The sequence below is a fragment of the Capricornis sumatraensis genome, chromosome 23 (assembly GCF_032405125.1).
Source record: "Capricornis sumatraensis isolate serow.1 chromosome 23, serow.2, whole genome shotgun sequence".
Lineage (NCBI taxonomy): Eukaryota > Metazoa > Chordata > Mammalia > Artiodactyla > Bovidae > Capricornis > Capricornis sumatraensis.
Window position 1 is genome coordinate 35,392,883 of NC_091091.1, and position 72,089 is coordinate 35,464,971.

Genomic DNA, 72,089 nt, shown 5'->3' on the forward strand with positions numbered 1-72,089 from the left:
TTCTAGGAATCAGCGAACTAAAATGGACTGGAATGGGTGAATTTAACTCAGATGACCATTATATCTACTACTGTGGGCAGGAATCCCTTAGAAGAAATGGAGTACCCATCATAGTCAACAAAAGAATCTGAAATGCAGTACTTGGATGCAATCTCAAAAATGACAGAATGATCTCTGTTCATTTCCAAGGCAAACCATTCTATAACACAGCAATCCAAGTCTATGCCCCAACCAGTAATGCTGAAGAAGCTGAAGTTGAACAGTTCTATGAAGACCTACAAGACCTTCTAGAACTAACACCCAAAAAAGATGTCCTTTTCATTATAGGGGACTGGAATGCAGAAGTAGGAAGTCAAGAAACACCTGGAGTAACAGGCAAATTCGGCCTTGGAGGACAGAATGAAGCAGGGCAAAGGCTAATAGAGTTTTGCCAAGAGAACACACTGGTCATAGCAAACACCTTCTTCCAACAACACAAGAGAAGACTCTACACATGGACATCACCAGATGGCCAACACTGAAATCAAATTGATTATATTCTTTGCAGCCAAAGATGGAGAAGCTCTATACAGTCAGCAAAAACAAGACCGGGAGCTGACTGTGGCTCAGATCATGAACTCCTTCTTGCCAAATTCAGACTTAAATTGAAGAAAGTAGGGAAAACCTCTAGACCATTCAGGTATGACCTAAATCAAATCCCTTATGATTATACAGTGGAAGTGAGAAATAGATTTAAGGGACTAGATCTGATAGATAGAGTGCCTTATGAACTATGGATGGAGGTTCATGACATTGTACAGGAGACAGGGATCAAGACCATCCTCATGGAAAAGAAATGCAAAAAAGCAAAATGGCTGTCTGAGGAGGCCTTTCAAATAGCTGTGAAAAGAAGAGACGCAGTGAGCAAAGGAGAAAAGGAAAGATACACCCATTTGAATGTAGAGTTCCAAAGAATAGCAAGAAGAGATAAGAAAGCCCTCCTCAGCGATCAATGCAAAGAAATAGAGGAAAACAACAGAATGGGAAGGACTATAGATCTCTTCAAGAAAATTAGAGATACCAAGGGAAAATTTCATGCAAAGGAGGTGAGTTCATAATGATACAATTAAATAAAAAGTTTGATGACGAACAAGATCTTTACAAAGATGAGAAGACTAATTTAACAGTAAAGTTTGGCATCACCACCTTAACCAAAATATCAAAGTGACACTGTTCGGTAATGGAATGAATTGAAAATACCTGTCACCTAATGGGAAGTATGGGAAGAAAATGTCTCTCTGTGACATTCCTTCCAGAAAAGCATACCGGAACATAATCATGAAGAAACATCAGAAACTCAAGTTAAGGGCCTGAATCTTCAAAATTGTCAGGTCAGAAAGACAGTGAAAGATGAAGGAACCTTTCCAGACTGAAAGGGGATAAAGAGGCAACTCAATATACCACATGATTCTGAATAGGATTCTTTTCCTATGAAGGACAGTCAGACAGAGGAAGACAAATATCATATCATGTCCCTTATATGTGGAATTAATTTGGTTCCAAATTGGGAAAAGATATGTCAAGGCTGTATATTGTCACCCTGCTTATTTAACTCATTTGCAGAGTACATTACGCAAAATGCTGGGCTGGATGAAGCACAGGCTGGAATCAAGATTGCCAGGAGAAATATCAGTAACCTCAGATTCGCAGATGACACCACCCTTATGGCAGAAAGTGAAGAAGAACTAAAGAGCCTCTTGATGCAAGTGAAAGACAAACGTGAAAAAAGCTGGCTTAAAATTCAACATTCAAAAAACTAAGATCATGACATTCAATCCCATCACTCCATGGCAAATAGATGGAGAAACAATGGAAACAGTGAGAGACTATTTTCTTGGGCTCCAAAATCACTGCAGATGGTGATTGCAACCATGAAATTAAAAGATGCTTGCTCCTTGGAAGTAAAACTATGACCAACGTAGATAGCATACTAAAAACAGAGACATTACTGTACCAACAAAGGTCTGTCTGGTCAAAGCTATGGTTTTTCCTGTGGTCATGTGTGGATGTGAGAGTTGGACTATAAAGAAAGCTGAGTGCCAAAGAATTGATGCTTTTCAACTGTGGTGTTGGAGAAGACTCTTGAGAGTCCCTTGGACTGCAAGTAGAGCAAACCAGTCAATCCTAAAATGAAGGAAATAAGTCCTGAATATTCATTGGAAGGACTGATGCTGAAGCTGAAACTCCAATACTTTGGCCACCTGATGTGAAGAACTGAGTCATTTGAAAAGACCCTGATGCTGGGAAAGATTGAAGGTGGGAGGAGAAGGGGACAAGAGAGAATAAGATGGTTGCATGGCATCACTGACTCAATTGACATGAGTCTGAGCAAGCTCCAGAAGTTGGTGATGGACAGAGAAGCTTGGCGTGCTGCAGTCCGTGGGATCACAAGGAGTCAGACAAGACTGAGAGACTGAACTGAACTGAACTGATATGTGGAATTAAAAAAAAAAAAAAGATACAAATGAACTTAATTTACAAAACAGAAATAGTCTCACAGACTCAGAAAACAAACTCATGGAGGGGGGAAGGGATAGACTGTGGAACTGATATGTACACACTGCTAGATAATCAACAAGGCTGATTTGTTGGTTAGTTGGTTCCCAGGTGGTGCAGTGGTAAAGAATCTGCCTGTCAGTGCAGAAGATGCAAGAGACGTGAGTTCGATCCCTGGGTTAGGAAGATACTCCTGGAGTAGGAAATGGTAACCCTCTCCAGTATTCTTGCCTGGAAAATTCTGCTGACAGAGGAGCCTGGTGGGTTATATAGTCCATGGGATTGCGAAGAGTGACTGGGCACATACACACACAACCTATTGTATAGCACAGAGAACTCTGCCCAATATTCTGTAATAACCTAAATGGGAAAAGAATTTGAAAAAGAATAGATCCATGTATATGCATAACTGAATCACTTTGCTGTACATCTGAAACTAAAAATAAAAAAAAATGTTGATCAACTATACTACCATATAAAATTTAAAATTTTTTTTAATTTTTTTGTTTTAAAGAAGGACATGATTGAGACAGCTGGTCAACTTTGGAGTGGGGTCTGTGGATTAGATGACAGTAATGTGTTAATTTCAATATCTAGATTTCTGGTTATTGTAGAGGGTTGAAAGGTGGTTCCCCAAAAGGTATACCCAGGTCCTAATTCCTGAATCCTGTGAATGTGACTTATTTAAAGCAAATATAATTAAGTTAAGGATCTCGAGATAAGATCATCCAGATTACCTGGATGGGTCCTAAATCATGTGTCCTCAGATAAGACACACAGAGAAGAACTCCGTGTGAAGATGGATGCGGGAATTGGAGTGATGTAGCCTTAACTCCGGGAGCTGGTGATGGACAGGGAGGCCTGGCGTGCTGCAGTCCATGGGGTCACAAAGAGTCGGACATAACTGAGCCACTGAACTGAGCCATTAAAGCCAAGGAACTCCTGGAGCCACGAGGAACTGTAAAAAGCCAAAGAGATGATTCCTTGGAGCCTCCAGAGGAAGCACAGCTCTGCTGACACCTTGATTTCAGACTTCCAGCCTCCAGACCGTGAGAAAATAATTTCTGTTGCTTTAAGCCTTCCAGTTTGTGGTACTCTGTTATGACAGCCCTAGGAAATGGATACATTGTATTGCGGTTCTGTTGAAGAATGTTCTGTGTGTAGGAAATATACACTAAAGTATTTGGCAGTGATGGGCATTGTATCAGCAACCTAACCTCATACTTAAAAACCCTCATTTTTTTCTGGAACTGTACTTGAACCTTTATTGTACTTTTGAGATTGTTTCAAAATTTTTTCATTGTTAAAATTGAAAAAGAAACTTCTAGAGCACTGGACAGATCACGGAGGCTAGCAGGCTGGCAACTCCTGAGAAAATCTCAAGGTGCCCTGGAGATGACACAGATTCTGAAAGATACGGGAATTCAGAGCATGAATAATAAAGAGTCATAAGTCAAATGTTGGCGTCTGCCTTCCAGTGTGTGCCTCTAATTCTGGATGAAGCAAAATTTCATTCACGCCCTCTTAAAAAAACAACTCTTGAGGCAGATGGTATAAGACTAGAAATCCAGTCTTGTGGAGACCAGTCTCTTCCCCAAGGTATTCTTCACTGGGTATTTCTTATGGTAGGCGGTTCTCTATGGAGTTTCAACATTCCCAGCACTATCTTTTCAAGGATGTTTGTGCATCACATGGTGTTTCTCTAAGTCAGAGGGCAGATTTGTTTATTGACCAGGAGACCTAGATAGAAAAACCCCAGAGGCATTCCAAGATAGAGAAGTTCCCTCTCCCAGGAAAGATTTGCTTATATTCCAGGATAATAAAGATAGAATCTCTTTCCAGAAAAGAGGATGGGCAGGTTGGTTAGCAGTCCCCTTATAAGACTGACGGATTCCTACACTTAGCATTTCTCAGCTGTGACACGAACTTGCGTGTGTGGTATCTCCCTGGGCCTGCTCTACATCGCCTCTCTGGGGACTCAGGAGGCAAGGGGAGCTCTTGGAAAGCATGAATTTTATGTTTCTCATGGGAAGTGAGGAATAAGCGTTCTAAATCCAACTGGACTCACTTCCTTCTCAGCCAAACCTATGGAAGTTCAGAATGAGGTAGAACCGGTCCATGGTGTTAAAAGTCAGAATAGGGATGGCTCATGCAAGGGTTAGTGACCAGATGGGCATTGGGAAGCTTCTGAAGAAGTGGTTTGTTTTTTGTTTTTTTTTTAAATATTAAAAAATTTTTTTTCATTTATTTGCTTATTTACTTTTTGGCTGCACAGGGTCTTCGTTGCTGCGTGCAGGCTTTTTCTAGTTGCAGTGAGTGGAGGCTGCTCTCTAGTTGTGGTGTGCAGGCGTCTCATTGTGGCGGCTCCTCCTGTTGCTGAGCACAGGCTCAGTAGTTGCGCTTCTGGGCTCTAGGGCACAGGCTCAATACCTGTGGTGCATGGGCTTAGGTGCCCTGTCCCAAGTGGGATCCTACGAGACCGGGGATCAAACCAGTGTCTCCTGCATGACAAGGCAGATTCTTTACCCCTGGACCACCAGGGAAGCCCTCATCTTTCTTTCTTGATCTAAGTACTGACTGCCCAGGTGGTTCACTAAGTGAAAATTCATTAAGATATGCACATATGACTTCTCTGTGTTTATAATAATTGCACTACCATTTTCACATTAAGGAAAGGGGCCCTTAGAACTTGACAGCATTGAGAATTACTGCTCTAGGTTATCTAACCTCTGGCTACTTCCCTAATTACATATTCAACTATTTTTTTTTCCCTCCTCAAACACTTACCTAATCCAGCTACCCCAGCCTTCCTCAGATATGCCAAACTCTTTCTCATATAAGAAGATATTTGCACTTGACGTTATCTCTTCCAGAACCACTCTATTTCCATAGCTAACTCCCTAGCTTCGACCTTATGGCGCCTCCACAGGGAAGACTTCTTGGGCCATTTTATTTAAAATAGTGTTAGTTGCTCAGTCATGTCAGACTCTTTGCAACCCCATGGACTGTACGCTGCCAGGTTCCTCTTTCCATGAGATGTCCCAGGCTGGAATATTGGAGTGGGTTTGGGTTGCCACTTCCTCCTCCAGGGATTGAACTCACATCTCCTGCTTCTGCATTGCAGGCAGATTCTTTACCTCTGAGTCACCTAGGAAGCCCCATGTAGTACTGTAATGCATATATATTTTTAAAAATCCACATATAATTGGATCCTTGAAATTCAAAGCCATATTGAAATTTAAACCTAAGCAAGAGTCAAATTGTAGATACGTTTAAAAATCCCACGTATGATTTTCTAGCTTTCAATTGGTGGGTTTAGCCCACTGACATTAATTATAGTTAATAGACCTGCTTTATGTTTTCTATTTTTCATACTTCGTTTTTACATATTTTTCTTCTTTCCTGCATTTCACTGGATTCAGAAAACTTTTGTGCTGAATTTGAAAGTTATACTCTGATTTTTATTTCCCAACTTTCGTTCCCAACAACTAGGTATGATTATGTAAGCCAATAGAATGTAAGAAGTGTGGAACTTTCAGGAAAAAAAAAAATTGTCCTAAAGAAGGAGGTAATCCTTTTTCTCTTTGTTTCTTCCCGTAACTGCCCTAAAATGAGTAACTATGAGACCATGAAGTCATCTTGAGTATGGCAGAACTGGATGGAGTACAGAAAGTTAAGAATCCTGACAGCCTACCAGACAAACTTTTTTTACTTGAAAAAGAAAAAAACTTATTTAAAAGTCACTATTATTAAAAAAAATATTTTCAATTTTGTTTTTTTTTGGTCACATGCAGCTGGGCCTAATGGGCACTGCTCATTTCCTAAACTGGCTTCCTTTATTATAATTCTCTAGCCTACAGTCTAGACCCAATCTGTGGCACTTGGCCTCCCTTCCAGACTTCCTCTACTCCAACTCCCAGGCACAGTTTTTGAGGTTTTCCTCAAAAGTAGACCCCAAGACAAAGACTTGACTGTAAGTAATTTATCAATAGTTCAGATCCCAGGAAGTGAGAAGGTGGGGAAAAATAAGAAAAAAGAAGGAAAAGTATGGGAGCTATTGAAGTCGCCACTGTGGTCAGTGGGTACTTGACCCCACCAGGACCTCCTGAGAATCGCTTCCTACCCGAGAGATAGGACACTGGAGTGTTTATCCACCAGACTCCCTTCCCCACTGGTTGACAGTCATCCCAGTGGGTTCTAACTCTACCACAGGCTCTCCCACACAGAGATTTCCTCGGCAGCAGTTCTGAAGAGGGCTGCATGGCACTGGGGTGAGATGCTGTCCCCACGAGGTGAGTCTGAGCACGCACAGATCTGCAATCAGCTGCAGCTGGAGTCAGAGGAGGACCAAAGGGTCGTGACCCTGGACACCAGCAGCATCTGCTATACTTGCCACGGAGTTTTCACAGCTTTTAAGTAAGGGTCTAAGGGGTCTAGGGTCTATCAGCTTCTCTCTTGTTTCTGTGGCAGCTGGAGGGCAGATTTCAGGAGATGAAGACAGTATAGCCTATGCTACGTTTATCTTGAACCAGCCGCCTAAGTTTGAAACTCATTTCATCCTGAACTTCTTCACAATGTATTTTCCTGCTCTTTTCAGTGAGTTCCTCTTCTATCTCCTAATCCTTAAATCCAGGGAGTTCTCCAGTTTACATCCATTCTGATTTTGTTTGTTTGTTTAACATAGTCCCAGGTGGTGCTAGTGGTAAAGAACCTGCCTGCCGACGCAGGTAGTTGTAAGAGACAGGGGTTTGATCCCTGGGTCGGGAAGATCCCCTGGAGGAGGGCATGGCAACCCACTCCAGTACTCTTGCCTGGAGAATCCGATGGACAGAGGGGCCTGGTGGGCTACAGTCCATAGGGTTGCACAGAGTTGGACACAACTGAAGTTACTTAGCACGCTTAATGCACTATCTCATGGGGTGAAGGGATAGTTAGGGACTTTGGGAAGGTCAGTTTCACACTGCTATATTTAAAGTGGATGACCAAAAAAACCTACTGTATAGCACATGAAACTCTGCTCAACGTTATGTGCCAGCCTGGATAGGAGCAGGGTTTGGGGGCGAATGGATGCCTGTATATGTATCGCTGAGTCCCTTTACGGTTCATCTGAAACTACCAAAGCATTGTTAATTGGCTATACCCCAGTACAAAATGTTTTTGGTGTTAAAAATATACATAAAAATAAAATTTTAAAAATATATATGCTATCTCACTAAACTACCTTATTCTAACTAACTTATTCTAGTATCTCAATTACCATCTCTAAGAAATGACGCCTGGATCTTTGTTTCCAGCCCAAATTTCTCTCTTGACCTCCTACTCCAAATTTATCATCCTACACTCAGCATCCTCACACAGATGTGATCAAATCTAACATGTTCCAAAATATCTCATTATCTTTCTACATTTCCATTGTCTGTATCTCAATGAATGGCATCTTCACCTAACTTCATCCAAGTCAGAAATGTCAACATTTTTGACTACTTTTTCTTCCTCACTCTTTGTAGTTAATCACTTGCAAAATGTGGTGGATCTTGCTTCATCTTTCAAGTCTACCATCTCCTTCCTATTTCCCACAGTTATTAACTTTTGCAATCTCTTGTTTGAACTTTAAACACACACACACACACACACACACACACACACACACACACACCAAAAAATGTGTTCTTGCCTTTAGTTTCTTCCTTTGCCAAACAAACTTTGGTCATATCAGTTACACCAGCACACAGTTTAGTCAAGACGTTTTACAAGGTTTGTTATGAAAGTCCCAGTCTTTCCTCCCAAACTCCCAATTTCCTGCTTCGCAGAGGCAACCTCTTTCAACACTTTGGACGGACTCTTTTGTGATTTACTTCCTTTCTTTAAATGACGTGCTTATAATGTTACTTCTTGATATTTCTGTTTTAAACAATATCCAGTGTTTCCTGACTACCGTTGATAGAGATTAAGCTTGCTTTCTCTCTCACACACACACACACCACCCCCATCATACATCTTTTCATCTTTCCTAAATACAGCAGCAATGCTGTAATTTTTAATTAGATCAGTGTTTACACGATTATGGTTATATAAGCACTATTTACAGTTGAGCCGTGTGTGTACTATGATTACACATTTCTACACAACATTTTTCCTGCTGTTAATAATGATCTAGCTTCTCCCCCACCCCCTTGCTTAGTTTTCTTTGTGCTGCTGCTGCTAAGTCGCTTCAGTCGTGTCCGACTCTGTGCAACCCCATAGACGGCAGCCCACCAGGCTCCCCGTCCCTGGGATTCTCCAGGTGGGAATACTGGAGTGGGTTGCCATTTCCTTCTCCAATGTATTTATTACTAATTCATTATCACTCTCCTCCTAACTGATAAATCTGCTCAAACACATAAGTAGTCCATTCATCTTCTTGAGGACATCTCTTGGTTTTTTTTAATTGAAATATAGCTGATTTATAACATTTTATTAGTTTCTCATATATAGTATAGCAATTCAGTAGTTTTACAGATTATACTTTGTTAAAAGTTATTATAAGATAATAGCTATAATTCCCAATGCTATACAATATATCTTTGTTGCTTATTTATTTTAGACATAGTAGCTTGTACCTCTTAATCCCACACTTCTAATTTCCCCCTTCCCTGTTCCATCTCCCCCCTTTGGTTTGTCTTTTTTATCAGTTCTGTTTCTGCAGAAAATGGCTTCTGACTTGCTCCAGTTTGGAGAAGCTGGTTGTAAGCCCATCTTGATGCATGGCTGTCATCCTGAGACTCTGCTTTACCATCATCCTGGCCATTTCCGTCACGACTTCACATGGTGGATTTTTGTTAGCTGATTGTTTATCTTTTGTTCCTTTGGTTTACTCCCTGAGTTCTGATGGAGTACATCTTCTGAAGCTTCCTGAGAAAGACAGCAAGGTAGGAAATTTTTCAACACCTTGCACATCTGAAATGACTTATTTCACCCTCACTCTTGATTGACAGTTTCTTGGTATGGAATTCTAGATTGAAATTGGTTTACCTGGGAATTTTGAAGGCATTGCCCCAAAGCCTTCTGACATCCCATGTTGTTGTTGAAAAGTATCATGCCATTGAGATTTTTGATTATTTGCACAAACTTGTTTTCTTTTTTCTCTCATTGGAAGTTTCATAGGAGCTTTCTTTGAACCCACTGTTTTGAAAGTTCACAATAATGTCCTCTACAGTGAGTCTATTTCCATTCATGTTCTGGTATTTAAGGGACCCTCTCAATCCAGAGACAAATGTCTTTCAAATCTATAAAATTATATCAAATTGTTAATATAGTCAATTATTTCCTTCCTCTATGCTCTCTTTCCTGGTGGCTCAGATGGTAAAGCGACTGTCTACAATGCGGGAGACCCGGGTTCGATTCCTGGGTCGGGAAGATCCCCTGGAGAAGGAAATGGCAATCCACTCCAGTACTATTGCCTGGAAAATCCCATGGACAGAGGAGCCTGGTAGGCTACAGTCCATGGGGTCGCAAAGAGTCGGACACGACTGAGCGATTTCACGATTTCACTTCTATGCTCTCCAATTATTCAGATGTTGGATCCAATGGACTAGCCTTTTAATTCAAAAAACAAATTTGCCTGCTATTTTCCATTCTTTTTTTGCTCTAGTTTATGCTTGCCAAACTTTTTTCAAGGTTATTTTCTACCCTTTTTATGTTGTTTTTAAAAAACTTCTATCTTATACTTGATTTCTAAGTGTCTCTCTTTTGTTCCCCAAATGCTGCTTTTTAAAAATAGCATACCATTCTTATTTTATATATGCAATATTAATGAGGATATTCAAATAGTTGTTTTATGTAAGTTTTCTTCCCATCTTTCCCTGTCTGTTCAATGTAAGCAACTCCGTTTCTTCCAAGTTTTCTTTTTGATCCTGGTTTCCCTTTGGGCTCTAACTTGAATATTGCAGGCTTTCTTAGAATTGTTGATGATCCTAGACTGTGTGTTCCTATGTAAGAGACGTGCACAAAGAATCTGACTGAAGCTCTGAGTATGTGGACAGAGCTTGTCAACGGGGGGCTGCAATGTAAAGTTGTCTGGGTTCCCTCTGCAGGATCTTTGGATCTGTTCTCTTGGATGAAACAGATTCTCCAGAAAGGACCTTTCTATCTTCTACCTGGAGGGATCAGCCTGATGACTTTATTTTGAGCCAAGAGGAGGATGAGGGTTGGGGACATGTGTCTCAACATTCACAAGGTTTTATTTCCACTTTGTCCTCCTTTTTCTTCTTTTCTTGATATGGAGCCCCTCCCTTTCTAGGAAGAAGTCTCTCATGTTATTTCAGGGTGGGAAGGAGGCAGCCAAGCAGTCTTGTGGAATGGAGGTGCATCTATCCAATTCTAAATAAACTTTCAAGCCATCCTGTTATTTTCAGTCCCACTTTTACCTCTACCTCCAGAGGTACTTAATGTTACCATTTCCTGAGCCACTGAGAGGTTCTGTGAATGTATTAACACATCACTTTGGTTCTTGTTTTTTTACCTTGGGATTCAGCTTTCTTATGTCAGTCATATCAGTTATGGCCTTTACAGCAACTTTCCGGTTCTCAAATTTTTACTCCTGTCTCTTAATGTATTTGTACCATTTGGATTTGTACTAAAAAAAAAAAATCCCTCTACTGTAATTTTAGTGAAATTTGGGAATGGAATGTCCAGAAGTTTGCCAGATTTTGGAAGATGTCCTCCAACTCTATTTCTTCTTCAACTCCATTCCAATTGAGTTTCAGTTTTATAGATTTTTTTGTGCGTCCTTGCTGATTAAACTTCATTCATAAAAGAACTTAACAAATTTATTCACCCTGAGGAAGTGTAATGAATTAGAGTTTAATGTATTATCTATTTCCAAAGTGTCTTAATTTGAGCAGGGGCTAAATTTCTTATTTGCCTTAAGTCAAAGAAACAAAGAAATAAGAGTTCTAACTTTTTTTTTTTGGCTGTTCTGGGTCTTCATTGCAGTGTGCAGGCTTCTCCAGTTGGCATGCCAGCTTAGTTGCCCTGCAGCATGTGGGATCTTAGCTCCTTGACCAGAGATGGGACCCCTGTCCCCTGCATTGGAAGGCAGGATTCTTAACTACTGGATCACCAGAGAACCCCCTAAAGTTCTAATTGAATAATTTCAGGCATCCATATCTAAGTGTTTTGGAGACCCAGAGAAGCCTTCGTTATGCTTTCTTAAATTATAAGCTACTCTGTTGAGGTAGGTCCAATTCTGCCCATGAATAAAGGCTTGTGATAGTGTCATTCTAGAATAAGAATAAGTAAGAGTATCTGCTCAGTTATAGTTCTATCCCACTTGCATTTTGTGGAACCTACATATCAAATAGATGAATCATCATCATAAATACTGATATTAATCTAGAGCAAAATATACATTTTATTGTACTTACAATAAGTATTCAGAGACAGACATCTTCAAATACAAACAACTCTAAGTAGGCCTGCTTTAAATAGACCTCTTCATACAATTAGTGGTTGTGAGCTATTATGAAAATACAAAATACCATATAAATGTTTGACAATTAGGTCAGGAAAATAATTATAGTTAATAATATAACTAACCATCTTAAACTGTTGAGTAATAATAGTAATAATAAACAGCATGTACTCTTGGTTGAAGAAGACACGATTAGCTAGAATTTGATAAGGAGCATGTTTTGATTTTCAGTGAATGACAGAATTTGCCTCCAGCATTCTGAAGGCTACTTACTGTACAGGGAATTAAGGTCAAATTCACCTGATATCCAAGGACAGAGGTAACAAAACAGGAGAAAAGAAGACAGGACTAGTAAAAGTCTCCTTAAATCTTGATTTCTGGCCTTATTATTTTGTTAAATACTACTATTACTAATAGTGAAAAAGAGTGAAAAAGTTGGCTTAAAACTCAGCATTCAGAAAACTAAGATCACAGCATCTGGTCCCATCACTTCATGGCAAATAGATGGAGAAACAGTGGAAACAGTGACAGACTTTATTTTTCGGAGGTTCCAAAATCACTGCAGATGGTGACTGCAACCATGAAATTAAAAGACGCTTACTTCTTGGAAGAAAAGTTATGACCAACCTAGACAGCATATTAAAAAGCAGAGACATTACTTTGCCAACAAAGGTCCGTCTAGTCAAGGCTATGGTTTTTTTTTTTCCCAGTAGTCACGTATAGATGTGAGGGTTGGACTATAAAGAAAGCTGAGCACCGAAGAATTGATGCTTTTGAACTGTGGTGTTGGAGAAGACTCTTGAGAGTCCCTTAGACTGCAAGGAGATCCAACCAGTCCATCCTAAAGGAGATCAGTCCTGAATATTCATTGGAAGGAATGATGTTGAAGCTGAATCTCCAATACTTTGGCCACCTGATGTGAAGAACTGACTCATTTGAAAAGACCCTGATGTTGGAAAGATTGAAGGCGGGAGAGGATGAGATGGTTGGATGGCCTCACTGACTGAATGGACATAAGTTTGAGTAAACTCCAGGAGTTGGTGATGGACAGGGAGGCCTGCTGTGCTCTGGTCCATGGGGTTGCAAAGAGTCGGACATGACTGAGCGACTGAACTGAACTGTTACTAATAACAACCACAATAACAACAAATGTTGGTGCATTGCTTACTACAGACTGGGCATGTTAAACTACTTTACATATATTAAAAAATTTTCATTCGACTTCATGAAGGTAGGTATTACCACCACCCCCCAGCCCCTACACCCCAACCCCCAGCCCCCCAGCCGGAATTTTACAGATGAGTAAACCAAAGCACAAAGAGGTTAAACAACTTGCTGCTGCTAAGTCACTTCAGTCATGTTCGACTCTGTGCGACCCCATAGACGGCAGCTCACCAGGCTCCCCTGTTGCTGCAGTGAGTGGCAAAACTGAGATTATAAATCTAGGCTACCCAGTTCCAGAGACTGGCCCTAAAGACCATTCTGCACTGCTGCTATCTTTTCTGCCTTTCCCCTGCTCAACTAATTCAATTACAAATATATATTTTCAGCATGGGCTGTCCAGCACTGACTCCACCCTCATCAAGAATTTAACGGTCCTTTTGATAAAATGCCAATCCTAGCAAAAACAAAGTTCTCCAGGATAAGAACATTTTCATAATCTGTATCAACCCAACCTAAACTTTACTAGTCCAAGTCGTATTTCTTCCAGGTTTGCTGAATATACTGTTGCATACTATTTTAAAGAAACCTCCATTCAAGTGCTTACATTGTAGCTCCACTTATCTGTTCTTTGCACTTCCTAGAATCCCTTTCAATTCTTTTCCCTCACTGATGTTTCCCAGAATCAACTGATGAACTGAATAGAAAATGCCTGAATTCATTCTCCATCAAATGTTCCAAACTAACAACTGAATCATCTTACCGTTCGTCAATCTGGGGCTTCCTGTTTTAATGTTGAATAAATAAATAATAACAATAAGAATAATAATAAAGTTTTACGGTTAGCAAAGCCATTTCATCTGCTTTCGTTGATTTGTTCTCATTCTTCGCATCTAAACCCACCGTTCCTGTTTGCCTTGGGAATACTGTGCTTTTTCTTGCCGGTCTTGCAAATCTGCCCTTAAAAGACGAACCTCTGAATTCCACATACATATATGGCTTCGTTTTCCTACAAAATCAGCATTTACTTCCACTGGAGAAACAAGTCGCAGTGAGAACGGCTATGTTTTTTAAACGTAAGCATGACAGTGTGTGGGCAGGAGACTGAGGCGGCAGCGGCCAGGCCCGACTCCCGGCCCCAGGCGGGCCGCGACCTCTGGGTGCCTCTCCCGCCCCCGCGGCGTCCGGCCGCCCAGCCACAGGGTCAGCCTGGCCTGGCGGGGGCCTCCCCAGGCCGCGGCGGCGCCCCCTGCAGGCCGCGGCGGGCAGAGCGGGAGGAAGGAACCCGAGCCGAGCTGCCACCGTGTCCGAGCCAGAGCCGGAGCCGGAGCCGGAGCCGGAGCCGGAGCCACCGCCGCCGGAGCGTCGCGGGGCCCAGAGTCCGCGCGGAACGCCCTCTTCGCCGCCCGCCACGTCGCCGCGCCCGCCGGAGCCGCCGCGCCGCCCTAACACACCTGAAGCGGCCGGGCCGGCCCGCCTCGGCCCTCTGCTCGTCCTCCCCGCCCCGCACCGGCCTTCACTCTGGAGCGGCCCCGGCAGCCGCAGCAGGGGCGGCGGCGGCGGATCGAGGAGCTCTCCAGGTCGTCCCGGGAGAAGCTGCTGCAGTCCCGGGACAAGATGTTCTCCAAGTTCACCTCCATCCTGCAGCACGCCGTGGAGGCGGTAAGGCCGCGGGGCTGAGGGCGCACGACAGGCCGGGGATGGTGGCGGCCTACGTTCCCCGCCGCCGGCCCCGGGCAGATAGCCTGGCGGCCTCGGCCCGGCGGCCCTCGGCGTCCCCGGCCCCGCGAAGGAGCGAGGCCCGGGGCGGGCGCTGCGGGGTCGTTGGGGCACCGGGGGCCTCGGGCCTGGCTCTGAGCTGACCCCCTTCTCTCCTTCCTGCTCCGGGCCAGCGTGGAGCCCTTTTTCTCGCTCTAAGAGGGCAGGCGGGAGTCTCCGGGAGGCCCGACCGCTCCCGGCCCGCATCGGGGGTCGTCCGATTACTCCGATGGAACCAGGGGAGTCGGGGAGCACCTGGCAAGGTCTTGGGGCCCTCCCCCGGACTCCCTGACCGTTAACCTTCTCCCTCAAGAAGTGGTCAGCGTTGACCGAGACAAAAGAAACGGCCTAACACTGTTTGGATTTGTTTTGTTTTGTTTGGGGTGGGGGACCTAGGACGGGGTGCTCTTGCCGGGGGGCGCGGCTCTGGCAGGGAGGCAGCCCACCCGCCCCGGTTTCGTAATCTAGCCAGGTTTTGCTCTCGCAGGCCGGGCGGCCGAACTCAGCTGGATCTCCTTGATCGGTGTGAAATGCATTTGGAAGGTCTGGTCGAGTGTGCTTTAGACATTTTCTAAGCCCTCACCCACCCCCAGGACCATCTGTTTCCTTTCTTCTCTTCCTTTCCTGGACGCTTTTCGTCTTTCCTGCAGTTGTACCCCGCTTTGAGGATTTCAGACACCAGCATAGGGAAACAGCACTCAAATCTAACACTACTAAAAGAGAAGTAACTCATAAGAACGTGTCTTCCTGCTGATTCAGTGATAAGGGGTCGCGTTGCTTTACTTCGGTTGTTTTACTTTAGGCTGGCAGAAATGCCCAAATCGAAAAATGCACCCTGTGAAGTTCATAACAAGTGCAGTTTTGCTAGACGTGCTACTTGGCTAGTTTTAAAAATGTCATTCTCTTTCTGTGTTCAGTTTTTGGGTGACATAGCACATTCAGATCTACATAATTTTAAGGGGGGAAAACACACAATTTGCAATAGAACAGTTTTTATGGCCAGATAAAAATAAAATGGATCTTTAAAACTCAGTAATGGAAAACTTTTGTACGGTTCTTAAGTGCTGTGTGGGGAATGTTGAAGAGTCATTTTAGATCTGCCACAGGTTCTTGAGAAAAGGAATGTATCAAATCAGGCAAGACAGTTTTTCATGAATGAAGAGCGGTATTACTCTTGAGGAAGATGATAGCCTTAGACTCTAAGGCAATTTTTAATTTTTCTTTCTTGCTTATACACCAGCTACAGCACTTTACTTTTAGAATTCAATTTAAATTTATAAAAAACAGTGATATTTACATTTTATATTATTCCTTAACTGAAAATATCAAGAATCATTTACTTTTTTGACACTGAATACAACTTCATACTGAGATAATTGGGAATATGAATTTATTATATCATTTATATTCTATACTAATTCAGGCTGATATTTACAGAAATAAGTACTTAGGAAAAGAAAGATGGCTTTCAGTGCTCTCACAGTAAAGACTCATTTTTGTCCTGAGGCCTGTGTTTTCTGTCTGCATTATCTTCTTATAATTGTGTATGTTGGCATCTCCCAAATTATCCATGTAAATTGTCTGACGCTGCCTCTGTAATATCCAGGTTGTCTGCTTTGCTGAGGTTAGTGAGAAAAAGAGTGGATTATATTCACCCGCCCCTGGGAGTTAATGCATTGCATTTAGAAAAGTAACGTTTTTATTTACTTGGCATTAATGTTTTCAATTGTGATACTTACTAGTTTACCTTGATAGGCAGTTAATGTAATGAAAAATTTTTGGCGTGCTTTTTTTTTTTTCTTTTCCCTTTTACCATTCTCTTGGAAATGAACCCATATGTAATGCTGAATAAGCCATCTTTGTGTTATTTGAAGAATATCTTTTTTTCCCCTAGCCCAAGATTGGTTTCCATTTATTTAGTTCTGTTTCTTTATTTGCTTGACTTTTTTCCAATGGCCTAATCTTACCATTCCTCAGTTCATTAGCTTTTCTCTATCCGCCTTTTAATTTGTTTGCCCAATTAGTATTTTCTGATATAGTATTGCAATTATGATTATCAGGGTTCTACAGAGAAGGGAGATAATCCTGTAGACAGATGCTGACATGACCTTTTTTCAGCTGTGTCATTGTATGAATCTCTATAATGTTTTCTCAACCATTTTGGTATTATTATTTCCTAGGTTTTTTTATTCAATTGGATCCACCTTCAAATGTGTTTTTTAGGGTCAACCAGATACACATTCATTTAAATAGGGTTTAGGTGTAGCGTTTTCCTTATTGTTTAATTAATGGTTTCTTCTCACTTCCTGTTAACTACTTAAAAGGATGAAATACAACTAAGATATTTTCAAAGATCAGTACTTGAAGATGTGTTATTAATCTGATAGGCTACATTTTAAGTTTAGGAGAGAAATTCACACCTTGAGCAAAAACAGAAACTGTAATGTAACTCTTGCCTCCTTTATCAGAAATGATAGTTTTCCTTCAGTATAGAAATGATTGGCTAGTTAAGAGTCAGGAAATTAGCTAGTTGCCACAAATGTGAAATCAGGCCTCTCATGTAGTTAGTTCTGAGGTGGATCATTTTAGCCCAGCTTCTCCAAAGGATAAATAAAACGCCTTCCATTAGTACAACTCCGTATTTGTTGAGGGCCTTGGTCTGTGTGAGGTAGTCTGCCAGGGACTAATATCTTGTAATTCCAGTCAGTTCCATCCTTGAAGGCAGATTTACTCCAGGAGGATAAAAGGGCAATGTCAGGAAAAAATGTTTTATCTGTCTTAACTAGTTAATTCAAGGTAAGTCATCTTTCAGAATTTGGATGCATTATTATTTTCTTGTAAAATTATAATTAAGATTTAATGATAATTGTTGAGACTAGCAATTCCTTAAAAATCTACTCTGCAGTAGGAATTAAAATGTCAAATGAAACGTAGGTAGTGTTTTCTTAAGTGTATTCTTTTCCAGCAAGTGCTCTTTAACTGTCATCCTTTAGTCATGCAGCATACGTTTTAGGAGCCCATCAAGAAGCACAGTGCGAGTTCACGGGGAGACTGCATTGGCAGGCAAAACAGTCGCACAGGTTGAAGTATAAGCCATGCCCAAGCTTGTGGCCTGGCCCCTAGAGCCAGACAGAGCAGGGTTCTAGGCTTGCCTCTGCCCCCTACTTCTTCACTGGACAGCTTACTTAGTCTTTGTATGTTTCAGTTCCTCATTTTTGCTGTTCAGTCAGTGTGTCCTGTCCTACTCTTTGGGATCCCATGGGCTGCAGCACAGGGGCTTCCCTCAGAGTAAAATGGAAGCAATTAGGCCTATCTGATAGAATTGTGAAAGTTAGAATGACAAGTACTTAATGCAGTGCCTGGCACATAGTAAGTGCTTAATAAATGTTAATCATTATTGTTATTATTTGGATAGTGCGTTCTGTAGGAGGAGAGGAGCAAGCACTTAGGACTGGAAGGCTCCCTGGAGGAAGTGAGACTTGAGCTGGACTTACAGAGGCAGAGGAGATAGGAGGGGGTGGGTGTCAGAAAATTGCCTGGAGGAAGAAGCAATTTAAAAGAGTTGGGCATGGAATGTTGATGATGCCTGTGAGGCTGCAGGCGTGGCTCTGAGAACACGACTTCTCATCTGAGTTATCAGCTGCTGCTGCTAAGTCCCTTCAGTCGTGTCTGACTCTTAGCGACCCCATGGACTGCAGCCTATCAGGCTCCTCCATCCATGGGATTTTCCAGGCAAGAGTGCTGGAGTGGGGTGCCAATGCCTTCTCTGGAGTTATCAGCTAGGTAGGTCCTTTTGTGTGGTAGGTATTTTGGGGAAAGACCTCCAGGTTTTTAATTACCAATAGTATTGCCTTCCGCAGGTCAGTGAATGACAAGAGTTTGTTTGGGAAAAGTCGAAGTTTATTGTGAGAATTTAAGACCACACGTAAGTGTAAACTTTGGCACTGTGCCTGGCACATAAAAGTGAAAGAAGGGCAGATGCTTTACCATCTGAGCCACCAGGGAAGCCCTGGCATATAACTACTCACTAAATGGCAGCAGCTGCCCTGTATCCACTCAATAAACATTACTCAGCGCTTACTACGCGCCATCATTGGCTTGGAAACCGGGGGTTCGGATGAACAAGATGATATAATCTTTGTAAACTCATTGAGTTCACAATCTAGTGGAGGAGATGGATAACTCAACAGTCACCAGCATGGGCTCAGGGCTGGGAGAGAGGGAGCCATCAGTCAGGGAGAGGATGCCACAAGCATGTGTGGAAAGGACTGTGCCCTTGGCAGGAAGTCTGGCCAGATTTCTCCGGGAAAGTGATATACTCTGGAAATTCCTTTGGAAAAATGAAACAAAGCATAATATTTATACTTAAGAAACTCAGTACAGTTTTTGAAACACCAAATTTCATTTGGGTTTGTCCCAATTTCTAATACAGAATTAATTGATTAATAATACTGCATAAAGCTAGTGTGTTAAAAGGTCTCTAACACAAGAGAAATTCTATATATTTTTAGGAAGATTCTAAAAATAAGTAGCTGATTAAAACTGACTTTTTAATCTAAAAGTTTCAGGAAGATTATTTTCCCAAATTAATTCTTTCTTTCTTATTTCTCTGATTTTTTTCTCAGTCTCCCACGAATTTTCTCTCTCCATGTTCCTGACGTATAGTAACCCCAAAGATTTTTCACTCCATTGTTAAGGGTCTTAAAGTCTTTAAAGTTTTTTCATAGCCTTCTATTTGGAAATGAGATGAATATTTACATTGTCTTAATGCAGTACTATTCAGAGTGGTGTGAATAGGCTCGTATGAAAAAGCTGGCAGAAAGATGTTGATGATTGCAGAAAAACTTTCAGGTCCATTTGTTTCCTGATTGCGTTTCATCTTCTGGATTGAAACACTTAGGGTATCATGACCAATGTTTATAATTTACTCAGTAGTTTGGAAATTGTTTTGAAAGGTTTTGAACTTTGAGGTCTTTATGGGAGAACCAATCAAAATGGAACAAGTAGAAGGTCAGAAGTAACATGACCTCTGAGATCATCTGTTTAGATGAATCTGTGAAAACGGAAGATTACACCGCCATAGTTGAGGTTCCCAAAATGGAAACCTATTTGCTATTAGGAAAACTGGGTCAGCTGTACTTTCTGATGAAAATTTATTGACAGTGCTAGGGCTGGGAGAGCTTTCTCTCTCTGTCACTCATTTTAAAGAAAAGAAAATATTGTAAAGATGCATTCAAATCTTTTTCTATCCGTTTAATACCCATTTAAAATACTTGTAAGTTTGCAGTGAGATGGTTGAAGGGATATAATTTTGGCCCTAAAACTTATGAAGTAAATTTCAAACTCAAAATGTGAGACATTTTTGACTTTGTGGAATTTAAATTGGTAGTGTCTTGTTCATGTGGTCATTTTGCTAAAAATATGCACTGCCTATTCTAGGCTTAAAAAGAAAAGATTTACTTCTGTATGTCACTGAAAATAGAGAACAGTTTTAATCTGATTACAGGGTTGACTTTGGTATATATTTTAGTAGTGGTGATGTGTAACTAGTTACATAGCAGCTTTTTACTGTTTTGCATTTCAAAGTCCTAGGTACAAAGATCCCTGGTTATCAATAATTTCATTTTCCTGATACTTTAGTAATAGAATATTATGTGTTTTCCTTTAACTCTGCTACTTTTGAAGTCATGTATAGTAACTACTTGCAGGGAAGGAGAAAAAAACCCAATACTATAATTATTAATAACACTGATAAATGTGTTTTTCCTCTTTCTTAATAAATTATTTTACTTTCTTGGATTTGACATTGTTTTTATTTCTCCTTGATATTTGACATACAGAATCAAATTAAAGCTCATTCTTTATTAATATGCTGCTTTTGCATCATTAGTAGAAAAATACAGTTACATTTAATATGAAGATTTTAATGCCATTTTCTTAATTGTTGTGGTCTTTTTGTTTGTGTTTGTGTAGCTTGCACCTTCTCTTCCTTTACAAGAAGATTTTGTTTACCACTGGAAAGCAATTACCCATTACTATATAGAAACTTCAGGTAAGAAATCATGCTGATATTAATTAAACAGAAAATTTATGAAATATTAAAATACATACAAACTACTCTTCAAAGTTATTTTGCATGAAACTTATAAGCAATTTATTTTAATTCCTCTCATTCAAAAATACAGCTGTTGAACACCTACTATGTGTAAGTGTTGTTCTGGGCACTGGGCAGTATGCCACTCAAATAGACAAAAATATCTGTCCTAACAGAGCTTGTATATTGATGGTTGTTGTTTAGTTGCTAAATTGTGTTTGACTCTTTGCAACTCCATGGACTATAGCCTGCCAGGCTCCACTGTCCATGGAATTTTCCAGCAAGGATACTGAAGTGGGTTGCCATTTCCTTCTCCTGGGGATCTTCCCAACCCGTGGATGGAACCCTGTGTCTCCTGCATTGACAGGCTGACTCTTTACCAGTGAGCCACTTGGGAAGCCCAGATATATTGATTGTATTAATCACTTTGTCATGTCCGACTCTTGCAACACCATGGACTGGAGCTTGCCAGACTCCTCTGTCCATGGGATTCTCCAGACAAGAATACTGGAGTGGGTTGCTATTCCCTTCTCCGAGATATACTGATTAGGAGGAAGCAAACAATAGACAAGTTCACATAGTGTGTCAGATGATAAGTGCTAAGGAGAAAATGAAGCAGGCTGAAAGGGATGGGAGTGTTTGGGGAGTGGGGACAGAGCCATCGGAGACAGACGGCTCTCTAAGATTAGAGAAATCCTCATTACCCCAGGTGACTTCTGAGCCGAATCTGCAGGAAGGAGGAAGCAAGCCTGGAGGTGTCTAGGGAAAAGATCCAGGAGAGCGCTTAGTGCACAAGCCCTGAGGCTGCAGGGCACAGCACTTGGAGGGTGCTCGGACCGCAGGAGGTGTGGCTGGAGCAACGCGAACAGAGAGAGAAATGGGAGGAGATAACCTCAACGGGGCAGGGGTGCAGGTTCACCCAAGGCCTTGTAAGCCATTGCGAGGGCTTTGGCTTTTACTCTCAGATGGGGAGCCTTTAAAGGGTTTTGAGCAGAGGTGTAACATTATTGGCTTTAAAGAGATCACTTTGGCTTCTGCAAGAAACTTAGATTGCAAGTGTGCAGAGGTGAAGTTGGTAGAACAGTTAGGGGACTGTTGCAATGGTCTGAGCAATGTCGGTGGCTCAGACCAGGGTGGATGTGTTGAGAATGATTGTACTCTGGGTATATTTTGAAGAAAGTTGTTGATGGATTGAATACTGGGTATGAAAGAATGAGAATCAAGGATAACTCTGAATGTTGGGGCTTAGGCAGTTGGAATAATAGAAGGAGCACTCATTGAGAATGGGATGAGGAGACTCCAGGAGGAGCAGGTTTGTGAGAGCGTTTTGGACTTTTTTGGTTTGAGACACCCATTATATGTGCAGCTGGATATTGTCAAGCAGACAGTAAGAAAGAGGGATCTGGGATTTAGGGTGGAGCCATAAACTAGACATGAAATTGAGAGTCATCAGCATGTAAGTGGGATTTAAAGCCATGAGCCTGGCTGAGATTACCCAGGGTAGCTACAGACAGATGGAAGAAAAAGAGTATTCAGGAACTGAGCCCTCATACTCAGTGTTCAGCGATTAGGAAAATGAGAATGATAGCAAGCAAAGGAGATTTTGCTTTTGCCAGTGATGCGCCAGACTGCCAAGAGAGAATGGTGTCCTTAAAGCTGGAAGCGGAGAGAAGGATCAAAGTGTCTAATGATGTCAAGTTGATGAAGGCTAGGAATGGATCATTGGATTCAGCCATGAGGAGCTCATCGGTGGTCTTGATAAGAGCCCTTTTAATAGCAAGAAAGAGAGAGGAGACCTGATTGGACGAAGCGTAAGAGACAATGAACAGAGAACATATTGGGATAGTGTGCAAAGACTGCTCTCTTGAGGAGTGTTAGTGGAAAGGAGAGCTGAGAGACAGATCAACAGCCACAGGGAGAAGTGGCCCTGGTGGCGGGTGGCGGGGGAGGGGGTGGGGTAGGGGCAGGAGGGTAATTTTTTTTTTTTAAGATGGAAGGTACTGCCATTTGTACTTTGGTGAGAATGAGCTAGTAGAGAAGGAAAGGTGGGCACAAGAGTCATAGGAGATAATTTCTGAGCCACATCCTTAAGTTGGCAAGTGGGTTATGGGCTCCCAGTGCATTAGTGAAGGCTTCATAGGCTTGTGGACAGCTCATCCATAAATTTAAGGCAGAAAGGAAAACATACGGGTGTCAATGCAGGAACAGAGTGGACATAGTGTGGACATCTTTGGAAGTTATCTTCTTCGTGCTTCAATCTTAGTGAATAGGCTGAAGAGCGAATATGGGAAATGTGAAATAAATTAGGTCAAAGTTTGGCAAAATTTTTCTGTAAAGGGTCAGATAGTAAATATCTTAGGCTTTGTAGGCCATACAGTCTCTGTTGCAACTATTCAATTCTGTTGTTACAGTGCAAAAGCAACCTTCCACAATACATTAAAAGCAGAGCATTCTTTGTTCCAGTACAACTTTATTAAAGCAGATGGCAAGGCTGGGTTTGTTCCATGAGCTGAAGTTTGGCAACCTCTGAAATAGGAAATAGAGTAGTAACCTTGCTCCATAGCCCTGTGGGTTCCCTTTAGGAATATAGAGGTAAACGCTAGTGGATGTGCAGATTGAACACGTATTTTTTTAACTGAAAGAATACATGAAGAAAAAAAAAAAAGTTGATTTGGCAAACTGGCGGAGTCATAGACAATTCTTTAAAAGTAAGAAATTCCTCATTGTTATGTAATAAGTGATAGTCAAACTATCTATATATATACCTTTAAATATAAAATGTAATTTTGACCTCAATTTGGATGTTTAGACGGCAGATCTATAGAAAAGTTTTTTGACAGGAGCAGTCTTTTCAAAAAATGACTATTCTTAACCCTTGTGAGTTTTTCACCCCTCCATAGTCTTAAGGAAATACTTTAAAGGAAGGCCTGTAAGTTCTTGCTTTAAATGATTTTTTTTTTTTTTTTGCAGTCTTGTAGCAAAAGCAAGTGTACATGTTACAACAAAGTATGGGACGAAAAAGTGGGCCAGGCACAGAGAGAGAAGGAAGCAGGGGGAAAGCTAGGAGGCAGTGTCTGACCCTGGGCTTGAGGGTGAGCAGTAAGTTTTGAGGTCGAGAAGGAGGGCAAAGGCATTTCAGTAAAAGGAATAGCTTATGCAAAGGCACTGGGGTCTAAATATGGTTTGGGGTGGTGAGAGTGATCGGCAGAAACTAGATCTTCTAGGGAGCTCGGATTTTAATCCTGTCAAGTTGAACTTATAGTTCATTTATTTCTCAAAAAAAAGGGCCTTTTTTTTTTTTTTAACTATTTTTCTCCATAAATGTGTGTAATCAAACCATGCTTAAATATTCATTCCTAACGCATGTACACCCGTGGTGGATTCATGTCAATGTATGGCAAAACCAATACAGTATTGTAAAGTAAAATAAAGTAAAAATAATTAAAAAAAAAAAAAGAAAAGAAATAAAGCAGAAAAAAAAAAAACTCAAAAGGTTGGTAAAAAACCTAATACAATAGATTTTTTTTAAGTCAAGCCTAACCTCGCATGGGGAAATTGACAAGATGGCACCATGCGCTTGCCCCATGCTCTCATGTCCTCACCCCACGTTCTGTAAACAATGAGCTTGCACTTTTGTAGCAGCTGAGATCGCTTATGGCACTGCACATGCGTGTCAGGAGGTACTCACTTGGCCACGGGCTACTTTTGTTCTGTAAGTATATATAAGCTTCACCTGGAAAAGCCCTGACGGGTTGTGTGGTTATGTTGTATTGTTATGTCTGCTGCTACAGCTGCTGCACCAGCCAGGAGAGAATAAACACATCTGCAGTTCCTAAAAAAAAAAAAAAAAAAAAATTCATTCCTTCCTGGAATGTTTATATAAAACAGGTGAAAAATACTTTTAAAAAGTAAATTTCAAATAAAATTACACACCGTTTCTTTTATTAGCCCTAGGCTACTCATTTTAGAAGAAAATGAAGTGAGACATCATAAGTTAACGTCATTGAATTCTTACTGTGTGCTAAGGCACTGGGCTTCACATTATTTCGGTGAAATCATACAGTAGCAGTTACTGGTGTTGATCAGCTCCATTTTACAGATGATGGTACTGAGGCTTAAGTAGTTTGCCCAGGTCACCCAGCTAAAAGCGACAGAGCCAAGACTTGAATCCAGGTTGTCCAAGTCTAGGACTCATGCTGTTAATAACTATCCCATTCTCAGTCATATTTGATATGTCCTCCTGGGAACACAAGTGACTTTTCGCTTTCCCTTGTTTGCTCCATAAGGTGTTAGTATTATGGTTTAGTCTGTGTGTGTATATATACACATACATGTGTCAGTGTACAGACAAAGCTTTATATCATCAGATACATAGCACACCAGGATTGTATTGCACAAACTATAGCAGGACTAAGTAAAGAACAATAGAGACATAAAAAAACCTGTCATTCCCTAATACACTTTATATTTAAACATTTTATAAGAATAATCCTTATATAATAAATTTAGGTTGGTAAAATCATGTGTTTTTACTATGTTAAAAGTATTCATGAATTTTTACTTAAAAAAAAAATCAGTATTTTGTAAGAATTTTCCTGAGAAGCAGCTTTTACTTTGGGAATAGATATCTGCTGGTGAGAGGAGATGTCAGAAATTCTCCGTAGAGGGCTTTCCTTTGGGCTCTTCATGTTTGCAAATCTGGAGATGAATTGGGGCCGTTCAAGTCTTGACTTCCCAGTGTTACAAAGCAATGTTCGTGCTAAGTCACTTCAGTCGTGTCTGACTCTTTGCAACTCTGTGGACTGTAGCCCACCAGGCTTCTCTGTCCATGGGATTCTCCAGGCAAGACTATTGGAGTGGGTTGCCATGCTATTCTCCAGGGGCTCTTCCTGACCCAGAGATCAAACCCTCATGTCTCTTAAGCCTCCTGCATTGGCAGGCAGGTTCTTTACCACTAGTCCCACCTGGGAACCCCACAAAGCAATGCAGTAGTGATCAGAACCAAGCCTGTCCTCTCTGCATATCCTACCTTATTCAGCTTAACATTCAAGGCCAACCTATTTTTATATAAGGAGACCTAAAGTTTAGAGATGGCAAGAATACACAGAACTGTACAAAAAGATCTTCACCACCCAGATGACCACAATGGTGTGATCACTCACCTAGAGCCAGACATTCTGGAATGCGAAGTCAAATGGGCCCTAGGAAGCATCACTACGAACAAAGCTAGTGGAGGTGATGGAATTCCAGTGGAGCTATTTCAAATCCTGAAAGATGCTGCTGTGAAAGTGCTGCACTCAATATGCCAGCATATTTGGAAAACTCAGCAGTGTCCACAGGACTGGAAAAGGTCAGTTTTCATTCCAATCCCAAAGAAAGGCAATGCTAAAGAATGCTCAAACTACTGCACAATTGCACTCATCTCACGTGCTAGGAAAGTAGTGCTCAAAATTCTCCAAGCCAGACTTCAGCAATATGTGAACCATGAACTCCCTGATGTTCAAGCTGGTTTTAGAAAAGGCAGAGGAACCAGAGATCAAATTGCCAACATCCTCTGGATCATCAAAAAGCAAGAGAGTTTCAGAAAACATTTATTTCTGCTTTATTGACTGTGTCAAAGGCTTTGACTTTGTGGGTCACAACAAACTGGAAAATTCTTAAAGAGATAGACATACCAGAGCACCTGACCTGCCTCTTGAGAAACCTGTATGCAGGTCAGGAAGCAACAGTTAGAAATGAACAAGGAACAATAGACTGGTTCCAAATAGGAAAAGGAGTACGTCAAGGCTGTATATTCTCACCCTGCTTATTTAACTTCTATGCAGAGTACATCACAAGAAATGCTAGGCTGGATGAAGCACAAGCTGGAATCAAGATAGGTGGGAGAAATATCAATAACCTCAGATATGCAGATGACACCACCCTTATGGCAGAAAGCGAAGAAGAACTAAAGAGCTTCTTGATGAAAGTGAAAGAAGAAAAGTGAAAAAGTTTGTTTAAAGCTCAACATTCAGAAAACTAAGATCATGGCATCCCGTCCCATCACTTCATGGCAAATAGATGAGGAAACAGTGGCAGACTTTATTTTTCTTGGCTCCAAAATCCCTGCAGATGGTGACTGCAGCCATGAAATTAAAAGACGCTTACTCCTTGGAAGAAAAGTTATGACTAAGCTAGACAGCATATTAAAAAGCAGAGACATTACTTTGCTAACACAGGTCCGTCTAGTCAAGGCTATAGTTTTTCCTGTAGTCATGTATGGATGTGAGAGTTGGACTATAAAGAAAGCTGAGCGCCGAAGAATTGATGCTTTTGAACTGTGGTGTTAGAGAAGACTTTTGAGAGTCCCTCGGACTGCAAAGAGATCCAACCAGTCCATCCTAAAGGAGATAAGTCCTGAGTGTTCATTGGAAGGACTGATGTTGAAGCTCAAAGTCCAATACTTTGGCCACCTGATGCAAAGAACTGACTGATTGGAAAAGACCCTGATGCTGGGAAAGATTGAAGGCGGGAGGAGAAGGGGACGACAGAGGATGAGATGGTTGGATGGCATCACTGACTCAATGGACATGAGTTTGAGTAAAGTCCAGGAGTTGGTGATGGAAGGGGAGGCCTGGTGTGCTGCAGCCCATGGGGTCGCAGAGTTGGACACAACTGAGTGACTGAAATGAACTGAAAGTTTAGATCTTCTGAACTGGCTAATTGAAATAACATTTTTAAAGTTATAAATGCATACAAAGTTCTGATGTTATTTGTATTTTTTTCTGATCATGTTTTCATTTCCATACCCCATAAATGGTTCCTTTTCTGAATTATTATGCATGAGTATTAGCTTTAGAATATCTTTCAGAATATAGATTGTGTTTGAATACGATATAAACCTCACCCGTGTGAACAATTCGATTTTTCTCTGAATAGAAACAGGGAAATACAGAGAGTATTTTAGGTGCAAATGTACAGTTTAAAAATGTTTGAATATTTGATGGATGTCTTTATTGTTTAGATGATAAAGCCCCGGTGACAGATACAAATATTCCATCTCATCTGGAACAGATGTTAGTTATCTTAGTACAAGAAGAAAATGAACGGGAATTTGGAGAGACGGGGCCATGTATGGAATATTTACTTCATCACAAGATCTTGGAAACATTATATACCTTAGGGAAAGCTGATGTAAGTTCCTAATCCACATGATGTTCTTAGGCAAGTACATGTGATATATGTTTTCATGTCTTAGAGATAAAGAAGCTGCCAAGCACTAAATTTAACTGTAGAGGTATGTATTAAGCATGGAAGGATTCAAGTCAGTACATGAAAAAAAAAAAGAAAGTTGTATGGCCTGCATGAGTATGACTTTCCATAGAGACAGCAGAGCTCCCAAATCCTCTAGACAACTGGTACTTAGGCTGCTTAGAATTACAGTGTAAACATTTATAAAAATCTACTCAAGTGCAAATGCTCAGAATCAAAGGAAATGAGAAGGATCCTATTGAATATTGGGTTACAAAAATTATTTTTCATAATCCTGAAAGAAAATGTCATTGATCATTCTGACATTAACACTTCTGATGAGTAGAACCAGTTCAAGTAAGTCTCTTTGATGAATCTTCCTCCTCTTTAGAAACAAAGAGGTGATCAGCAAGGGGCCTCCCCCAGCTCTAAAAAGTGGTGCTTCTGTTCTGTGAATTTCTGTAATATATGTGAAAATGAAACTAAAGAAACCTCAAACAGATGTTTAAACACCAAATAGAATTATGAAGTCGTATTGAAGACGATTTCCTTTTAATTAAGTCTGTAATTCTCTAATTCATTTTTAGGTTAGATTCGTTCAGTTTACAGTTTCTAGCTAAATGTCTACTCCCTAGTATCTTCCAATTTGTTCCCTTCTTCCCTCCTTTTTCCTGTCCTTTGTAGAGAGAGAGATTATGCAACATTATATTGAACAAATATTAATCAATTTATGAGCAAATGTTAGTAATTATACTACTGGAAAATTTATTTTGATATTGGTGATTATAAATATTGTGTTTATCTGAATAACTTAAGGTATTTACTATCTTCACATACTATTGTGCTTAAGATTATAGCTTATGCTATTTCCATATAATGTGTCTATGGTGATGTTTTGGAAATATTTTGTGACTATTTTAAATCTGAGTCAACATAAGCAGGTTAATTTTAGAACGCATAACCTTGCTAACTCATACTCTTAATCGTCAGGTTTATCTGCCTTTCAGCAAATATTTAAAACAATTGGCATGTTATCAAAACTTATTTATTAAATATTCATTGCCTGTAATAATCATAATGTAAATAATTTTGCAACTAATTTAAAATAGCATTGTTAGATTAAATCACAGCCATTTATACATAGGATTCCTTTATTTACATATATGTGTTAGACTTTATTTACTCCTCCATATATATGATGAAAGGTTATTGATTACCTGTCATAAATGTAAGTGATAAGATGCTGCCTTTGCCTGGGCCAGGGAGTTTCCTTTTACCCTAGCATTTAGAATATTAACAGCTTGGCATCACCTGAACCAAACTCCAGTCTCCATGGCACATTATCACATTGCTGTTTGCGATTACATCAGTCTATGGTCTCACACACTCTTATAAATTTTATTTATAGAATACCAGTCAGTAATAATTTGATTGAGAATTTTATTTAGACAAAATCATTAACTGTCTAATTGCATTGATTTTTGAAGGTGGAATATATTCACATACATTGCCTCTGATTTTTTTCAAGCTTTTGAGTAATAAGTTTGCATTGTCTCTTTTTTTTTCTTGTTTGTTTTTGTTTTTCCCAGTGTCCTCCAGGAATGAAACAACAAGTCCTGGTGTTCTATACCAAACTTTTGGGGAAAATCCGGCAGCCACTACTTCCACACATTAATGTGCACAGGCCAGTGCAGGTAGTTTGTTCCCTTTACATAAAACTGTTTGGTTTGCTGCTTTTTGCATAGATTTTTCTAAAAGTAAAAATAACATGCAAAGTAGCAAATGTTGATACTTGAGCTTTCTTGATGCGTGACATTGTATTAAATGCACTTCATGTCTCTATATTTCTCTCTTAAAATTTTATACATTAATTTTACCATTTACTTACTTCCCTGACATGTCAAGAAGTTTATTAAATACCTCACTAATTTTTTAGAATAACATATTTGAAAAACTTAATACTAGCACCTATTTGATATAGGTGATTGCAAATAATGTTCTTTCTGAAAAATGCAATGTATTTGCATTATTTGAAAATTTTAAATATCCTGATGGTGAATGAATGGCTGTTTAGATGTTTATTTTGAAAAATAGCCTAAGTTTAAAATTTTGTTTTAAATTTTTTTTAACAGAAGTTAATTCGACTGTGTGGTGAAGTCCTTGCAACACCAACAGAAAATGAAGAAATTCAGTTTCTCTGCATCGTGTGTGCAAAGCTGAAACAAGATCCCTATTTGGTTAATTTTTTTCTGGAGGTATAGTTTACTTCTTGTCAACCTTCAAAGTATGTGTGTATTAAAATTATCATGAGAATTGAATTCTCTAAATAATATTAGAAAGACTTAACATTTTGTGAGTAACAGATAGCCTGTTTTACTTCCCCAGAATTATTTTCATTTAAGAGCACTGTTTTATTTTAACCTGAAATCTCCTGAGAAAAACTACTCTCAAAGAATGTGACTGAACCACATGTAGGGAGCAGAACAGGGGCTGGACAAATACAAAGCTACAGCTTAGGAGCATAGCTTGGAGGGCAAATGTGGAAGAGGGACGCCATGGGAATTTTTAAGCTATCATATTTTCAGCCAGGCTTGCTCAAGCGTGGTGTGTGGGTAACCTGACCTAGGGTAAGAATGGTGTGAGCAGATGTGGACAAGATGTGAAACATCACGAGTCACCTCCCCACCCTGGTGTAGCATTGGGATTGCTCTGCTAATTGGTACTATCTTTTCCTAGCCATAGTCACCAAATTGTGATTTACTTAAATCAGTTAATATTTGGATTTTTATTACCAGTTTTAAATTAGAAAATAACTCTTCTGTTTTTCCTGCTTTCATTTACTTTTTTCTAGCAGTAGTCATTTAGAAATATATTAAGGAAAATGTTGGTGTTTTTTAGTTTTTAAAAAAGGTTTTTTTAATCTTTTTTTTTTAATTGAGGTGTGTTATACACAGTACAACTCAGTCTCTCTGGTTCTGTGAGCTTGACAGACACATACAGTTTCATAACCACCACTGCAGTCAAGGTACACAGCAGCCCCATCACCTTACCCCATGTCCCTTCCTGGTCATCCTGTGTCTACCTCTGCCCTCAGCAATCATTGATCTGTTTTCAGTCCAAGTTTTCTCTTTTTCAGAAAGTCATAAAAATATAGTCAGCCTTTTGAATCTGGTTTTTCTTTATTTCCCTTCCATGCATTTGAGAGTCTTCTGTGAGTTTGGTCACAAACAGATACTACTTTATACTACTGAGTAGTATTCTGTTGTATGGATGTATCACAATTGTTTATCCATTCACCAGTCGAGGGATTTATAGACCAGTTTGAGATAATTACGAATGAGGCCATCATAAACATTCACAGATTTTTGTGTGGACTTAGATTTTCATTTCACTTTGGGAAGTACCTAAGAGTAGGATTTCTGGGTCTTGTAGTAGTAAGTGTGTATTTGCAAAACTCTTTCCAAGTGGGTTTATCATTTTGCAGCCCAGGGGCAATGTATGAGAGCTGTTGTTCCATGTCCTTGTCAGAGTGGGTGTTGTCAAGTTTTTTGTTGTTGTTGTTTTGTTTTTAAAACTTTTAGCCATTGTAATGGATGGGTTCATTTTTTATTTCATTTTATTGAATAAGTAATTCAGGATATTATTCTGAACTGTTACTGCAGATAGGTAAGCACCTACCTTAACCAAGCTGCAAAATTGCATGGATTTAAATTTCTAAGTTAGTGTTAAGGACTATGAATATCTGTTTTTCATGACATGTATTTTGAAAATTTGCTTCAAAATGACTGTAATAGCCTTGTGATATAAACATACCAAATATCTTCATTTGGCTAACTGTGAGATTTTTCTTCTCAAAGTTCATTTTTACTTAAGTTTTCTTAGGTAACCAAATTACTTTAGATGCATAGATTTTTTTTCCAAGCTTAAGCTTTAAGGAAATTTTCTCAGAATCTCCAATACTTGTTTCAGAAGTACACAGCCATAGATCAGAAACTGAAAATTTGCAGGCATATGTATGGCTGCCTGTCTTCAGAGAAACATTTACATGTAGACCTCAGTATAAAAACCACCCTTCTGAATTAGTGTCTTGCCTGCTGTGATCCTGCATTTTTATAACACCTACTTCTTTCTCCAAAGCCTGAGGTGGTAGGTGACCCCATTTTCTAAACTGACTGGACTATTCCTATGCTTTTAATATTAATTTTAATGCTTTTAATGGCAGTTATTACAGTCTCCCTGGCATTAGAGTCATTTATGTGCATTTTATTTTCTCTTCCTGGTCAGGAAGCTCCTTGCGGACAAGGATTCTATTTTATTAATCTTTGAGTCCCGATAGCTTCTCTGGTATCTAGCACAATGCACAATAACTGTTTAATTAACACATTGAATGAATGAATCTTTTGAGACATGCAGCTTTATTACTAGTATGATAGTAATAGAGCTTCCCTTGTGGCTCAGCTGGTAAAGAATCCACCTGCATTGCTGGAGACCTGGGTTCACTCCCTGGATTGGGAAGATCTGGAGAAGAGAAAGGCTACACACTCCAGTATTCTGGCCTAGAGAATTCCATGGACTGTGTAGTCATGGGGTTGCAGAGTCAGGCACAACTGAGTGGCTTTCACTTTAACTAGTAATGGAAGTACTTTGCATTTCTCAAGTATATATCCCTTGAAATCTGATCTCTCGCTTCATTCACATCAGCCGGTAGATGGCGTTTGCTGTGAGTTAAATGCAGATGGTAGATAAGTTAGAAACACTCTTTGCTGTTAAGGAGTTTGGTAGTCTGGTGATGAGCGAAGACTAACGTTCAAATACTGCAATCTAAGGTAGAGTAGGGCGAGTATCAAAGATACAGAGCAAATGCCCCTAAAACTTCACAGGATGAAGAGATTACATCTGCCTTGGTCATTAGGAGGGAGCATGGAAGAGGCTGTCCTTGAAATGAGCCTTGCCAGATGTTTAAATAAGAATGGGCGAGCACAAGGAAAGGAGTGAAGATAGGGAAGTCTGTGGTGTGACTCACACAGTTTAATCAGGCTATGTGGTAAGAAAAGGGGCCCAGACAGATAGATTGGAACTGTCAAAGGCTTTGAATTCGTACTTGCTTGCAGAGCTTTTTTTAAAATGCAGATCCCTTGGTTCCACCTCCAGATATTTTCATTCTGCGTTTTTATCAAGCCCCACAGAAAACCAGCAGTCCTGAGTTGAGAAACAGTAGTTCAGGGAGTGAGTGCTGAAAGCGAAAGTGTTAGCTGCTTAGTCACGTCCGACTCTTTGTGACCCCAGGATTGTCCTTCCTCTTGCCATTCTTATCCGAGATGCTGCTCCCAACAACAGTATTAACATTTCAGATGGAATAAAATACTTGACGTTCATAAAAACTATGATATACGGTTGACTTCTTAGGAAATTGGGGAGTCGGTTGGAATATTCATTTAGTTCCATAGGATTGTTTTCTTTTAATGTATGTGCTATGAGCCCAGTTTCTCAACAAGATTGGTCGTGCTGCAATTCATGGGGTTGCAAAGAGTCGGATACGACTGAGCGACTGAACTGACTAAAACTATACTTTTAATAACAATAAAAGTGATTTATAATATCTATCATATAATTTTGAAAGTGGAACTTGGACTTTATTCAGCATTTAATGCACTTCTCTGATGAAGCACTCTGCTAGGTCCTGCAGAGAAGCTGATTTATGATGAATTCTAAATTGTGTGAATGTCTAAATTTTAGATTCATAAAAACTATGATATGAAATGTGTGATTTGATTTTTTTGCTCTTAGGTTTAAATGGAAAGCAAGAAACCTTTGCCTGGAAACTAATGATTTGCTTCAATTTAGGTTCTTTTTGTGTTTGGCTATGTACAATTCAAGCAGATCTTTGTTTTTACCCTCAAAAATACTAACAATGTCCTCAGGGTATTGAGTTATATTTACAGAGCAGAGGTATTAGGAAAAGCCTTAGAAAAATCATCTTAGAAACTAATCTTAGAAGAATCAGCATTAGGGCTATTTATTTTTAGTAGGCCAGTGATGAGAAAACAATTAACGGCAACTGAAACTTCCTGAATCTAATTTTTTCCTCACTAACATCAGTTGTTTGCAGTAGCAGTCAAATAATTATTACTAATATTGTTCATTGTTTACAGTCAGTGTAAAACATTTTGTAGAGCCTGTTCTGAAGACTATGATAAACGCCTATGTAATTTTAAGACATCTAAAGCACAGTTTGTTTAAGTCTGGGTATTTTCATTTGTCATAACAGTTTTATCTGTTATGACAGTGGCCAGATATTGAGTGTTAATTACAGGAAAACTCATTAAAATATGATTTCTGTTCTATAAGGTTTTTGACATGAATCTTATAAAACATATATTCCTTTTCAGAACAAGTTTAAATCACTGGCTTCCCAAGGAGGCCCAAATGCAATTTCAGAAGATGTATTAAAAGGTCAAGATTCCTTGTCAACAGATACAGGCCAGTCCTGTCAGCCAGAGGAACCGTCGGGTGCTTCTGGAACGGAGCACACAGACTTAGAAGATGAGCCTTCTCGTCAGATGGGTGACCTGTCCACGAGCTTGGAAAACCTCAGTGTCACTGAATTGCCAGAGGCCACAGTTGTTCGTCCAAACCAGGATTACAACCTAGTGAATTCTTTGTTAAATCTTACTAGAAGTCCTGTGAGTCATCTTCTTTTCTCCCCCCCCGCCAACATAATCACCATTAAACGCATAGAAAAAAAAAAATTCCATTTTTATTTTGGCATAAAACGTTAATCTGTTTAAGGGGAATTTTTCCAAACAACCTGAGGTGTGTCTGATTCAAGCACTGTAAAGGTGTGTGTTTTTCCTCTCAGGATGGCCGAATAGCCGTGAAAGCCTGCGAGGGCTTGATGCTCTTAGTGAGCTTGCCGGAGCCAGCCGCCGCCAAGTGCCTCACGCAGAGCACATGCTTGTGCGAACTGCTCACCGACAGGCTCGCCTCCCTGTACAAGGCCCTACCTCAGTCAGTGGACCCCTTAGACATTGAAACAGTGGAAGCAATTAACTGGGGGTAAGAGCTGCTGTTTGTGTTTTCCTATGAAGGTGACCTCTTAAACATACACTTTTAAATCCATTTGTGTTTTGCAGTGATAGACCTCTTTAGGTTTGAAATATGTAACATTGCTAGTCATCATTAAACCAGATTGTTGTTTTGAGGCTTGCTTTAAACTTTGTTATCAGGAACGAATTGGCGTCGTGAGAGTCTAAGTGTTACACAGTTAAGCTATTTCCCCTTGTCTCTTGTAGTGATCAGTTAATACCTTAAGATCGATAACTTTATCTGACTGTATTTTTTAAAAAACCAAAAAACTTGTGTGGAACCTCACCTCTCACCTCTCTCACCTGTTTCCCCCAGTGTTAGGGCTACCCACTTGATTCTCATATGAAATTAGGATTACTGCAGAACATTTATAAGTTATTAAAAGTGTGAAAGTGAAAGTAGCTCAGTCGTGTCCTGAGTCTTTGCAACCCCATCGACTATACAGTCCATGGAATTCTCCAGGCCAGAATACTGGAGTGCATAGCCTATCCGTCCCCCAGAGGATCTTCCCAACCCAGGAATTGAACCCGGGTCTCCTGCATTGCAGACAATTCTTTACCAGCCGAGCCACAAGGGAAGCTCATTAAAAGTGTAAAGCAGCAGAAATAAAATTACTCGTAATCCCACCACTTGTAGGCAGCCTAACATTTTGGACATCAGAACCTGTTACTGTTTCTCTGTGCGTTTTTAACCCTTCTTTAGTTTATACTTGTGTTTTTTACACCCTGTATTCTGTCAACATCTGTAGGCCAGACCCACCTCTTAACTTCACTACTGAGTAGTATTTTAAGGCAGGAAGAGAAGCAGGCCAGCCGTTTCCTTTTGCTGTCCCTCCTTTACACTCCTTTCCTTTCATCCTAGAGGCTGAGAACTTCCAACTTTTCCATTCCTGTTACTTGGTCAAATTTATGGTGGAAATATGAGGCGCTGTCTCAGTGTCTTTGCCGCTGTAGCTCCATTCCCCACTTATTGAGTGAAAATTATTCACAACTTTTATCTAAAAACTTTTATCTTTGGCTTTCATGTATAAAGCCCTCTTCTGATTGTCCTCCAGTCTCACCCACCTGAATATATCATCCCGTGTGTTCATTCACAGGCCTTCATCTCCCTGTAGGCACAGAACTGGATTAATGCTTTTGAATAACTCTGTGTTCTTCTGTGTCCTATAGCTTGGACTCATATAGTCATAAAGAAGATGCTTCAGCATTTCCCGGAAAAAGAGCCTTAATTTCATTTCTCTCCTGGTTTGATTATTGTGATCAACTCATAAAGGAAGCACAAAAGGTTTGAATACTTTTGTTGTTTATTGATAACTTAAAAATGTAAACAACTACTGAGTGAATTTGAATACTCAATCTATTTTCATAAATATGTCTTAATTGTCTTAGGATAGATAGCACAGTTAGTGAAATAAATAAAATGAAATAACCAACCCTCCAAAAGTCTATATATATGTAAGTGTTATAGCACAACCCTTTACAAGGTAACATCGGCCTGCCTGCATTTCTCCTCTTTGGGGACATGTTAATACAATAAGTGGTTGGGATAATATTTTTATCCTGTTTGTCTTTATTCTTGGAAATTTAAATGACATGTAAAGGAACCAGTAGCTAACATCTCATCTAGGTTTATATGCCATCAACAAGATAAGCAATAGGCAAGTTTGTTTTTCTACAGTAAATTAGATGGAGAGCGCAAATTGATTTGTTGGTGTTATAAATTAATCTTTCTCATTAAAAAAAATATGATACTTAATACTATGTTCTAGACTGCTGCTGTTGCTCTTGCCAAAGCTGTTCATGAAAGATTTTTTATTGGTGTTATGGAACCTCAGCTAATGCAAACGTGAGTGGCCTCTTTGTTGCTGTTTAGTAGCTAGGTCATGTCTGACTCTTTGTGACTCGATGGGCTGTAGCCTGCCAGGCTCCTCTGTCCATGGGATTTCCCAGGCAAGGATACTACAGTGGGTTGCTATTTCCTTCTCCAGGGGATCTTCCCGACCCAGGGATCAAACCCGTGTCTCCTGCATTGCAGGCAGATGCTTTACCTCTGAGCCACCAGGGATGCCCATGAGTGGCCTCTTTACTTTTTTTAAAAAATCACTGCGTTCTTGTTATTCTCGCCCCCTAATTACCTGTTTGTTATGCAGTTCTGAGATGGGTATTCTGACATCAACTGCTCTGCTCCATCGCATTGTTCGGCAAGTAACCTCCGACATTTTGCTTCAAGAAATGGTGTTTTTCATCCTTGGAGAACAGAGGGAACCAGAAACTCTGGCAGAAATTAGCAGACATCCTTTAAGACATAGGTTAATTGAACACTGTGATCACATATCTGATGAGGTGAGCTATACAAGGATTTAGAATTGGACTTAGGTTCTTTGACATACTGACTTTGATGTACTTGTCATGTTTTGAATACAGCCTTATTTTATGTGGCTTTTTATTTTGAAAATTGAAATCATGAAAAATAGTTTAAGCATTTTTCAGTTACCTTTTATCATTTTGGGTTTCAGATCAGCATAATGACATTAAGAATGTTTGAACATCTTTTACAAAAACCCAATGAGCACATTCTTTACAATTTGGTCCTAAGAAATCTTGAAGAAAGAAACTATACAGAATATAAACCTGTGTGCCCAGAAGATAAAGATGTAGTGGAGAATGGATTAATAGCAGGAGCAGTGTAAGTTTCTATCCAGCTCTGAATTTAGCATTTCATATTAAGTCATGATTTTCTCCCCTCTTAATTTCTCTTCTCTTCCTTCTTCTCTTTATTTTAAAAAGATACTTTAACAGTTTAAAAGATTTTAAAAATAAAATTTAGATGTCCTGATATTATTGTCCCTTCAAATCACAAGCGGCAGTATCTAGTCACTAAACCTAACAAAGTCAATATAACCTTGAGTTTGATGTAAGTAAAAAATGTCAATTTCTCTGTACAATATAAATACATTCATTATTCCTTAATTCCTTTATTAGCAAAATTATGTAAAGGTTTCTGAGAACATAGCAGAGAATCTTTTGGTTTAGAAAATATAATAAATTTTTTTTATGCATCATTAAATTAAACTTAGAGATCTGGAAGAAGATCCCTTATTTACTGACATTTCACCAGATAACACTTTGTCAAATCAAGAGTGGCTTAGTTCCTCACCTCCTGCTACTCCAGACCACCCCAAAACCGATGGGAAAACTGAAGTCCACAAAATTGTAAATAGGTGAGTTGCTGTATGTATTTGACTTACATCTCTTTCACTTGTTTTTACAACGTGTAACAGCTCTGCTCTTTGATCGTTATGGAGATATGCCATGAACTCAGTCTTCCCTTTTTTAAAGATTATGTCATCTTTTTGAAATGCTGATGTAGCTAGTGAACAGCCTAGAGGCAACAATCGATACAAAAAAGGAAAAAAAGAAACCTCTAGAGTGATAGTGAGGAAACTAATCTTCAGGGTACTCTCCTTTTGTTTCTTTAAATGTAAACAATTTTAAGTAGTTCCCAGTTGGAACAACATTGAGAATTTCCAGTTTAACGGATTGAATTTACTAGCCATGTACTCACATGTGCTAAGCGGAGGGCTATTTCTTCTCATTAGTTTGTGTGTTTATATATATTCTTAAACTAAATTAATTAATTTATATTTATTTATTTTTGGCTGTGCTGGGTCACTGTTGCCTTGCTCAGGCTCAGGCTTTCTCTCGCTGCGGAGAGAAGGTCTGTTCTCTGCGGTGTGTGGGTTTCTCGTGTTGCGGAGCACGGGCTCCAGGTGTGCGAACTTCAGCAGTTGCAGCGCATGGGCTCACTAGTTGTGGTGCAGGGACTTATTTATTTACTCCGCGGCTTGTGGAATCTTCAGGACGAGGGATCAAACCCCTGCCCCCTGCGTTGGCAGGTGGATTCTTATCCACTGCACCACCAGAGAAGTCCTTTATAAAGGGTTTTTTTTAAGTGCCTTTTCCCCAGTAATTTTCTTCTTTCTCTTCCTTTGCAATCCTATCAGTGACGAGCCAGGTGCTGTGAGGTGGCTTTAGAGAAAACTGCACATAGTGCAAGATGCATAGTTAGGGTGCGCGAGGATCTAAGGTTCTGTTATTGAAAAGCCAGTTCCCTGAGACTAACAAACATCAGGGCTCTCTGTCATTGCCCTGTAATGTAGAAAAAGTCAAGTCATCTTCTGCTTGGTTTTTACTTTAAGTAGAATGAGTGATTTTTAAAGAAAACTTTTAAAATAATGACAGTATTTAATCAGTAAATTGTAGGACTGATTCAAGATAAATGCTTTTCAAGTTTCCATCTGCATTAATACTTGGCTAAACTGAAGATCCTGCTAGATATTTTAATACACATAGAGCTATTGAATTGTGAGAGTATTTGTGTTACTGATTATGCCTGTTTTTCGTTTAAGTTTTCTCTGTCTGGTCCCAGACGAAGCAAAATCGTCCTACCATGTGGAGGGCACTGGATATGACACCTACCTCCGAGACGCTCACAGGCAGGTAGGTGAAGTGGTCTGACGCGAGACCTAATAAGATGCACAAACACAGCCCTCGGCACAGGGGCCGCAGTTACTTCTCCAGAGGTTCCCCTTTCTCTGCAAGACCTGAATTCCGCTCTCAACCACTTGGACTTTCTGTCAGTGACCTGACTGCCGTTCACTGAGTGTGTGTCTCTGTCGCAAGATTTCTCTGTGCTTCCTCCCCACCCCCCGCCCCTTTTCTTCCTTTTCTTTCTGTCCCTTTTCTTCCTTTTCTTTCTGTCCTTGAAGTTATTTCTCCCCTAGGTCCTTCTCCCTGCTGATCTAAACCATGACTTTTAAGTGATTCTAGCATTACTCCCAACCCACAGGCTGCTTCCTTCCCTCTTCCCCACTGTTCTCACTCATCTGTAATTCCAAAGGACTGCCTTCATCCTCTGCTTCCCAGCTTTCCACTTCCCTGAAATCACTTTCTCAAACATCTCCTCTTAGTTATTAAATGGACTTCTGTCAATCATCTTTTCCCTCTGCAGCATTGTGAGTGCGTGCGTGCGTGCGTGTGTGTGTGTGTGTGTGTGTGCGCGCGCACATCAGTCTCTCTAGCCCCATGGACTATCGTCCACCAGGCTCCTCTGTCCATGGGGTTTCCCAGGCAAGAATCCTGGAGTGGGTAGCCATTTCCTTCTCCAGGGGATCTTCCCGATCCACGGATTGAACCCAGATCTCCTGCACTGCAGGCAGATTCTTTACTGCTGAGTCACCAGGGAAGCCCCCTGTAGCATTTTACATTTTACCAAATTCCAAAGTTTTGAAATGCCTCACATCAGAAAAATACGCATTTAATTTTCATTTAAATCTTTTGGGTGGAAGTGTGCTTTTATCGATAATTAACTTGCATGCCCTTACAGTTAATTCATGGTGCTTTAAGCCTAAATTCAAGTCCCCATCACTATGTGAATAACTAGAGTACCAGGGTACCAAATACATTCATGTAACAATAATATAGAGACAATGAAAGCAGCCCCAACCTCAGTAGTACCGATTGGATTTTTAAACTATTGTGATTCTCTCTGAAAAGTTTTATTTCCATAATCTGATAACAGTTAGAATTGTTTTAGGAATATTTTAAATGAGACGAAAAGAATAGAAAAAATTTAGACTTATTTTCTAGCTCAGAAATTCAAAAATTTTAATATAAAAATGCTTTATTAAATATTGGGATGTGGTTTTATAAAGAAAATTGTCTATTGAAAGAGTTTAAAACTCACAAGATATTGAAGAAGTTGGGGTTTTAATCATTTTAAATATGTTTTTCTTTTAAAAGTTGAAGCTAGTGCTTTGTAGTAAGAATATGTTTTAATCTCAGCTAATTTGTAAACTATAGATGTCAAAGTAATTTTGCTTATTTAATGAGGAGAATGTGAAAAGGAAAAGAATATGGAAGAAAACTATGCTCCAAATTTCTTTTTTTAAATTCCAGTACATTACATGTCAGAGAAGACTTTTAAATTTTCTTTTTATTATGACAGATATTCTTGTGCTTACAAAAATCCATATTGTGGTGTTCCTTACTGATAAAATGTATAGTAAGGGCTAGTTTCCACTTACTTTTAATCTGTCACGGACCAATGCTTTTGTAAAATATAAAAATGAAATACCACAAAAATGAAAAAACACTAAATACAGGCCCCAGTTATTTTATTAGATTGAACAGACGTAAAATTTACTCAGTGAAATTGAAAGAGAAGTTTCTAAACTGGCTCTCCATGTTTGTACTCATCTTATTGCGATGGTAGTGAACAGTTTTCAGACTGTACTTGCAGCAGCCCTGTTTATTCCCCTCAACAGTCACAGCAACATGCCTGGGTAAACAAATGGCAGCAAGGTCAAGTTTGCCTTCTCAGATGACATGCATCTGTTCACCTATTATATTTCATCTACTTTGTACATTACATGTGACATTTCAGAATAGACTGGGAAATGTGGCTAAGACTTACTTTGCTTTCTAAGTACTCTAAATCTGTGACGAGAACAAGGAAAGGGCTGAAGCCCTCCAAAGGGAGCAGCATATGCTTATGCTTGCCCCAGCAGTGCGAGGGGCACTAGGGTGAAGTTAGAAGCTGCCTGCTTTCTCACCAGCGTGTTGGTACCGGTGGCTGTTAACCTTACCTGTGCCTCTCTGCACTCAAGGTGTCATCTGTGCCGTCTTCTCCCGTCTCCCTTGGTACCTGACACTCAGCAGACACTCAGCATTCGAGTGGATTGTTATGCTTATGGGGGGAAATTGTTTCTATTTAATCTCAAACTGTTTTTGCTCAGTTCTTCTTTAATGAGTCAAATGCTTTCTCCGCAGTTCCGGGACTACTGTGCCATCTGCTTAAGATGGGAGTGGCCTGGCTCTCCAAAAGCATTGGAAAGGTGCAATTTAGAAGCAGCTTTCTTTGAAGGTCATTTTTTGAAAGTCTTATTTGACAGGATGGGAAGAATTCTCGATCAGGTAATAAGTTTTAAAGTATTAATTTCGTATTATTTTGTTACCATTCACCATGGGTTCTGTTTACATCTTCAGTAGTTTTATTGTTTTCTTTTTTCCACCAGATGACTTTTTCATAAAGCTTGATTGCCAACAATTGGTGGGTTTCTGATGCATTCATTATGTTAAAACTTTGATCTGGCCTGACAGGTGTTAAGGATTTCTGTGTTTCATTGTAGGCCATTGTCTTATAAACAGTAGTCTTAACACCTTTTGGCAGTGACTAGAGGGCTTTCCTAGAAAGCCTTGTGGTTAGTACAGGTTCAGATAGAGTGAAACTTGTTAGGTTGAATACAGAAGACCTTAAATGTCATTTCAAACCAAATCTTGAGTGCTCTGGTCTCGCTAAAATTACAGAACAGTATTAGATGAACCTGCTTCTTCAGACAAAGAATTTGTGAATGATATTCATTTTCATAAGGGGAAATGAAATATAAAAAGTCAATTTACTTATTTCAAGGGAAGTAAAAATCACCGGCAGCTGGTATGCTGCTGTGTCTCTCTCACCGACTGTCAGGATAACTGAACTTGAGGTTAGAGAATCCCTCCCTCCCTCTCTCCCTGACATAGAGTAACGATAGAGCTTTGAAATGTTTTACATGTTGATATGGACACTTGAAATGAAACTATGTGGCATTAAACTTGCCTCAGCATGAAAACTGAGTTAGCCAATTAGAATTAATTTGAAATCCTATATTAAAGTGCTTCTTTTTTTTTTTTAGCATTTTAGTTGAATATTTATACGAGCCTAGGGAGTTACAAAAGAAATTAATTGTACCATCAGGCTGTCTTCAATAACCAGAAAGCCAAATAAAGAAACGATAATTAAGAAGTATATCACTGGGTTGACTTCTGATGATAATCAATAAAGACATAGAGTCAAGGCCTTTTTTTCTTTTAAAAACAATACTAAACACACTATATTTTTCAAAAATTAAGACTGACAACACAACAGTGTCATGAATACCTGATGTCATAACTTCTCAGTTATACACACAGAAATTAGCTACTTTATTACTAATTATCCATAATAATGTTTAATCCCAGCCTGGTTAGCCTGATACTATTGGGGTATCTATATACTGTGAACATACAAGCAAACATCATCTTTAGCAAAAGCAGTTAGAAAAGAGAGAAAATGAAATTAAACCAAGCATGTTAGACCCCCCAGAACTTATGATTATCTTTGCAATCTGATTATAATGTTCTTATCTGAAAAGGCTTGAGAAGTCAAGGTGTTTAAAGACAGAAGGCTTGAGGCTAGGCTCCACAGTTCCCTCACTAAGTCACATCACCTAAAACTAAGGATTTAACATCCTAACAACATGTACTGCATTTCTGCTGTTTCATTTTTTGTTGATTGATATTTAATACTTAAGAGCCAAAGTATTCAGGTCCAATCCCTGATTTGGGAAGATCCCCTAGAGAAGGGAATGACAACCCATTCCAATGTTCTTGCCTGGAAAATCCCATGGACAGAGGAGCCTGGTAGGCTACAGCCCATGGGGTCACAGAGTCAGATAGGACTGAAGCGACTTTGACTTTCACTGTAGGTATTATGCTGTGTACATCATGGCTATGTAAACCGCCCCCCAGCCCCTCCTCCCCACCCCTACCCCTCCCCCATCCCCACCCCACCAGCTAGTGGGGAGGTTTACAATAAACTTCCCAGTGTATTGTGTCTTTGTGCTGGTTCTCTAGGCTTAGTTTGAATCTGATTAAATGAAACACCATTATACAGTGGAAGTGAGAAATAGATTTAAGGGCCTAGATCTGATAGATAGAGTGCCTGATGAACTATGGACTGAGGTTCATGACATTGTACAGAAGACAGGGATCAAGACCATCCCCATGGAAAAGAAATGCAAAAAAGCAAAATGGCTGTCTGGGGAGGCCTTACAAATAGCCATGAAAAGAAGAGAGGCGAAAAGCAAAGGAGAAAAGGAAAGATATAAGCATCCGAATGCAGAGTTCCATAGAGTAACAAGAAGAGATAAGAAAGCCTTCTTCAGCGATCAATGCAAAGAAATAGAGGAAAAGAACAGAATGGGAAAGACTAGAGATCTCTTCAAGAAAATTAGAGATACCAAGGGAACATTTCATGCAAAGATGGGCTCGATAAAGGACAGAAATGGTATGGACCTAACAGAAGCAGAAGATATTAAGAACAGGTGGCAAGAATACACGGAAGAACTGAACAAAAAAGATCTTCACGACCCAGATAATCATGATGATGTGATCACTAATCTAGAGCCAGACATCTTGGAATGTGAAGTCAAGTGGGCCTTAGAAAGCATCACTATGAACAAAGCTAGTGGAGGTGATGGAATTCCAGTTGAGCTATTTCAAATCCTGAAAGATGCTGCTGTGAAAGTGCTGCACTCAATATGCCAGCAAATGTGGAAAACTCAGCAGTGGCCACAGGACTGGAAAAGGTCAGTTTTCATTCCAATTCCAAAGAAAGGCAATGCAAAAGAATGCTCAAACTACCACACAATTGCACTCATCTCACGTGCTAGTAAAGTAATGCTCAAAATTCTCCAAGCCAGGCTTCAGCAATACGTGAACCGTGAACTTCCAGATGTTCAAGCTGGTTTTAGAAAAGGCAAAGGAACCAGAGATCAAATTGCCAACATCCCCTGGATCATGGAAAAAGCAAGAGAGTTCCAGAAAAACATCTATTTCTGCTCTATTGACTATTCCAAAGCCTTTGACTGTGTGGATCACAAGAAACTGTGGAAAGTTCTGAAAGAGATGGGAATACCAGACCACCTAACCTGCCTCTTGAGAAATCTGTAGGCAGGTCAGGAAGCAACAGTTAGAACTGGACATGGAACAACAGACTGGTTCCAAATAGGAAAAGGAGTACGTCAAGGCTGTCTATTGTCACCCTGCTTATTTAACTTCTATGCAGAGTACATCATGAGAAATGCTGGACTGGAAGAAACACAAGCTGGAATCAAGATTGCTGGGAGAAATATCCATAACCTCAGATATGCAGATGATACCACCCTTATGGCAGAAAGTGAAGAGGAACTAAAAAGCCTCTTGATGAAAGTGAAAGAGGAAAGTGAAAAAGTTGGCTTAAAGCTCAACATTCAGAAAATGAAGATCATGGCATCCGGTCCCATCACTCCATGGGAAATAGATGGGGAAACAGTAGAAACAGTGTTAGACTTTATTTTTGGGGGCTCCAAAATCACTGCAGATGGTGACTGAAATTAAAAGACACTTACTCCTTGGAAGAAAAGTTATGACCAACCCCCTAGATAGTATATTCAAAAGCAGAGACATTACTTTGCTGACTAAGGTCCGTCTAGTCAAGGCTATGGTTTTTCCTGTGGTCATGTATGGATGTGAGAGTTGGACTGTGAAGAAGGCTGAGCGCTGAAGAATTGATGCTTTTGAACTGTGGTGTTGGAGAAGACTCCTGAGAGTCCCTTGGACTGCAAGGAGATCCAGCCAGTCCATTCTGAAGGAGATCAACCCTGGGATTTCTCTGGAAGGACTGATGCTAAAGCTGAAGCTCCAGTACTTTGGCCACCTCATGCGAAGAGTTGACTCATTGGAAAAGACTCTGATGCTGGGAGGGATTGGGGGCAGGAGGAGAAGGGGACGACTGAGGACGAGATGGCTGGATGGCATCATGGACTCGATGGACATGAGTCTGAGTGAACCCCGGGAGTTGGTGATGTACAGGAAGGCCTGGCGTGCTGCGATTCATGGGGTCGCAAAGAGTCGGACACGACCGAGCGACTGAACTGAACTGAACTGAAATGAAACACCCAGGCAACATCAACAATCAGTATCAAGTCAGTAATCTTTAGAAATTTTGACCAAAAGCACTCAAAAGGAATCTAAATATTAAAAAGTAGTTTCTGAATTGAGTGGAAAGATCCCCCTGAAATCCCCATCACACTGAGCATTTTTCCCTTCCATCTGTAGAGCGCTGACACAAAGGATACACAGGAGACCATATCCTGAAATGTGTGCAGTTCTTTTCTTTCACCAGATAGCTCTTCACAGTGCAAAGACAATTCAGACAATGTCCCACTCAGTCTTTCTGGAACCCTGAGCGACAGGAGGGACTGTCCGTAGTTTTAGTTAATGTGACTCAGTGAGTGAACTGTGGAGTCTAGCCTCAAGCCTTCTGTCTTTAAAAACCTTGACTTCCCAAGCCTTTTTGAATAAGGACTTTATAATCAGATCGCAAAGATAATCATAAGTTTTGGTGGGTCTAATGTGCTTGGTTTAATTTCGTTTTCTCTCTTCTCTAACTGCTTTTGCTAAAGATGATGTTTGCTGGTATGTTCATAGTACATAGATACCCCAATAGTATCAGGCTAACCAGGTTGGGATTAAACATTATTATGGATAATTAGTAATAAAGTAGCTAATTTCTGTGTGTATAATTGAGAAGTTATGATATCAGGTATTCCTGAAACTGTTGTGTTGTCACAGCCTTCATTTTTGAAAAATATAGTGTGTTTAGTATTGTTTTTAACTGTAGTGATTTTAAAAAGATAGTAAAATGCTAAGGTCCACAACAGAATATAAAGAATACCAGGAAAAATGTGGGGAAACCCAAGTTCAAAGGGAAAAATTTTAATTTGGGCAACTCAAGTTAGCTGTTTCTCACATTTTCTTATTGTTAAAGTGAAGTTGACATTACTTGATTTGCTTAAGTGGACTATGGGGGGATAAAAGTAATTTAAATTGCTTTTAAAAATATAAAATCTTGTTAAATGCAGGTGTTATAAGAAATTACAGAGACTACCAAGTTGTTGAGATTTATAAATTCTTATAATTTTGGCCATCCACATATTTGGCCTTTACTAAAAGAGTTGAGATTGAGTTAGCAGGTGACATCTAAGTCAAAGTTCATTGTCCTAAAATTCACACCTTGTATTTAGGGTGAGCTCATTAAAAAATGGGCCAAGTCCATTTAACATGTCAGAAAAATCTAGTTAACTTTGATTTCAGGTGAATACTCTATAAAGTACAACATAATCAAAATAATAGATGCAAGCAGTTACTATTAAGAATCCCCTAAAAAGCCAGCTTGTTTTAAAGTTATTACCAATATGACGTAGAAACCATTTCAGAGTATGATGGAACAGTTTCTATCTAGCTGAATTTTATTTTCATTTTCACAACATTAAAATATAATCTGAGTCAGCCTTAAGTTTCTTAAACAACCAAAGATACAGCTTCTTGTTTCAAAAAGCTTAAAACCAAAGTAACACCGTATAGAGAAAATTAAGTAGTAATATATCATTGTTAAAAGCCAAATTTTGTCAGTCTATTTACTTAAAGCACCTATAAATGGCGGAATTTAGTGACCTAAAAATCTGAACTACCTGAAATGAAGTCATATACAATACTGTACTAAAGTTGTATTTTAAATGATTTTGTCCACATTTTTTATCAAATGTATTCTTCTTAAAGATTTTTTAAAGTGTTTCCTTTGTGCCTAAAATGCAATTTAATGTGAATTCATTGTTTTGAATTGAATCTTGGAGAAGGCTATTCTGTCACCAATATTATCAAGTAGGAAAAGATGCCCTTCAATCTATCCTTTAGTGGGTGTTGTATCTGCTTTCATTTATCTTGCGTAAGGCTAGATTTTAAATAAGAGTGACTTAGGGGAAGTTTTACTTCTTTGAGAAAATCTGTGTTCATGAACCTAGTAGTAAGCAAAAAAGACTGAAACTAGACTTTACCCCAGGACTTGAATTTCTATTCGTATAAACAGCATCTTTGATACCTTCTGGCACATGGTCAAGCATTGGTCATCCTTTGAATGCCGAATACTCACTTCTTAATTGGTGCTCATTATGATCAAGCGCCTAAAAGCTACTCAGTGAGTGAGGGTAAACCATTCTGATTAACCATTTCTGGTTAATATTATCTTGGTCCTGAATCACTTTTCCCTTCCTCCTGCTGCAGCATCTGTTTCTCATTCATCCAGTCACTGTGGTTCTTTCCAGCCTTCTCACTGAAGTCAGTTTTGTCTCAGCCACTCAGTTGCCTCTGACTGCTTAGAAGAAGAAAACTGAAAGGGACGAGAGGTTTCTGTTGAAAGTTCTAGGCACCATAATAGCAACTCTGCATATCATGCATCTTGCTTTGATTTTGACACATACTCTGTAAAGCACCTCCAAGCTGCTTTCAATGAGGAATAAACAGATTAAGTATAAAAAACTAGTAAAATTGTAATACTGTAATACAAAACGTGTATGAGGAACTTTACACAGATATATAGTCATTGTTTCGGAAGAGTTAATGCTCTTGCCCAGTAAAGGTGGTGATCCTTTCTGTAATAATGATTTTTTTATCTTCTAGTTCACTATTAAGGCTTGTGGTAGTTATTTCTACCGCTCAAGTACTTTTACTCTGTTGACAAGGTTCTGTGATATATATGACTTTATTGTATATATGCTTTTGATAATTGGCAGCAGTTGAATAATTTAAAACAAGGATTATCATTTCTAAAATTAGATTACTTAAAAGATTTTAATACCTTCCCTTTTGTCTTTTGTCTAATATTTAATGTGTCTTCTAGTGTTTGTAGTATATAAGTCTTTTTGGGTTTTGATGACCTCTTGAACTATCTTACCAACTTAAAAAGCCTGCAAAAAGCAGAGACATTCTGTCAGTGTTACATGTTTATTTTTCCTATATGTTTACATGCATGCTTTTCTGGTTTTAAAGTTTCAGGACTGTGATGTATGCACTTTGAGATGGTAAGAGCTAGAGCCAATTTAGTTACAGATACTGTCATTGTAGAAGAGCATATAGAGAAGAATTAAGATGATAGATCGTCCTTTCTTGAAAAGACAAATTGAAATGGTAAATTCAGTGCTCAGGTATATACATAGAAATAATGTCAGATATCTTTTTCCTTTCTCCCTCTCTGTAGCCATATGATGTCAACTTACAAGTAACGTCGGTGTTATCCAGACTTTCTCTCTTCCCTCATCCGCACATACATGAGTACCTCTTGGACCCTTATGTGAACCTTGCTTCTGGCTGTAGGTCTCTATTCTCTGTAATCGTCAGGGTGAGTTCTCAGTTTTGTTATATTCTCCAGGATTGATCAGCCTGACCAATTAACATCTTAATGACATTGTATGTAATTAGTGTCATATAATGAAAAATATCTAAAGAGCCGACTCATTAGAAAAGACTCTGATGCTGGGAAAGATTGAAGGCAGGAGGAAAAGGGGACAACAGAGGACGAGATGGGTGGGTGGCATCACCGACTCAATGGACATGAGTTTGAGCAAGTTCCGGGAGATGGTGAAGGACAGGGAAGCCTGATGTGCCACAGTCCATGGCGTCACAAAGAGTCGGACACAGCTGAGCCACTAAACAACAACAACAATGAAAAATATAATGTATTTTCTGTTTGGAATTATTTCACTGCAGAATGTGGAGAAAAAAGGAAGATTCATTCTCTTAAATGATACGTGTAGCTCTTGTATTTTAAGGGATAGCTGTGGGTCCTTTGTCCAAGATTGTTACGTGAATAGTGAAAAGTGACAGTCTTCATTTAGTAATAGGAAATGGAATTTTTTTCTTTATCCTGAAAATCCCCCATGGAGTTGTTCAGCAACTAAGCCCCATTCGTCCCTGTGATGCAGGTTGTTGGAGACCTCATGGTTCGAATCCAGCGTATTCAAGACTTTACTCCCAAGCTTCTACTAGTCAGAAAGCGATTACTTGGTCTGGAACCTGAAGGACCTGTGTAAGTCAGTGTTTCTCACGCTGTTTGTCTAAAGCTTTTGCCTTTGTTTGATGATCTGCTAATATCCTGAATTGATTAATTTCCTGCTTTCCCTTCCTAGGATTGACCACATCACCTTGTTGGAGGGTGTGATTGTGCTGGAAGAGTTCTGTAAGGAGCTGGCGGCTATCGCCTTTGTGAAATACCACGCAGCCTCCACACCCTAAACAGCATCTTTCAAGTAACCAGGGGAACAGTATGATCATGTACATTTCATCAAAAAAGCCTCAGTTCCACCCAGCCACGTGACAATAAAAAGCCTTTTTAAATGAAGCATTGCTGTAAACTGGACAGAACCGTTCAGAACCCACTAAGTGGACGCTCTCAGTACAGTGTTGTGTGATGTTGTTTTCACTGACTTTATCATAATGGTTCTATATATAAAGTTGCACGTCCTTGAATCCAGGATACAATCAAAGGAACTTCAGGAAATAAGCATTTCTGAATGCCTGTGTGAAAGCTGCAAAATTTCTGATGTCATGACTTTGATGATATTTCTGTTAATCTAATATCCTTTTAGGTAGCAAGGCCTTTTGGCATTCTTTGGGACTCAAGTGCTTACATTCTTTTGGATTAACAAGTAGCAAAAAAAACCCAAAACCCTAATTTTATAACTTTTTAAGGTCAGAATTCTTATCAAACAAAATATTTAAAAAACTGTAAATGAGAAAAAATACAATTTAGCAACTATCAAATGAATTAATAATAGAAGATAAAAATATGTAGAACACCATTAACTTTCTTCAGCTTTTCTAAGAATAACAGTTTAATATGATAAATTCTTGATTAATATATATATATATATATTTTTTAAAGAAACGTTCTTTTACTCTTTTGTGCACATAGCCAGGTTAGTGATTGATTTTCATGTATGGGTCCCAGTTAATTTAAACTTTGTCATTTTTGCAACAACATTGAATTTGTGCTCACCATTGGTATTGTTTACTAAGATAGTATTTTTTAAGGTGATTAACATGTATTGGGTTGAGACCCTTTTCTTTTTTTCTATCTCTCCGTCCCTCTCTGAAACTTGCTTTATAATTTGATTTTCGTATTGAAACGCATTGTAGTGTAGGTGGCAGCAATCAAAATGCCAATGGCCTCCTGAATGTTTACAATTTTCTTTTCTCAGTCTTTTGTTTTAAATCATTCTAAAGAGATTTCAAAGCAAACCAACCAATCTTTCCTGTTTACATATGAAAGAACTTGGGTAAAGTGGTTTCTGTGTGGGCATGGGTGCAGGAAGGAGTGGTGTGGGGAGTTGGCTGCGCTGTGCACAGCACGCTTGTCCTTGGTTTACACAGTGGGGTTTGCTGATCCACTTTCTATGCTTCCTTTAAGTGATGCTTATCACTCAAATATGCTTTTGAGCTTTCTTGGGTTTTTGTTTTGTTTTTTTCGGTTGATGTGTTAAGCAGCAGCACTTTGCTCCTTGCCTTCCCATTTACTGACGTTTGTAGGAGCAGCAGTCTAGCGAGCCTTCCAGCCTGAAAGGGACTGAACTGCTCCTTGAGAGAACTTGTTTAGCCTATTTGCATCTCTACATCCTACAGCATGTGTGTAGAAGCATATTTTACACCTACTGCTAATTTTGTTGTATTTGTTTTTCTGATGTATTTTGTAGTTAGTTTTTGCTATTTATTAAGAACAAAATGTCAAAAAAAATTATGACTATTCTTGGCTCTAGAATGCTTACCACTGTTAAAAATGACAAAAAAGCTAAATTTCTAAATTCAATGCAAATCTTTGTTAGCTCACTCTAGGAGATTTATTAAGCGAAACAATGAAGAAATAAGTGGGAGATAGTTACTTTGTGCATGTTTTTCTTTAAATGACTTTTAACCGTGGGAAGGCATATTATTCTTTTTGCTGTATTTATTGATGCAAGGAACACTGCAACATCTTTATGTTTAGATGTAGTTGTAGTCTACTTTGATGTAGGTGTATTTAAAATAGAACATTAAGAGGTATTAGATATTTCTTAATGTTTGCATAGAATTCAGTAAGTGTAATGGCAATGTTACCTCGAAAGCCAAATACTATTTTATCCTTGATTTCACAATGGGACCTTTTGGCTAATCCATGAAACCAAGCTCAGAAAAGCTTTAACTCCTATTTGTGTGTGTGTGTATGCTGCTTCTTAAAAGATAATTATTTTCCTAAATTATTATAATGACTTTGATTTGTAATCAGCTAAAGCTTAAGGTATAGTTTGCTTATCTTTCAAGTTGGTTTCTGTCTTTCTTTTCTTTTTCTTATTTAGTTCAGACCTAGAGCCAGCACAAGTTCTCAGAGTGACCGTCTGATTTGTTAGTGAAACATTGTCCTACATGACTAGCCATATTCATACTTTCAGAAGTTGACTGTTTCTATTCCTTAGCATGTGCAAAACAGTGACTGTTGCACATTGTGTTGGGTGGACAGTACCACCCTAGGGATCGCTTGCCATAACAAGTTCCAAACTGAATTTCAGTCTTGCTTCACATTGGTGTGTGGGTATAACATTCTTTTTTAAACTTTCTCTCTTAACAGTATAGTCTTTGGCTTTTGTTTTTTTTTTTTTTTTTTTAGTAATGAGCCACATTCTTTACTTGATAGAACTCAAGATTTGTCCTTAGCCAGCCAATTATCATTGTAGTATTCACATTCTAACTCTGTAATGTTCTCATAATGTATCTGTCTGTGCAATATATAAGCTGTGAGTGAGTTCATAGCTTTTTGGTTTAATTGTACATTATTATATGTGTATATCTGTATATATATCTGTGTATATATCTATGAGGACCAAAATCCTTAGCTTGCTTACACTGTTGCTAGTGTAAAGATTATTACACTTAATTTTATGGGGCACAAATTATGGAATTACTTCATAATTCATGGTAACATATTTCCATAAATTATTGCATTAATATACAATTACCATTTAATTATGAAGTTTATACATATTGACAGAAGTTACAGTGAATTGCTAAAACCACAATTTATATGGTAATTATATTTTGGATTGTACAATTAATCAAAATATGCATGTCATTGTGACACTTGATGTGTTAAAACATGGTAGGTAATCATATTTCTGGGCCCTGTAAAATAGTGTTACTATAATACCTGTTTTGCCTCCTGCCTTGTTTACATTAAACAAAGGATATTTGGTAAATTTTTCTATTGAACATTGTATAGGTTACTGACAGTGTTATAATGGCCTGGAATTCTAGGTCGGTCATCTCTGAAGAAACTCTTCAGATGATGATTGTGTACCTACTATCTCTTCAGTGGAGGTTGTAATCAAATTTTTGTGCTAACAATGCATGCAGGACTAAGAGGGATAATTAAAAATAAATAATGTAATTTAAACAAAATATTGTCTTATATTTTTGTAGAATTCTAATTGGAAACATTTCATTCACTGATAAATATAAAACAATAATTCATAATATACAAGAGGATACGACACGTAACAGTCAATGGTTCACTATAGTATTGATTCCAGAGAGAGAACAAAAAGGAATATATCAGAATATTTGTGGAGGGAGAATGTATAGCTTAAAAACAAATCCCCCTGGGTGAGCTTTATATTTTCCACCCCACCTCCTTCATAATCACTTCCCTAAAGAAAGGATTGTTTATGCAATTTAAGAAATGTGATTCATTGTAAGCATTATTTCTTAATAGATAAAAACTCTTCTCTTTAATTGACATTTAAAACAATTTGACTCTAAGCTTATTCCATTCACTTAAGTATGTGCCAAGTCCCTTAATTGGAAACTGAAAGAAACACGTACTACATGGCCCAATGAGGAAAAAAATTTAGTTATTAATCTCACCTACCCAAGGTTCTTTTCAGCCAGTGTTTCTCAAAATAGTTTTATAAGGAAATAAAGAAGGTAACAGGTTTAAGGATTCCGGGGGGGGGGGGGGGTGGGGGGTGGGTAAGATTTAGGCATTGCAGAATCGAAGTTACCTCCTAATTATGAGCTTCTTCAAAAGACACCTGCATTTTAGAATCAGCAGATTCCCAATCCCAAATCCTGGTTCCGAATTTTGCAGTGTTCCATCTAGAATACTAGTTATCTCAAGGGAATTTAAAGAAATAAAATTGTTAGGGTTGAAATTTTTGTTAGAGTAAAATCTTTCCAGTAAAAGCTGTTATCTCTTCATCTAAAAAAAAAGCAAAAACACTGCCTGACAGTTCGGTACTGAAGTTTCCATGGAAGAAATAGAATAGGTTTTGGATGGTCTAAAGCCAATTAGGAAAGTTGTTCCCTGTACACCTCACCTCATAGGAGACTGCTTTTTAAATTCACTGGAACTAGACCCCACTACCCACCTTAGAGAGATTAAGCCTGTTTCATATACTCTTCCAATTTGACCGTTGTGTGCATTAGGAGTTTTTATTTGTGTTATAATAGCATTTCTAAAAATGTATCAGAAATAGGATACCTACATGTAATCTCAAACCAAAACAATAATTTGGTTTATTCAACAAATACTGGGAGCTTCTTACGAACCAAGTTTTAAGATGGTAGGAAAACAAATAGGAAGAAGCTTTTCTGCCCTCAAAATGTCACAGTCCTGGTTCAGTGTTTTTACAGAAATAAAGTACACACCGGAACACTGATAGAGAAACAGCACCCGAGCATTGTGAGAGCACGTGGTGTTGCAGATCAGCAAAAGGGGAAAACCCCAACCTCAAGTGTTGACTGAATTACATTCATACTTGTAAGTACAGATAGGCCAGATATTCTGAGAAGTCATAATGATAAAGTTCACTCAGCACTGAACAGTCAGCTCTTGTGTATTCTGTCAGACTTACCATGGTGGTTTCCTTCACCTTCTTCATTCTGAGATTGGTGTAAGGCACCAGCCCAAGTGATTGTTCCTTGTGCCTTAGTCACTAATTGTGTCCAACTCTCAACCCCATGGACTGTAGCGCGCCCGGCTCCTCTGTCCATGGGACTTTCCAGGCAACAATACTGGAATGGGTTGCCATTTCCTTCTCCAGGGATCCTCTGGACCCAGGAATTGAACCGGGATCTCCTGCATCGCAGGTAGATTTTTTAACCAACTGAGTTATGAGAAAAGCCCCAGTTGTACTGGGGGGCCCCTATTTTCTCAATTGTTGAATAGTAATTAGCAGTTCTGACTTATCTCTTTATAGAACTGTTGTTTACATAGAAAGAGGGCCAAAAGTCAACTGAAATACTAAAACCAAAAGATTTAAGGCTAAAAGATAATCTGAAGATTAGGGGTGAGATTTGGTTGAATAAATTTGTAGAATGAAACCTTTCTCCTGGCTTGAATTCAGTGTTCCCTTGGCCACATATCTTTATTCTCTGCCGGGCTGGGACACAGGTCGAAGCATATCCAATTAAGAGAGAACTAAGTGGGCTGATGTAAACAGAACAGGAGAATTCAGAAACCTCGTGCTGGATATGTGTGGAGATGGAATCTGTAAACCTTCACTAGGTTCTCATAACTCCATCTGTTCCTGACATTGAAGGCCAGGGTCAGTCTAGCAGGCAGCTGGACAGGTAAGGGATCACCCCTGCCAGGACAAGATGAGGAGGCCTGACTTGTATCTCCCTTCCCATTCTCAGTCTTCTTAAGGTGCGTGTGTATACTCAGTCATGTCCGACTCTTGGCGACCCCACGGACTGTAGCCTGCTAGGCTCCTCTATCCAAGGGATTTTCCAGGCAAGAATACGGGAGTGGGTTGCCATTTCGTTCTCCAGGGGATCTTCCCGAACCAGGGATCAAACTCGTGTCTCTTGCATCTCCTGCATTGGCAGGTGGATTCTTTACCACTGAGCCACCAGGGAAACCCAATATTCAGGTTAGAGGATCTAAATAAGCCAAGAATACATCCTGGGTCTAACAGATGAATCTTTTTCAAAGCACATTTTTTGGTTGAGAACTATAACAAGAATTGCAAACTTGAAAAGCTATCTGCAGCTCAGGAAACATAAAAAAGGAAAAAGAGCAAGTGATACATGCAGCCTGCGAGATTAGAGGAGACAAAGCAAAACCATCTTCACGTCTGTTCCTGCCTTAGGCCTGTAATTTATGAGAATCATAAAATCAATTTCATCATAATGCAGAAAGATGAGGTGGCATGCACATTTGCTATAGTCTGGATAATGTTATATTTTAAAGCCCTGAAGATGAGATTCATTTATGTAATAACATGAGAAATGTATGCTTCATTCCACTCACAAACAGAATAGCATGTAGGGTTTTAATTGATTTGACTTCCCAAGAGACCCATGTATAGGAGATTTCTAGAGGGAAACAAACTAGTCATTCCTCAAACATTATTCTTCTGTGTTTAAAACACACTTTCCTGCTTAAATCTCTTTATCCTGTTGCTCTTATCAACAGTGTAGCAAGTCGCAGAGCATTTCATTGTTCTGTGATCTTTGTTGGCTACTGGTGGCTCAGACGGTAAAGTGTCTGTCTACAATGTGAGAGAGCTGGGTTCTATCCCTGGGTTGGGAAGATTCCCTGGAGAAGGAAATGGCAACCCACTCCAGTACTCTTGCCTTGAAAATCCCATGGACGGAGGAGCTTGGTGCAGGCTACTGTCCATGGTGTTGCAAAGAGTCGGGCACGACTGAGCGACTTCACTTTCACTTTCAGTTATTAGAGTGTCGTGCAATCATCATATCAATTCCATTTTAGAGATGATTAGCAAATAGAACATCTTTTTCTTGAGTCGAATTGGTGTTGGATTCCAACAGAAATGGAAGTTGAGAAGAAAATGTCTCCTTTTAGGATATAAACATTACCCCAATAGTCCATGTACCTTGGACTCCTTGACAATAAACAGGTTCTATTTTACAAAGACTTGCATTTTCCTTAACAAGATCCAATGTGATGCCGTTTCAAGGAAGACTTTCCCTTAAAATACTGTCGGCAAGAGCACACGACTCATTGGAATTTGGGTTCCAAACCACATCCCAAAAATAATAAAAGCTGGAAATGTGAATGCACATAGCAATTTCTGGGTGTTTTTCTTTGGAATTTGACATTGAAATAAAATTTGCACCATTCTTAGCGGTTGGAGTCTTCTCATGCACAGCTTCCAATATAATTGATATTCATTGAGTTCTGAGTATTTCAAAGAAAAAGCTGATATATATCTTACCAAGTAGTGTTTTGCTCATTTATTTTCATTTTTACTTCAGTAGGAAGAAAAAGACCAGGGAAGTGTAATTAGTTTGACATAGATAATTCTGGGCTGAGCATTTCAATATCAACACCGTTTTAAGGCCATTATGAAAAGTTCTTCGTCCTCATGATACAGCGTGCCATTTCTATACTTTCTGATACAAAACTATTGTATTCTGGCCCTTCCTCCAGGGAGCTGTGTGACCAGTCTCTCAACTGTGCCAGAAGGCCTTAAAACTGAAATCCTCACTATCAGCCTTTTTTGGATAAGAAAGACATTCAGTTCAGTCCAGTCAGTCAGTCATGTCCGACTCTCTGCGACCCCATGGACTGCATCACGCCAGGCATTGAGTAGATATAAATGCCGAGTTTTCTGCTGTTTCTGAGGTTATTTTTAGAAAGATCTTCCAAATTTCTCATACCCTGCCTTACATTTTTTTAAAAATCTGCGAACTCTTCAGAAATCCCCACATCACCATGGAAGCTGAGCTGATCCCTGTCTCTTACAAAGATTTTTGAAAAGAAAAAGGTATTTTACAGAAATAGTTAAGCTGCCTTCAAGCATTTCTGTTCATCAGGACCACTGACATCAAGAGTCTATAACCCTTATATCAAAGGCAGGGCTCTGCTCTCCTGATGTGACTTTCCAAAATGGTCCTGCTTGGAGTGGAAAGAATCTTCTAGCTAAATACATAAAATACTATAACTGAGCTCTGTGTTTGTAAATATGAGGATCTGAGGTCTAAAATGGATTGTGCTGGGTCGCAGGATTATAGTAACATCAGTGGTGATGCTCAGCCAGTATTTACTGATACCCTGTCTAGCTTTCCCTGGAGAAGGAAATGGCAGCCCACCCCAGTACTCTTGCCTGGAAAATCCCATGGACGGAGGAGCCTGGCAGGCTACAGTCCAAGGGGTATCAAAGAGTCAGACCTGACTGAGTGACTTCACTTTTGCTTTCACTTTTATCTGGTTTTGGTAAAGGGAGGCGAGTCCAGGAAAGTGTGTGTCTTTGAGAGATTTGCTTTTTAAAGAAGAGGGGATGAGGTGAGTTCTGTGCAGACGATGAAGACTTGCTCCTTCATTTTCCAGATCCACTCTTCTCTATTCTTTAGGGTCCTAAGCTGGAATTCCACAAATTATATTTTTCCTTTACTAGCTGGCTTTCTACTAGGTTTTGTCAATCAAGGGTTCAAGAAGGAGACGGCGAAACCCGAGGGGAGAAGGAACTTCTTTGAGTTTACTTGCTGTTCCAGATATACCTGTTCAGAATTGGGTTCTCAGCAGTTGGTTTTGGCCTCTATATTATGTCGGCCCTAGAGGAGGGCATGGCAACCCGCTCCAGTATTGTTGCCTGGAGAGTCCCGTGGATATAGGAGCCTGGGGGGGCGACAGTCCCTGGGGTCGCGAAGTTGGACAGACTAAAGCGACTTAGTATGCATGAGTTACCTAAGCTCTCCCAGAAACAATTTCTTCAGGCTTCCCAGAGGCAGCAACAGCAGCGTAGCAATGCCCTCTCTCAGAGGCCGGAGCCCTGGCTTCCCAGGGCCCAACCTGGGTTATTACTTCTGCAGCACCACAGAGAATCACCCTTCTTCCTCACTCAGCCCTCCAACTTTAGCGTAATGAATTCCCATATTAAATTCCCTCTGCTGACATCTCTATGGTATGGTTTCTATTAGGGCTTCCCTAGTGGTTCAGATAGTAAGGAATCCACCTGAAATGCAGGAGACCCCAGTTCAACCTCTGAGTTGGGAAGATCCCTTGGAGAAAGGAATGGCTACCCATTCCAGTATTATTGCCGGAGGATTCCTTGGTTTCTATTGTCCTGATAGGACCCATCTCGATGGCAGTATCTTCCTGTCTGAGCCTCGGCCTCAAGAGGACAGCCCCGCAGACATTTCCGATGATGGGGATGCTCTCCTCATATTTCTTCATACCTTAGTGGGAACATGGCCATCTGGCCCCCACCTGGAGATATGCTTGGGTACTCAGGGCCCACATAAATCTACATTGCTGTCTCCCTAAGCTTTTGCATGCCTTTTCTACATTACACTAGGAAATTCTGGCATCTCAGCTCAGTGGATTTAGGCCACCATTGAGCCACCAGGTAAGTCCAAGGATACTGGAGTGGGTTGCCATTCCCTTCTCCAGGGGGTCTTCCTAACCCAGGGATTGAGCCAGTGTCTTCTGCACTGAAGGCAGATTCTATACCATCTGAGCTATCAGAGAAGCCCCACCAATGAGTACACACATCATTAAATCAACCAAGAACACTGCTACAGCCATGTCCAGCTGGGTGAGCTGACATTAAATCTAGACTCCAATAAATACACCCATACATTTGGCCTGATTTAATGATACATTTTTATCTTCTCTTGACTCCATTCCCACAATAAAGTTACTCCCGCCCTCTTTCCACATGGCTGTCTTTGGAGGTGAGTTGCAACGCACAGTCTACACTTAAGAACTGGGGAGTCACATGCTATCCTGTTGAAGGTCGAGTGTCTACATAAATTATTTGCAGTTCTTCAAGGAAAATCTATGTCCCCTCCCCCATGTATTTATTAATTCAATCCTTTATATAGATATGTACTCATGAATATTTATTTTCTACTGCGGGTTATAAGCCAGTGCTGCTTCCTTGACTATTTGCTCAAATCGCCCCAGTTGCCCCACTGACACCGCCATCAATGTAGGGGTTTCTTTTTTAACATTTCCTTACTTTTTGGCATTGCAAGATGCTCCAGGCTCATCTCCTGTGTTTTCTGCCCTAATCCTAGAATCAGCAGTTTCTTCAAGCAGCACCAGAACCATTAAAAATAGAGAGAGAGAGAATTCTGCAGCGGTGCATTGACTTGACATGAAACTCTGAGTCCAAATAGCCTAAGAAAGGCTATTGGACTAAACGTGTGTTATTTATAAAGCCCTTCCGACCTCAGCATTCTTGAAACAGACCAGAGGACACTGATATACTATCTGATTCAGAATGGATGACAGAGTGAGAAGAACAGTAGGGCTTATAGACAAGAGGGTCCGTGTTAACAGAAGGGAAACCTCCACAGTCACCAACATTGTTAGCTCGAACATGGCCCCACAAAAGTATTCAACTTTAGACTTTCATGTTATTTCCAAAGGAATTATATACTGACAGGATTGAAAGAAGTTTTTCAAAACACAGCTTTACACTGTGTCCATGAATTATATTACTTTATGCAAATCTGATAATTAGCTGGTAACTCATTATATATTTTCTGTTAGAAATATTAACTTGCTAATGACAAGCACTGACAATCCACTAGAATTTTTAAAGCCTGATTTTGGCATTTCTTCATTCTAAAGAAGGCTGAGCACTGAAGAACTGATGCTTTTGAACTGTGGTGCTGGAGAAGACTCTTGAGAGTCCCTTGGACTGCAAGGAGATCAAACACTCATTGGAAGGACTGATGCTGAAGCTCCAATACTTTGGTCACCTGATGCGAAGAGCCGACTCAGTAGAGAAGACACTGATGCTGGGGAAGACTGAGGGCAGGAGGAGAAGCTGGCAGCAGAGGATGAGATGGTTGGATGGCATCACCGACTCGATGGACTTGAGTTTGAGCAAGCTCCAGCAGATGGTGAAGGACCAGGGAAGCCTGGCGTGCTGCAGTCGCAAAGAGTTGGACACACCTTAGAGACTCAACAACAACATTCTAAAAATACTTGGAAGACTCAAAGGGTGGAGGGGACCTAGACTTTTTTGGGCCACAGAGGCTCTTGGGTAGATACGTTTTCCTCTGACAGAACCGGTTTGCTTAAATCTGTACAGGTGAGAACGCAAGTATTCTAACCAACCCACATGGGTTGCATATACATCTGTGCGCTCTGGAAAGGGCAGCATTTGTGTATCTTAACCTGTATCTTGAAAGCTTTCCTGTCTCTGAAGCTTGCTTGATAAGTGCTGTTGCCACAAGAAAATGCAGGCAGCTCTTCCCAACCCGGGCTGATCTCACCTCAGTGGGAAGGCTCTGGGGAGGAGGGCTCAGGGCCGGCGAGGATGTGCACGCTGTGGGAAGAAGGCTGGTGTGCGTTTTGATTACAGAGGGATTGGATTTTGATGTTTTTCTTTACTCAAGCGATTGATTGTTCCCCCCCTTGATATCCTGTGAGGAGTGTGTGACACGCTGGGAGGACACGCCGAGGATTTCTGAGGGAAGATAAAAACCTTCCTTTAATGTGGAAAAGAAACAGGAAGAAAGGAGAAGAGAGGAACATGAGAAGATCCAGAAGGAAGAAAGAAGCTCAGGGAGAAAGGGCTGCAGGAGGGCGAGGGCACGGGGGAGACCCCAGCCCCAGCGTACAGCTGCAGTGCGTGGCTCCTCACGTCACCGCCCCGTGGCTTCTGCAGTCCTCTGGTCTGGCCGGTCTCTGCGTCCTGCCTCCTCTTCCTCTTTCTACCTTTCCTTCCTCCCTCCCTGCATCCCTACCTCACCCCAAGCTTCCCTTCACCACCTGGCATGGATTTGGCACCATCCAAGCTCTGGGACCACAGCTGTCCTCAAGGAGAGCAGAAGGTCCCCACGGAGCTTGCAGTCTGGCATATTTCTGTGTGCTCAGCCGTGTCGACTCCGTGCGACCGCATGTACTGTAGCCTACCAGGCTCCTCTCCCGGTCCTTGGCATTCTCCAGGCAAGGATACTAGGGTGGATTGTCAGACCCTCCCCCAGAGAATCCTCCCAACCCAGGGATCGAACCCACATATCCTATGTCACTGGCATTGGCAGGTGGCTTCTTTACCACCAGCGCCCCCTCGGAAGCCCCAGCGTATCTCGGGTCCGGCTCTGACATTTGGCTTTGTGCCTAGTAATGCAGAACTTGACTTACTCTCACGACTTGTTCCTGTGAGCAGCTCCCTGCCAACTCCTTCCTACCTGGCATTGCCATCCATGCACCATCATTGCCTGGCTGTGGGGCGTCGGGCACCCAACACTACCTCCCTGAGCCTCAGCTTCCTCATCTGTAAAATGGGAACAGCACCATTTACCTCAGAGGGTTGATGTAAGGACTGGAGGAGGGAATGATGAGATAGCACTGTGCCTGGGACCAAATGGGCACCAGGTGAGCAGTAGGTCCTTCTCTGCTTCTCAGTCTCCTCAGATACCTGGACTGATTGAATCAAACTGGTGGAAGCTTACATAGGAACTTTCTGGACAAGTTTCCAGGTGGCTTTGATGTGCAATGAAGTTCTCTTCACCGAGGTTAGTCTTTCCCCACCTGCCAGCTCCAGGACCCAGGTCTGCAGAACCGCCCATTGTCACCCTGGTGACACTTCCTCTCCTCAGCTGTCCTCTCCCCCGTCCCTCCTCAGACTTCTGCCCCTACTCAAGGGAAAGAGTTAAACCGAATATTCTGAAGAGTTTGTTTTGCTCAATATTTACACTTTCCCTCTTTCCCTGACTATGTTGATGGCATTTTCCACCCCTGTAAATTTACGGAACATTCTGAGTCGGTTCAGCATTCCCAGTGTCAATAAGCAACTCTGTAGCTTTCATCAGCAACTGTTGTCACTCCTGACAGCAAAGAATTAGACTGGAAACTTTGTCCCAGGTTTACGGTTCCAAGCCCAGCTGCTGACATGTCAGGAAGGGGCACACACTGTTACTAATTCAAGGGAGCTTTCAAAGGGCAGCCCGACACCCCGCCAGTCAGTGGCTGAAAGGGAGGTCAACTCCACCGGAGGCTCTGCCAGGCAAGGTTCAGAGCCGACTTTGGAACTTTATTAAAGAAACAAAGAAAAAAGAGACAGAGAGAAACAATGGGAAGGAAGAGTGAAGCCAGGCCCTGCTAAACAGTTACCAAGTGTTGCCACAGGAGGGCGATGTCGCCAAACAGTCTCCCTGGCCACCAGGAATGGCAGTGCCCAGGGAATGAATTCTGGCTGGAGTTTCTAATTCCTTCAGTTAGTAGGGCATTTGAAAGTTGTGATGCTCCTCCTGGAATCCTAATAAATATGTATATATTAAACTCAGACAACAAAGTAAATGAAAGTAGAATTTTGATACAACTAGATATACTAGGTCAGTGGTCCTCAATCCTGCTTGAAGATCAGAATCACTTAAAGAGATTTAAAAACTGTAACCATCTGGGCTCCAGAAGAAACTGATTAAATCAGGGTTTCTGGAAAATGGAGCCGTGGTATTTGCATATTTTTAAAGCTCCCCAGTGAGTCTAATGCTCACTCTGAGCGGTTCTAATTGGGACCTTGGTGGCAGGCATCAAGAGAAAATTTTAGAGAGAAAATTTTAATTTTGGAAAATTCTATCATGTTTTCTCCAGCAAATTGGAAAATCACTATTGATATTTGATTTTAGAGGTAGAATTGCTTACCTCTCACAGAAGGGCTCCTCTAGAAGGGATCAACGGTTGAGAATTTCTGCATAAAATCACCTTACCTATGGAAGCCCATTTTCAATAATGCCTTTCCAGAGTGCAAATTATTTTCTCCAAGATCAAAATATCTCAAATTCTGACAAAACTGAGGTCAAAGGAGCTTTAATTTTTTAAAAGAAAAGGGACAAGAAAACTTAAATTGACTTTTCTTACCCCTGTATATAGATTTTTCTTGAAAAGCCAGAAAGTTATAAAAATCATCTACAATCCCTCTTTTGCTATTGACACTTTAATGTATTTCCAGTATTTTATGATTGTATGTATATTTTTAATCTGTGAGATCCACATAATTTTGTTTCATCCTTTTTACCCTAATATTATGGTATGTACATTTTCCATGCTTTAAAAAAAATTCTTCAGAAGTCTTATGAATAGCTAAAATCACACCATATGAATACCCTTCACATTATGAAGCGACAGAGAAATAGGAGAACAAGTGTTTTATGTTCACGCCCCAATGTTGTTGCTGTTGTCTAGCCGCTGAGTCAGGTCCGACTCTTTGTGACCCTGTGGACAGTAGCCCTCCAGACTCCTCTGTCCATGAGATTTCCCAGGCAAGGATAGTGGAGCAAGTTACCATTTCCTTCTCCAGCGGATTTTCCTGACCCAGACACTGAATCTATGTCTCCTGCTAGACAGGCAGAGTCTTTACTGCAGAGCCACCTGGGAAGCTCTATCCCTCACTGAAGGCCTTGGTATTATGCTTCTAGTAGAAAGTAGCTGCATGTTGTTAGAGGTAATTTACATAGTCTCTTTCTAAGAGGCCTGGGGACACCGGCTGGAATCTTGGGCCCAATAACATTTCCTGGAAAGGGACTCATTAACCAAGCTTGGATTGGGAGTCCTCAGCAAATTCAATCAACTATGGCATAGGATGAGTTCACACTGTGAGAGACGCGGCTGGGAGTTCCCAGCTGTAACCTTGCAGGCGGTGGGATCAGGATCAGCCTAGGAGAGCGGAGGCTGGGCTGGCGCCCCGTGGGTGTTTTCCACAATCTGTCCTTCCTTAAGTTTCTCTATGAGAGGAGCTGTGTGGGAGTCAAAGAACTGTACTCAAAGGAGCTTAGAATCCAAATGAAGAAACAGTATGCATGAAACAAGGAGTGAAAAAACAGTAATACCTGCTTCTTTTTATTGAGCAGACACTTGGTGCCATCTTGTGTACATCAATTATTACATCATATACACTTCAGAATCATTCACATCTATAGGCTAAAAGAGATAAGGCATCCCCCGTGGCTCAAGGGTAAAGAATCCACAACACAGGAGATGCAGAGATGAGGGTTTGATCCCTGGGTCAGGAAGATCCCCTGGAGAAGGAAATGGTGATCCAGTCCAGTATTCTTGCCCGTCCCATGGACAGAGGAGGCTGACGGACTACAATCCACGGGATAGCAAGACTGAGTGGGGAAAAAAAAAAAAAAAAAAACAGGCTGGAAGGGATAAGATACTGGTTATTAAAGGCAGACCAGAATTTGAACTCAGGCAGCCAAAGCCCTCACTATTGCTAAAATGCCAAGCAATCTTGGGCAGCCCATAATTATGTAGTGACCTGACCTTAATGTAGGATCAGACTACTGTAGAACTCTTATAAAGTTGGATATTGTCTTAAGAAGTCTCAAAAAGCTCTCCAGCAAACCCCTTAATCCCCATTTTACCTCCTTTCCTTGGCAAGCCCCAAAACTGGAATAGAGAAAGGAACTGATCTCATATATAAAATGTAGAGTTAGCCTGGTTATACCAGCCAGACTAAAGCGTGTATGAGTAAATCCATATGGAATGCTAACAGACAGACAGACAGACACACACAGGGGCACTTTTTTTTTTTTTCTCAAAAAAGGCAGTGATACAAGAAAAATGATCTCTGGAACAGAGCATTCTATAGCAGTTCCCAAAGACCTGTGTGTATTCTCACTATATCAGAATCACCAGAAGTATTTGTTTAAAATACAAGTATTTGAGCCCTGCACAAGATTTACTGAATCTCTGAAAATGGACCTTTCCTCTTCCCCCAGTAGCAACAGATGGCTACTCAGCTACCTTACAAGGAGAAGTGGGCATGGTTCACTGCAAGATTTTGGTTTTTCCTAGTAAACTTTAGTCTGTTTACTGAAAACAGTTTTCTTAAGATGCAATTCACATACCATACAATTTACCCATTTAAAGTGTACAGTTCAGTGGCTTTCATCTGAGCTGTGCTTTCATCTCCCTAATCAATGTTAGAACATTTTTGTTAACTCTCAAAGAAACCCTCCTTCCCATAGCCAGCATCCCAACTGCCCCACCCCTACTCCCAGCCTTAGACAACCACAAATCTGCTTTCTGGCTCTATGGCTTTGACTTCTCTGGACGTTTGGTGTAAGTGGAATCACACAGCACGTGGTAACTGGATAACACTGGCAGGTTTGGGGCCAGAGCAGGTTTGCTGCAGGCAGCAGAGGAGTCTTCCCCACTTAATACGTGTGTCTCTCCTCTGAATAGGTGCTGTGCTTGTGCGCAGTCGTTCGGTCATGTCTGACTCTTTGCAACCCATCTGGACTGTAGTCCACCAGGCTTCTCTGTCCCATGGGGTTATCCAAGCAAGAATACTGGAGCGGGTTGCCATTTCCTACTCCAAGGGATCTTCCTGGCTCAGTGACTGAACATGTGTCTCCTGCATTGCAGGTGGATTGTTTACTGCTGAGCCATCAGTTCAGTTCAGTTCAGTTCAGTTGCTCAGTCAAGTCTGACCCTTTGCGACCCCATGAATCGCAGCACGCCAGGCCTCCCTGTCCATCACCAACTCCTGGAGTTCACCCAAACTCATGTGCATCGAGTCGGTGATGCCATCCAGCCATCTCATCCTCTGTCATTCCCTTCTCCTCCTGCCCACAATCCCTCCCAGCATCAAGGTCTTTTCCAATGAGCCAACTCTTTGCATGAGGTGCCAAAGTATTGGAGTTTCAGCTTCAACATCAGTCCTTCCAATGAACACCCAGGATTGGTCTCCTTTAGGATGGACTGGTTGGATCTCCTTGCAGTCCAAGGGACTCTCAAGAGTCTTCTCCAGCACCATAGTTCAAAAGCATCAATAGGGGTTGAGTATGTATTTAAGGAACATTTGCTTGAAGGAAGTCAAATGTCAGTCTTCCCAGGACCCCTGTAGGTGCAGCCCTGGATCATAAGTAGTCACCAGGGCCCTCTATGCACTGAACATGGAGGGAAAGCTCCCGCCCACTTTCCTGGGCCCAGCTGGGAAACTGAATACCTGAAGGGTTTGTTTAAAACACAGAATCCTGGGTCCTTTCTCTGGGATTCAGGTATCTGTAGGGGCTATCCAGGTGGCACTAGTGGTAAAGAACCCATCTCCTGATACAGGAGACATAAGAGACACAGGTTTGATCCCTGGGTTGCGAAGATCCCCTGGAATAGGGCATGGCGACCCGCTCCAGTTTTCTTGCCTGGAGAATCCCATGGACTGAGGAGCCTGGCAGGCTACGGTCCATAGAGTCGCAAAAAGTTGGACATGGCTGAAATGATTTAGCACGCACGCACACCAGGTATCTGTAATTTAAGAAAGCACTCTGGTGATTCTGAGTGAAGAGCGAGACAAGCATTCAGGAAGCGCTAGAATAAGGCTCTGCTTCAGAGACAAGATAAAAGCCGCCTCTTCTTCCGTTCTTTGCCAAAGCTGCAACAGGGGCTTGGCTTCTGCACAAGGCCAGATCCATTATTATAGGGAAATTCCATTCTTCCAGAGACAGGGAGAAACTTTCAAGTGTAAAAATAACAGAAATGCCCGGAAACAATTTCAAACTGCTGAGAGGCCGGACATCGCTGATCTGGAGGAGAATGGCTCAGGGACTTCAGACAATCACGGTGCCCTAACCGATGTGGGTGTTTAGTGAGGCAAACACGCCTGCAAGCTCTCCTCAGCCTCCCAGCTCTCCTTCCTGGGCCTGAAGCTCATTTTCTCAGTGAGCAGAAATACTTCCGTAGCCCAGTCCCTTTTTAAAACCTTGATTTACAGAAGCCTGCCTGCAAATAAATACAGGTTGATTACAAGGTCACAGCCTCTGGAGAGCTTTCCAAAAGCCTTCCAAGGTAAGGCAGAGAAACTGGAACAACACTTGGGAAAGAAATTTCTGTTGGGACTTCCTTGGTGGTCTAGTGGTTAAGATCTCCCCTTCAAATGCAGGGGGTGTAAGTTTAATCCTTGGTCGGGGAACTAAGATTCCATGTTTCCCGACTAAGAAGCCAAAAAAAAAAACCCATAATACAGAAGTAATATTATAACAACTTCAGTAAAGAGTAAAAATGGTCCACATAAAAAAAAATTTTGGAAAACAAAAAGAATCTTTGTTGCTCGTCTACCGTTTGCCCACGAGCTGAGATGCTGTTTAGTATGCGTCTCCTCACCATCACCCTGTAAGGTACACAGGGACTTTTAAGTTTCTTTTTGCAGGTAAAGAGAGGAGATTCAGAGAAGTTGAGAGATTTGCCCAAGATTACCCTGCAGGCTTTGTTCTGGGCCTTTGCCCTAGATCTCCAAGCTCCTGGGCTTACCATGTTGCCTCCCTCAATAAATATTTTAGGGATGCCTGCCAGGATGTAAGAGAATTCGGAGACTTTTGTCCCTACTGTTTAGCCACAGAGGCTGAGTTTACAGAGCCACTAATTCAGCCTGACAGGTAGGTCCTCATTGTCTGCCGAGCCTCAAAAATAAGGAAGAGCTACACGTTTCAAGGATGGCTAGCCTGGTGGTTCTCCCTAAATGCCCATTCTAGGGCATCTCAGAGCTCTGCTAGACACACACACACACACACACACACACACACACACACACACACGAGTTCTCTCTTCCTCTCCCTCCCTCCTGGGGATGCCAAACACGACCTGGTTTATTTGTAGGTTTTTTTAGCCCAGGTGTCCAATCTATTTCAAAGACAGTCAAGACCTAGTTATTAAATCATACTTGTGAGCATGTGCTTGGGCATGTGTGTGTGTGTGTGTGTGTGTGTGTGTGTAATTTGCTTGCTTGTTATCTCTTTGCTTTAATGAGGCCACATGCGGTCCTTCCTGTTTGGCCTGACATGAGCAGAGAGCTCAGGCTTGCTGACCCGAATCAGCACCGTGTGTGGCCATGTGCACACGTCAGCTCACCAGGGAGCTGAACAGATGCTCACAGGCTTTCTCTGAGCAGCCTTGGCCGGGAGGTCTCTACTCACCACCTCCCAGGAGCCTGAAAACCTCCAGCAGGAACCTCAGGGAGGCACCTCTAGTGAAGGAGGAGGCATTTTAGGTCCTTTCACAGGACAAGAGGAGGTCTCCTGGTTGAAGAATCTAGTCTGTGCCACAGGCTTTGCTGGCATTATCTCCATCCTCCTACAACCCCACACGGTGCACACTCCATCATGCAGATGGGGACACAGGCTCAGAGGAGACAGATACTAAATGAACTCTTACAAAACAGTTGTGGTTGTTCAGTCACAAGTCTGTATCTGACTCTGTGACCCATGAACTGCAGCACACCAAGCTTCCCTGTCTTTCACCGTCTCCTGGAGCTTGCTCAAATAATTCATGTCCATTGAGTCAGTGATGCCATCCAACCATCTCATCCTCTGTCACCCCCTTCTCCTCTTGCCCTCACTCTTTCCCAGCATCTGGATCTTTCCCAGTGAGTCAGCTCTTTGCATCTGGTAGCCAAAGTATTGAAGCTTCATCTTCCATCCAGTCCTTGTAATGAATATTCAGGGTTGATTTTCTTTAGGATTGACTGGTTTGATCTTGCAGTCCGAGGGACTCTTAAGAGTCTTCCCCAGTTCGAAAGCAACAATTTTTCGGCACTCAGAACTAATGGTCCAACTCTCACATCTGAACATGACTGCCGGAAAAACCATAGTTTTGACTAGATGGACCTTGTTGGCAAAGGGATGTGTCTGCTTTTTAATATGCTGTCTAGGTGTGTCATAGCTTCTTCTAAGGAGCAAGTGAGGATCACAGAAGACATGCCAGGAGGAGCTGTGGTGGTGTTAGTGTTTAGAAGGAATATTTGGTCTGCAGGTCAGGAGACACTTCCTGAGTAAGTCATGTTGAAGCCAGAGCCAGAAAGATACAGAGACACAGGGACAGTGAAGGTGCAAGTCAGGGATGGGGAGAAAAGTCCAGTCCAGGAGAAGGACCAGGAAGTGTGAAAGTATTTCAACAGAGCGGAGAATTGGAGTCACTTAAAAAGGTCAGGGACACATGACTGGGGACAAAGTAAGGAGGAGAGTTGAGAGATTGGGAGGGAAAGCAGGAGCCAGACTGGGAAAGCGCTTGGAGGCTAAGGATTTGGGGTCATTTTGTGGTATGACAGAGTTCGATCATTTCTATAGATGACACCTAGAACTGCAGGACATTCTATCACATTCTTCCTATGGGAAATATTCCAAGTTGCACAAATCAATTTTCTAAGGGACTTCTGGAATACAACCAACTACTGATAAGATATGTGGGGCTTTACCAATTGTTGGAGAAGACTCTTGAGAGTCCCATGAACTGTAAGGAGATCCAACCAGTCCATTCTGAAGGAGATCAACCCTGGGTGTTCTTTGGAAGGAATGATGCTAAAGCTGAAACTCCAATGCTTTGGCCACCTCATGCGAAGAGTTGACTCATTGGAAAAGACTCTGATGCTGGGAGGGATTGGGGGCAGGAGGAGAAGGGGACGACAGAGGATGAGATGGCTGGATGGCATCACCGACTCAATGGATGTGAGTTTGAGTGAATTCCGGGAGTTGGTGATGGGCAGGGAGGCCTGGCGTGCTGCGATTCATGGGGTCGCAAAGAGTTGGACACGACTGAGCGACTGAACTGACTGACTGACTGACCCATTGTTTTAATCCTCATTTTTTATAGCTTTTTATCTTCTCATCTACATCATAAATTCCTGATTTCAAAGATATCATGCATTTTAGAACACTCTCCCCCAACACATACCTTTATGGCCCTAATTATTTGCCATTAGAAGAAACAACTTTTGCTTATGCCTTTATTTGAGAGTAAAAAAGATAGGGCATCCGATTGATTTATACTGAAGGAATATAAATGCAATATTCCATTCCAGTTTAAAATGATACACAATAGATTTTCTTATATCACAGATTAAATCATACTTCCCTCAGAAAAGGTATGATTAGACAGCAAGAGTCCAGTTCTCCATCCTTCACACACAAAGATCCATTTGATTTTGGTTCCATTATGTACAGCGTAATACATCTATCTCACAATGTGATCTTCCAAAAATGAATTAATGTCCTGCCACGTCCTTGAGGTTGCAGTGGGGATTGAATTGGATACATGAGGTTGCAAGTGTCAGAAACTCAACTTGAATTAGCTTAAGAAAATGACTGATTGATGGGAAAGTTCATGAAACGATGAGGGGGGCCAGGGAGTAGAACTTGAGTAAAGATGGTGCCTTCCACTCGGTTAGGATGGTCCCGTCCCAAGAGAAAGGAGATATCCCCTGGACAAAATGTTAATGGGAGACACCTACTGTTTAAACTCTGAAACTTGTTTGATAATGTCATAAGAATACAGTTATTATGATAAAAAAAAAAGAAGAAGACTATGGCTTTTGAGGGTCAGGAAAAACTAATTTAAACCACTAATCTGCAACTGATTAGTGCTGAGACCTTAGCAAAGAGCATAACTCTGAACCTGTTTTTCTTCAGCTGAAAAAATGACCATTTAAGCATTTAATGAGAATGTGTATAAAAGAACAGTACAGTGCCAAACACTTATTAAGCCCTTAGATGTTAGTCCATTCTCTCTTCTTTCATTAGGGAAAAAGGATTAAACACCTGCATTAAATGACTCAGCATCTGTAAAGTACAAGGACAGTACCTGATGCATAGCAAGAACTCAGTAAATGTAGCTGCAATTATCATCATTTGGATGATGGTTTCCATTTCGCTGTAAGAATATCCTTAAATGAATGGTTTCCCATCCTGCCTACTTTCCTGGGGAAACAAGCATGAAAAGATGGTGACTTGTTTCTCTATGTTCTTTTTATCTTAATGATGGGAATTGTTCTTGCTCTGCCGTACCCAGCAGACTTTGGACACTTAGTCAATATTAATTCATGATGTTGGTGTTTGGTGTGCCAGCTCTTTGACACGAAGAATTTTTGTGCCAACAAAGCAAGGTAGAATTAAGCAGCTGTGCTGTAAGCTTGTCTCAGATGTAATCACCATTTGCTTTGTTCATATTCCCCACACTGTTTATGCCAGTTTCGTTGCCTTTACTGATTATATTGATGTAGCCTCAAGTCCCTTCAGGGATAAACCTTCCCCTGCCTTTTTTTTCTTCTGTATCTGTGTCTTGTAGTAACAAGACCAGCTTGCGTGCATACAAAGT

At 40.6% G+C, this 72,089-nt stretch overlaps 1 protein-coding gene across 1 annotated transcript; it reads left to right on the forward strand.

Moving 5' to 3' along the window:
- Positions 1 to 14,764: 14,764 nt before the first annotated feature.
- On the forward strand, positions 14,765 to 50,551 carry FHIP2A (FHF complex subunit HOOK interacting protein 2A). The gene is made up of 17 exons (XM_068961564.1): positions 14,765 to 14,809; positions 20,879 to 20,957; positions 28,003 to 28,172; positions 29,819 to 29,923; positions 30,362 to 30,484; positions 34,619 to 34,912; positions 35,089 to 35,285; positions 36,485 to 36,599; positions 37,084 to 37,160; positions 37,465 to 37,657; positions 37,831 to 38,000; positions 38,392 to 38,535; positions 39,724 to 39,814; positions 42,146 to 42,289; positions 49,248 to 49,388; positions 49,972 to 50,075; positions 50,176 to 50,551. Exons 1-17 carry the CDS (start codon positions 14,765 to 14,767, stop codon positions 50,279 to 50,281), a joined length of 2,298 nt encoding a protein of 765 aa, XP_068817665.1. The 3' UTR covers positions 50,282 to 50,551.
- Positions 50,552 to 72,089: the final 21,538 nt, after the last annotated feature.

Coding starts and splice junctions, on each gene's coding strand:
- FHIP2A (XM_068961564.1), top strand. CDS start 14,765: ATGTTCTCCAAGTTCACCTCCATCCTGCAGCACGCCGTGGAGGCG. Junction 30,485..34,618: donor TGGTTAATTTTTTTCTGGAG/GTATAGTTTACT, acceptor ATTCCTTTTCAG/AACAAGTTTAAATCACTGGC. Junction 37,658..37,830: donor GTGATCACATATCTGATGAG/GTGAGCTATACA, acceptor TTTGGGTTTCAG/ATCAGCATAATGACATTAAG.